This window comes from Oncorhynchus mykiss, chromosome 17, assembly GCF_013265735.2.
Source record: "Oncorhynchus mykiss isolate Arlee chromosome 17, USDA_OmykA_1.1, whole genome shotgun sequence".
NCBI classification, from domain to species: Eukaryota; Metazoa; Chordata; class Actinopteri; order Salmoniformes; family Salmonidae; genus Oncorhynchus; species Oncorhynchus mykiss.
In genome coordinates, this window is record NC_048581.1 from 87,463,486 (window position 1) to 87,535,015 (window position 71,530).

At 43.8% G+C, this 71,530-nt stretch overlaps 3 protein-coding genes across 4 annotated transcripts in view; 2 read left to right on the top strand and 1 right to left on the bottom strand.

Annotated features, from left to right (window-relative positions):
• The window catches only part of LOC110494787 (glutaminase kidney isoform, mitochondrial), a 38,448-nt gene extending 21,647 nt beyond the window's left edge, over positions 1 to 16,801 (top strand). Inside the window, exons 5-18 of one of the 2 annotated variants that reach the window (XM_036950909.1) lie at positions 942 to 1,021; positions 1,305 to 1,468; positions 1,704 to 1,762; positions 7,136 to 7,168; positions 7,366 to 7,424; positions 7,559 to 7,625; positions 8,243 to 8,293; positions 8,881 to 9,057; positions 11,324 to 11,455; positions 11,638 to 11,730; positions 13,477 to 13,538; positions 13,742 to 13,818; positions 13,984 to 14,047; positions 14,390 to 16,801. In XM_036950909.1, the coding sequence (XP_036806804.1) occupies positions 942 to 1,021; positions 1,305 to 1,468; positions 1,704 to 1,762; positions 7,136 to 7,168; positions 7,366 to 7,424; positions 7,559 to 7,625; positions 8,243 to 8,293; positions 8,881 to 9,057; positions 11,324 to 11,455; positions 11,638 to 11,730; positions 13,477 to 13,538; positions 13,742 to 13,818; positions 13,984 to 14,047; positions 14,390 to 14,552 (1,281 nt within the window). In that variant the 3' untranslated portion in view covers positions 14,553 to 16,801. The remainder of the gene's footprint in view (positions 1 to 941; positions 1,022 to 1,304; positions 1,469 to 1,703; positions 1,763 to 7,135; positions 7,169 to 7,365; positions 7,425 to 7,558; positions 7,626 to 8,242; positions 8,294 to 8,880; positions 9,058 to 11,323; positions 11,456 to 11,637; positions 11,731 to 13,476; positions 13,539 to 13,741; positions 13,819 to 13,983; positions 14,048 to 14,389) is intronic. The other variant, XM_036950910.1, reaches the window with a different exon arrangement.
• Positions 16,802 to 30,618: 13,817 nt separating this feature from the next.
• On the bottom strand, positions 30,619 to 44,103 carry LOC110495200 (elastase-1-like). Its single transcript, XM_036950913.1, has 8 exons — positions 43,951 to 44,103; positions 41,187 to 41,290; positions 39,994 to 40,094; positions 36,457 to 36,582; positions 33,771 to 33,907; positions 31,443 to 31,585; positions 30,968 to 31,117; positions 30,619 to 30,741 (listed from the first exon to the last, which is right to left on the bottom strand). Exons 1-8 carry the CDS (start codon positions 43,988 to 43,990, stop codon positions 30,730 to 30,732), a joined length of 813 nt encoding a protein of 270 aa, XP_036806808.1. The 5' UTR covers positions 43,991 to 44,103; the 3' UTR covers positions 30,619 to 30,729.
• A 1,320-nt stretch (positions 44,104 to 45,423) lies between these two features.
• LOC110494786 (chymotrypsin like elastase 1) lies at positions 45,424 to 51,693 on the top strand. The gene is made up of 8 exons (XM_036950914.1): positions 45,424 to 45,577; positions 46,503 to 46,606; positions 48,763 to 48,863; positions 49,082 to 49,207; positions 49,842 to 49,978; positions 50,449 to 50,591; positions 51,265 to 51,414; positions 51,593 to 51,693. Exons 1-8 carry the CDS (start codon positions 45,538 to 45,540, stop codon positions 51,602 to 51,604), a joined length of 813 nt encoding a protein of 270 aa, XP_036806809.1. The 5' UTR covers positions 45,424 to 45,537; the 3' UTR covers positions 51,605 to 51,693.
• Positions 51,694 to 71,530: the final 19,837 nt, after the last annotated feature.

Genomic DNA, 71,530 nt, shown 5'->3' on the forward strand with positions numbered 1-71,530 from the left:
CACTCAAGGACATTCACAGACCTGTCCCAAAGCCACTCATGTGTTGTCTAGGCTGTGTGCTTCGGGTCGTTGTCCTGATGGATGGTTAAACTCCTGGGATACTCCTTCCATTTCAATATTATCGCTTGCACAGTGCTCCTTGGGATGTTTAAAGCTTGGGAAATCTTTTTGTATCCAAATCCGGCTTTAAACTTCTTCACAACAGTATCTCGGACCTGCCTGGTGTGTTCCTTGTTCTTCATGATGCTCTCTGCGCTTTTAACGGACCTCTGAGACTATCACAGTGCAGGTGCATTTATACGGAGACTTGATTACACACAGGAGGATTGTATTTATCATCATTAGTCATTTAGGTCAACATTGGATCATTCAGAGAACCTCACTGAACTTCTGGAGAGAGTTTGCTGCACTGAAAGTAAAGGGGCTGAATAATTTTGCACGCCCAATTTTTCAGTTTTTGATTTGTTAAAAAAGTTTGAAATATCCAATAAATGTCGTTCCACTTCATGATTGTGTCCCACTTGTTGTTGATTCTTCACAAAAAAATAAAGTTTTATATCTTTATGTTTGAAGCCTGAAATGTGGCAAAAGGTCGCAAAGTTCAAGGGGGCCGAATACTTTCGCAAGGCACTGTAAATAAGGTATTTCTGTTATTTATTTTTTAAACATTTGCCATTATGGGGTATCGTGTTTAGATTGCTGAGGAAACAAAAATATTGAATCGAATAAGGATGTAGAATAAGGATGTAGAATAAGGATGTAACGTAACAAAATGTGGAAAAATTCAAGCGGTCTGATACTTTTCCGAAGGCACTGTTTTTATTCCAAAAAAAATAAAAAAATGGGGGTGGGGCTAACTGCATTTCTAGATATTACTGCACTGTGTTGGAGCTGGAAACATGCACCTGTTCTAATGGTCTGTCTGTACTTCCTGGTTACAGGTAGCAGTCTACATTCCCCACCTGGCCAAGTTCAGTCCTGATCTCTGGGGTGTGTCTCTGTGTACTGTAGATGGACAGAGGTATGTACAACAGTCCTGATCTCTGGGGGTGTGTCTCTATGTTCTGTAGATGGACAGAGGATGTCTGGCAGATTAAAAGTGATTTTAAAACATAACTGAATGTGAAATAGTTACTTATGCTGACAACTAGGCCTTCTCCCCCTTTCTTCTTTCTTCCCTGGGTTCTCTTCCTATCTCTTCCCCTGTTTTCCTCTCTCCTCCTGTCCTCTCTTTTTTCCTGTCTCCCCCCCCATCTTCTCCTTTCCCTTTCTCTCCCTGTCTCCTCCCTGTCTCCTGCCTCCAGACACTCAGTAGGAGAAAGCAAGCAGCCCTTCTGCCTCCAGTCGTGTGTGAAGCCTCTGGAGTATGCTGTGGCCATCCACGAGGCTGGGACAGAGAAGGTACACCGCTATGTGGGGATGGAGCCCAGCGGACTCAAGTTCAACAAGCTCTACCTGGATGAGGAAGGTGGGTATAAAGGGGAACCCTTGCTATATTGTAGGGGTGTTAGTTAGTTTGGCGGAATAATACGATTTGATTTCAGTAGAAGTTAAGGCCACGTGAGTTCAAAGTGACAAGATAGTTCTTCCACTTTCTACCAAGTGGATGTGATATCGTCTGTCTTAAGACTTGTCGCTCAAAATTCCACTTCTATGAATATACTGTGTTAAATCTGTTTTAACCCTGATATTTGTGTGCCTAGACAAACCCCACAACCCCATGGTGAATGCTGGAGCCATTGTCATCAGCTCTCTTATCAAGGTAACTAGGCAGACGGCCTACAGACCACACGTATACATGCCAAGAGTGTATCCTGCCTGACTGAATCTTCCCCTAAAACATCCCACCCTCAATGATGTGTCAACGATATACGTCACTGTCAGTGGTTTCTGAATCCACGTGGTTGAAACCAGTTCAATGTTTGACATGTAAAACAAATACAAACACAGAACTAAGATCCAGGTTGCCTGCCAACCTTGGACCCAACACTGACCTAATTTGGCTTTGTCCCTGACACATGCTTGTCTGCTCGTCGTCTTTTCTATTGGTCCCATTGTGTAACGTTCAATCTGAGTCAAACAGTATTTGAACCCGGGTATATCTGGCATGGCTGTACATAGTAGTCACATAGTACAATAGTGTAGTCTGTAGTGTCGTCAGTAGTGTCATCAGTAGTGTAGTCAGTAGTGTCATCAGTAGTGTAGCCAGTAGTGTAGTCAGTAGTGCCGCTAGTAGTGTAGTCAGTAGTGTAGTCAGTAGTGTCGCCAGTAGTGTCGCCAGTAGTGTAGTCAGTAGTGTCATCAGTAGTGTCGTCAGCAGGGTAGTCAGTAGCGTTGTCAGTAGTGTCGTCAGCAGGGTAGTCAGCAGGGTAGTCAATAGTGTCGTCAGTAGTGTCGTCAGCAGGGTAGTCAGTAGTGTCGTCAGTAGTGTCGTCTGTAGTGTCGTCAGCAGTGTCATCAGTAGTGTAGTCAGTAGTGTCGTCAGTAGTGTCGTTAGTAGTGTAGTCAGCAGGGTAGTCAGTAGTGTCGTCAGCAGTGTCGTCAGTAGTCAGTAGTGTTGTCAGTAGTGTTGCGTGTTCTTAACTCTTTGAACCTGGTTGAATCGTGCTGGGGTACTCTTCTCTCATCCTCACACCACGCTGGGGTACTTTCCTCTCATCCTCACACCATGCTGGGGGACTCTCCTCTCATCCTCACACCACGCTGGTGTACTCTCCTCTCATCCTCACACCATGCTGGGGTACTCTCCTCTCACCCTCACACCATGCTGGGGTACTCTCCTCTCATCCTCACACCATGCTGGGGTACTCTCCTCTCATCAACACACCATGCTGGGGTACTCTCCTCTCATCCACACACCACGCTGGGGGACTCTCCTCTCATCCTCACACCATGCTGGGGTACTCTCCTCTCACCCTCACACCATGCTGGGGTACTCTCCTCTCATCCTCACACCATGCTGGGGTACTCTCCTCTCATCCTCACACCATGCTGGGGTACTCTCCTCTCAACCACACACCATGCTGGGGTACTCTCCTCTCATCAACACACCATGCTGGGGTACTCTCCTCTCATCCACACACATTGCTGGGGGACTCTCCTCTCATCCTCACACCATGCTGGGGGACTCTCCTCCCATCCTCACACCATGCTGGGGTACTCTCCTCTCATCCTCACACATTGCTGGGGGACTCTCCTCTCATCCTCACACATTGCTGGGGGACTCTCCTCTCATCCTCACACCATGCTGGGGGACTCTCCTCTCATCCTCACACATTGCTGGGGGACTCTCCTCTCATCCTCACACCATGCTGGGGGACTCTCCTCTCATCCTCACACCATGCTGGGGGACTCTCCTCTCATCCACACACATTGCTGGGGGACTCTCCTCTCATCCTCACACCATGCTGGGGTACTCTCCTCTCATCCTCACACCATGCTGGGTACTCTCCTCTCATCCTCACACCATGCTGGGGGAGGGAGCCTGAGATGGGTGGGAGCATCAGTTTAGACAATTAATGTGGGTCGTTGGAGAGGTGTGTGTGTGTGTGTGTCGCTATCTCCGGCAGACAGAGAGAAAGGCAGATAGACAGCAGACAAGGTTAACTGATAGGATGTATTATATATAAAGACGGACGGGACTCCAAGTTGAAGTTAGATAAAGAAGACGGAGATAACCTGAAGACGGAGATAACCTGAAGACGGAGATAACCTGAAGACGGAGATAACCTGAAGACGGAGATAACCTGAAGACGGAGATAACCTGAAGACGGAGATAACCTGAAGACGGAGATAACCTGAAGACGGAGATAACCTGAAGAGACAGAGATAACCTGAAGAGACAGAGATAACCTGAAGGAATAACAGCAGGGTTTAAGTCTGGATTTCTGCTTACCTGTTCAGAGTTCATCTTCAATTTAATCGATATACTGAAATTAAAATGTTACTGTGTAATACATCTTTGTGAAGTAAACTATCTTATTCATGCCCCAATACAGGAAATGCATTGACATATGAGATTTGGGGTCACTTGGGCCATCACTGCAATCATATTGAATTTGTATACAGTAAAACAATGTTATTTCACAAGCAAATCCACCCTATCAGTGCTTGATCAGTGATATATAATGTACTTGTACTTGTTTCAGACCAGGTGCTGTTGATTTGGAACAGGTGTACTGTTGAAAGTGTCTGTAAACTGCTGAGACTTCATGAAAATCGTTAACACTATTTTTACAAGCTGCTATATATTGTACACACTGCGATGACTGCTTTCTTTTGTCACCTTGTACAATATTAGTAGGGACATCATTAATAACACTATAGTAAAAATGTACAGCCTCCTGTGTCCTAAAGTCCTGGTTATCGGGACATCATTAATAATACTATAGTAAAGTTTACAGCCTCCTGTGTCCTAAAGTCCTGGTTATTGGGACATCATTAATAATACTACAGTAAAGTTTACAGCCTCCTGTGTCCTAAAGTCATGGTTATTGGGACATCATTAATAATACTATAGTAAAGTTTACAGCCTCCTGTGTCCTAAAGTCCTGGTTATTGGGACATCATTAATAATACTACAGTAAAGTTTACAGCCTCCTGTGTCCTAAAGTCCTGGTTATTCGGACATCATTAATAATACTATAATAAAAATGTACAGCCTCCTGTGTCCTAAAGTCCTGGTTATTGGGACATCATTAATAATACTATAGTAAAATTTACAGCCTCCTGTGTCCTAAAGTCCTGGTTATTGGGGCATCATTAATAATACTATAATAAAAATGTACAGCCTCCTGTGTCCTAAAGTCCTGGTTATTGGGACATCATTAATAATATCAAATCAAATGTATTTATATAGCCCTTCTTACATCAGCTGATATATCAAAGTGCTGTACAGAAACCCAGCCTAAAACCCCAAGCAATGCAGGTGTAGAAGCACGGTGGCTAGGATAAACTCTCTAGAAAGGCCAAAACCTAGGAAGAAACCCTGAGAGGAACCAGTTCTCTTCTGGCTGTGCCGGGTGGAGATTATAACAGAACATGGCCAAGATGTTCAAATGTTCATAAATGACCAGCGTAGTCAAATAATAATAATCACAGTAGTTGTCGAGGGTGCAAGAAGTCAGCACCTCAGGAGTAAATGTCAGTTGGCTTTTCATATCTGATCATTGAGAGTATCTCTACCACTCCTGCTTTCTCTAGAGAGTTAAAAACAACAGGTCTGGGACAGGTAGCACGTCCAGTGAACAGGTCAGGATTCCATAGCTGCAGGAAGAAGAGTTGAAACTGGAGCAGCAGCACGGCCAGGTGGACTGGGGACAGCAAGGAGTCATCATGCCAGGTAGTCCTGGTGCATGGTCCTAGGGCTCAGGCCTCCGAGAGAGAGAAAGAAAGAAAGATAGAATTAGAGAGAGCATTTTTCAAATTCACACAGGACACCGGATAAGACAGGAGAAATACTCCAGATATAACAAACTGACCCTAGCCCCCCGACACAAACTACTGCAGCATAAGGAGGCTGAGATAGGAGGGGTCAGGAGACAGTGTGGCCCCATCCGATGACACCCCCGGACAGGGCCAAACAGGCAGGATATAACCCCACCCATTTTGCCAAAGCACAGCCCCCACACCACTAGAGGGATATCTTCAACCACCAACTTACCATCCTGAGACAAGGCCGAGTATAGCCCACAAAGATCTCCGCCACGGCACAACACAAGGGGGGCGCTAACCCAGACAGGAAGATCACGTCAGCACCCCTCCTAGGGACGGTTCGTTGCTCCAGAGCCTTTTTGTTCACCATCACACTCCTGGGCCAGACTACACTCAATCATATGACCCACTGAAGAGATGAGTCTTCAGTAAAGACTTAAAGGTTGAGACCGAGTCTGCGTCTCTCACATGGGTATGCAGACCATTCCATAAAAATGGAGCTCTATAGGAGAAAGCCCTGCCTCCAGCTGTTTGCTTAGAAATTCTAGGGACAATTAGGAGGCCTGCTTCTTGTGAGCGTAGCGTACGTGTAGGTATGTAGGACAGGACCAAATCAGAGAGATAGGTAGGAGCAAGCCCATGTAATGCTTTGTAGGTTAGCAGTAAAACCTTGAAATCAGCCCTGGTCTTAACAGGAAGCCAGTGTAGGGAGGCTAGCACTGGAGTAATATGATCACATTTTTTGGTTCTAGTCAGTATTCTAGCAGCCGTATTTAGCACTAACTGAAGTTTATTTAGTGTTTTATCCGGGTAGCCGAAAAGTAGAGCATTGCAGTAGTCTAACCTAGAAGTAACAAAAGCATGGATTCATTTTTCAGCATAATATTTGGACAGAAAGTTTCTGATTTTTCCAATGTTACGTAGATGGAAAAAAGATGTCCTTGAAACAGTCTTGATATGTTCGTCAAAAGAGAGATCAGGGTCCAGAGTAACGTCGAGGTCCTTCACAGTTTTATTTGAGACGACTGTACAACCATCAAGATTAATTGTCAGATTCAACAGAAGATCTCTTTGTTTCTTGGGACCTAGAACAAGCATCTCTGTTTTGTCCGAGTTTAAAAGTAGAACGTTTGCTGCCATCCACTTCCTTATGTTTGAAACACAGGCTTCTAGCGAGAGCAATTTTGGGGCTTCACCATGTTTCATTGAAATGTACAGCCGCGTGTCATCTGCATAGCAGTGAAAGTTAACATTATGTTTTCGAATGACATCCCCAAGAGGTAAAATATATAGTGAAAACAATAGTGGTCCTAAAACGGAACCTTGAGGAACATCTAAATTAACAGTTGATTTGTCAGAGGACAAACCATTCACAGAGACAAATTGATATCTTTCCGACAGATAAGATCTAAACCAGGCCAGAACGTGTCCGTGTAGACCAATTTGGGTTTCCAATCTCTCAAAAAGAAGGTGGTGATCGATGGTATCAAAAGCAGCACTAAGGTCTAGGAGCACGAGGACAGATGCAGAGCCTAATACTGTAGTAAAATGTTCAGCCTCCTGTAATTTTAAAGTCCTTAAGAAGACTGCTACCCTGTGGTTGACTTAGCTAAAGGCCTTTTAATGTGAATGTCTTCCACGTTGCTTTTACGCTACATGAATGTTGTTTATGTCTGTTCTTCCCCCTTCTCTGTGTCACTAGCCTGGCTCGAACAAGGCAGAGAAGTTTGACTATGTAAGTACTATACTGTACATATCATTCATGTCATTCCGTACATCTCACCTGACATTGACACATACACAATAGCGTTTAGTAGAACACACAATACAATCTTGACACAATACCACGCCACCCCACCCCACGCCACGCCAGCATTTCTCTTGTCTTTACCACGGGAGAATAACTAAATATCAGTCATCTTTTGTCCTCAGGTGATGGATTTCATCAAGAAGATGGCTGGTCAAGAGTACGTGGGGTTCAGCAATGCCACGTGAGTTTTTTTTGCTAATGTCTTAATTTGCTGCCAGAAAAAAATTAATAAATTCTAAAACAGTTTCTCTTCGTTGCATTATTGATGTGATGTTGTCATGGACTCTGTTTTTTTTGGTCTCTTGTGTCTCTCAGGTTCCAGTCTGAAAAAGAAACAGGCGACAGAAATTTTGCAATTGGATATTACCTCAAAGAGAAGAAGGTCAGTAAAGGTAGAGAGTGTGGAACTTGTTTTAATAGCTTTGAATGAAAATAAAAAACCAAAAGGGAACATGTACAGTGCATTTGGAAAGTATTCAGACCCCTTGACTTTTTCCACATTTCGTTACTGTAATGGAGTGAGAGGGTGGGTGTGTGAAGGCCGGTATCATCCTGTTCGTTGAATACATCAGCCTAATTACACACATCTGAATCTAATTAGCTTGGAGCTTGGTCAGTGGTTTATTAACCTGGCTTTGGCACATATACTCCGCGATACGGCGCGCCTAAGAACAGCTTTTTGCCGCCATATACCACACCCATCAGGCCTTATTGCCATTATAAACTGGTTTCCATCTGCAGTGTTTTCCACCGTGGGGCAGAAATTATGTTACCAACTGGTTTCCATCTGCAGTGTTTTCCACCTTGGGGCAGAAATTATGTTACCAACTGGTTTCCATCTGCAGTGTTTTCCACCTTGGGGCAGAAATTATATTATAAACTGGTTTCCATCTGCAGTGTTTTCCTCGTGGGGCAGAAATGATATTATAAACTGGTTTCCATCTGCAGTGTTTTCCTCGTGGGGCAGAAATGATATTATAAACTGGTTTCCATCTGCAGTGTTTTCCTCGTGGGGCAGAAATGATTGATGCACTGGACTTCTACTTCCAGGTAAACGATACATCCTCAAGATAGTACTTATAATGTGATGCTGTGATACTGTGATGCTGTGATACTGTGATGCTGTGATACTGTGATGCTGTGATAATGTGATACTGTGATACTGTGATGCTGTGTATATGTTGAATATTTCTACAAATTTATCATGATGATTTATTACTGGAAAATGTCATAGCCTCTATGTCACACCTCAATGTCACACCTCTATACAGTATGTATGAGGAGTCACAGACACTGAGTCATAGACACTGAGTCACAGATACCGAATCACAGACACTGAGTCACGGGCAGTGAGTCACAGACACTGAGTCACAGACACTGGGTCACAGTCACTGAGTCACAGATACCGAATCACAGACACTGAATCACGGGCAGTGAGTCACGGACACCGAGTCACAGACACTGTAGACACAGACACTGAGTCACAGATACCGAATCACAGACACTGAATCACGGGCAGTGAGTCACGGGCACTGAGTCACGGACACCGAGTCACAGACACTGTAGACACAGACACCGAGTCACAGACACTGTAGACACTCTCTCGATGTTTGAGTAAATAAATTATTTCCTTTCAGCTGTGTTCCATAGAGGTGACCTGTGAGTCTGGGAGTGTCATGGCCGCCACGTTGGCCCATGGGGGCATCTGCCCAATCACAGGCGAGCGGGTGCTGAGTGCCGAGGCCGTACGGAATACCCTGAGTCTCATGCACTCCTGCGGCATGTACGACTTCTCTGGGCAGATGGCCTTCCATGTAAGTCAAACTGTAGTCATATAGTAGTTATACAGTAGTCATATAGTAGTTACACAGTAGTTATATTGTAGTTATACAGTAGTTATATAGTAGTTATACAGTAGTCATATAGTAATTATATAGTAGTTATATAGTAGTTACACAGTAGTTATATAGTAGTTATACAGTAGTCATATAGTAGTTACACAGTAGTTATATTGTAGTTATACAGTAGTTATATAGTAGTTATATAGTAGTTATACAGTAGTCATATAGTAATTATATAGTAGTTATATAGTAGTTACACAGTAGTTATATAGTAGTTATACAGTAGTCATATAGTAGTTACACAGTAGTTATATTGTAGTTATACAGTAGTTATATAGTAGTTATATAGTAGTTATACAGTAGTCATATAGTAATTATATAGTAGTTATATAGTAGTTACACAGTAGTTATATAGTAGTTATACAGTAGTCATATAGTAGTTACACAGTAGTTATATTGTAGTTATACAGTAGTTATATAGTAGTTATATAGTAGTTATACAGTAGTCATATAGTAATTATATAGTAGTTATATAGTAGTTACACAGTAGTTATATAGTAGTTATACAGTAGTCATATAGTAGTTATACAGTAGTCATATAGTAGTTACACAGTAGTTATATTGTAGTTATACAGTAGTTATATAGTAGTTATATAGTAGTTATACAGTAGTCATATAGTAATTATATAGTAGTTATATAGTAGTTACACAGTAGTTATATAGTAGTTATACAGTAGTTATACAGTAGTTATATAGTAGTTATACAGTAGTCATATAGTAATTGTACAGTAGTTATATAGTAGTTATATAGAAGTTATACAGTAGTTATATGGTAGTTATACAGTAGTTATATAGTAGTTATACAGTAGTTATAGAGTAGTTATATAGTAGTTATATAGTAGTTATACAGTAGTTATATAGTAGTTATACAGGAGGCATATAGTAGTTATATAGTAGTTATACAGTAGGCATATAGTAGTTATATAGTAGTTATACAGTAGTTATATAGTAGTTATACAGTAGTTATACAGTAGGCATATAGTAGTTATATAGTAGTTATACAGTATTTATATAGTAGTTATACAGTAGTTATATAGTAGTTATACAGTATAGTCTTGGTAACGTATAGCCTTGATAACGTATAGTCTTGGTAACGTATAGTCTTGGTAGCGTATAGTTTTGGTAACATTTTGGGAACGTATAGTTTTGGTAACGTATAGTCTTGGTAACGTATAGTCTTAGTAACGTATAGTTTTGGTAACGTATAGTCTTAGTAACGTATAGTCTTGGTAACGTATAGTCTTAGTAACGTATAGTCTTGGTAACGTATAGTCTTGGTAACGTATAGTCTTGGTAACGTATAGTCTTAGTAACGTATAGTTTTGGTAACGTATAGTCTTGGTAATGTATAGTCTTGGTAGCGTATAGTCTTAGTAACGTATTGTTTTGGTAACGTATAGTCTTGGTAACGTATAGTCTTAGTAACGTATGGTTTTGGTAACGTATAGTCTTGGTAACGTATAGTCTAGGTAACATATAGTTTTGGTAACGTATAGTCTTAGTAACGTATAGTCTTGGTAACGTATAGTCTTAGTAACGTATAGTTTTGGTAACGTATAGTCTTAGTAACGTATAGTTTTGGTAATGTATAGTCTTGGTAACGTATATTCTAGGTAACATATAGTTTTGGTAACGTATAGTCTTAGTAACGTATAGTTTTGGTAACGTATAGTCTTAGTAACGTATAGTTTTGGTAACGTATAGTCTTAGTAACGTATAGTTTTGGTAACGTATAGTCTTAGTAACGTATAGTTTTGGTAACGTATAGTCTTAGTAACGTATAGTCTTGGTAACGTATAGTCTTAGTAACGTATAGTTTTGGTAACGTATAGTCTTGGTAACGTATAGTCTTGGTAACGTATAGTCTTAGTAACGTATAGTTTTGGTAACGTATAGTTTTGGTAACGTATAGTCTTGGTAACGTATAGTCTTGGTAACGTATTGTTTTGGTAACGTATAGTCTTAGTAACGTATAGTCTTAGTAACGTATAGTTTTGGTAACGTATAGTCTTGGTAACGTATAGTCTTGGTAACGTATAGTCTTGGTAACGTAAACCTTTTAAACATGTATTGGTCAAATTAAGGCCACTTAAAAAAAAAAAAAAACATTTTTTGTTGGAGGCTTAAACTGACATGTTTTATCATAACTATGTATGGTCCCTGTATGGTTTTTTCTCAGGTGGGCTTGCCTGCAAAGTCTGGGGTGTCTGGAGCGGTTCTGTTGGTTGTCCCTAACGTCATGGGAGTGATGTGTTGGTCACCTCCTTTAGACAAGGTTGGAAACAGTGTCCGAGGAATACACTTCTGCCAGGTAACGTTACTAGCTTTATTTCCAGGTGTTATAAATAATATCTCCCTATGTACAGGTTATGAATGTGTTATAAAGTCTGTATGTAGGTACCCTTCAATAGTGTTACCACGTACATAATGTTTCTGCCTCTCGATGTTGTACCGGAGACTGAACTGTCTTTTTGACATGCTCTGGTTTTTCAGGAGCTGGTGTCTTCGTTTAACTTCCACAACTATGACAACCTGAGACACTTTGTCAAGAAGCAGGACCCTCGAAGGCAGGACGGGGACGATAGGGTAAGGGATTTTGGGACTTAAGAGAGTTATAAGGTAAACATAACAACAATTTATCATATTTGCTAAAACATAAAGTGAGGTTTAAGTTTGCTTTTGTTATGATGTGTCCTATGAATTGTTATGTAGCTGTGTCCTATGAATGGTTATGTAGCTGTGTCCTATGAATGGTTATGTAGCTGTGTCCTATGAATGGTTATGTTTCTGTGTCCTATGAATGGTTATGTAGCTGTGTCCTTTGAATGGTTATGTAGCTGTGTCCTATGAATGGTTATGTAGCTGTGTCCTATGAACGGTTATGTAGCTGTGTCTTATGAATGGTTATGTAGCTGTCTCCTATGAACGGTTATCAATCAATCAATCAATCAATCAAATTTATTTTATATAGCCCTTCGTACATCAGCTGATATCTCAAAGTGCTGTACAGAAACCCAGCCTAAAACCCCAAACAGCAAGCAATGCAGGTGAAGAAGCACGGTGGCTAGGAAAAACTCCCTAGAAAGGCCAAAACCTAGGAAGAAACCTAGAGAGGAACCAGGCTATGTGGGGTGGCCAGTCCTCTTCTGGCTGTGCCGGGTGGAGATTATAACAAAACATGGTCAAGATGTTCAAATGTTCATAAATGATCAGCATGGTCGAATAATAATAAGGCAGAATAGTTGAAACTGGAGCAGCAGCACAGTCAGGTGGACTGGGGACAGCAAGGAGTCATCATGTCATGTATTCCTGGGGCATGGTCCTAGGGCTCAGGTCCTCCGAGAGAGAGAAAGAAAGAGAGAATTAGAGAGAGCATATGTGGGATGGCCAGTCCTCTTCTGGCTGTGCCGGGTGGAGATTATAACAGAACATGGCCAAGATGTTCAAATGTTCATAAATGATCAGCATGGTCGAATAATAATAAGGCAGAACAGTTGAAACTGGAGCAGCAGCACAGCCAGGTGGACTGGGGACAGCAAGGAGTCATCATGTCAGGTAGTCCTGGGGCATGGTCCTAGGGCTCAGGTCCTCCGAGAGAGAGAAAGAGAGAAGGAGAGAATTAGAGAACGCACACTTAGATTCACACAGGACACCGAATAGGACAGGAGAAGTACTCCAGATATAACAAACTGACCCTAGCCCCCCGACACATAAACTACTGCAGCATAAATACTGGAGGCTGAGACAGGAGGGGTCAGGAGACACTGTGGCCCACTCCGAGGACACCCCCGGACAGGGCCAAACAGGAAGGATATAACCCCACCCACTTTGCCAAAGCACAGCCCCCACACCACTAGAGGGATATCTTCAACCACCAACTTACCATCCTGAGACAAGGCTGAGTATAGCCCACAAAGACCTCCGCCACGGCACAACTTAAGGGGGGGGGGGGGGGGGGGCCAACCCAGACAGGATGACCACATCAGTGACTCAACCCACTCAGGTGACGCACCTCCTCCAGGGACGGCATGAGAGAGCCCCAGTATGTAGCTGTGTCCTATGAACGGTTATGTAGCTGTGTCCTATGAATGGTTATGTAGCTGTGTCCTATGAATGGTTATGTAGCTGTGTCCTATGAATGGTTATGTAGCTGTGTCCTATGAACGGTTATGTAGCTGTGTCCTATGAACGGTTATGTAGCTGTGTCCTATGAACGGTTATGTAGCTGTGTCCTATGAATGGTTATGTAGCTGTGTCCTATGAACAGTTATGTAGCTGTGTGCCGGTGTCCCATCCAGTCTTAAGTTGTATTTATCTCTGCTATATCTGTAGAACAAGTCTGTGGTGAACTTGATGTTTGCGGCCTACAGTGGAGACGTGTCAGCCCTCAGAAGGTAAAATAACCATCATCTAGGAGGCTATATGTAGAGACCAACCTGGTTATTAAATTAATGCAAAGTAATTGTATTGTTCGTTTTACTTCTCGTCACCTGCTGTAGATGGCACTCTCTCCTCGCGAGCAGTCCTTCACAGTAAACCTCTTGGAAATGAGGAATGTTATGTAGAATATCACTGGTCTCCTATCCTGTCCTCTCAGGTTTGCTCTGTCCTCGATGGACATGGAGCTGAAAGACTATGACTCTAGGACAGCTCTACACGTGGCTGCAGCAGAAGGTGAGCTACAATCCATTGGTGGCTCCTAGTTGATGTTATGTCTTATAATGCATCATAGTGATGTTACAGCTACCTAGTTGTTATGTCAGCTTCTAGCAAGTGTTATAATGCACTAGAAGTGTATCATAAGGCATTGCGTGTGTGTTACCCCTGTTTTGTCCTCAGGTCATGTAGAAGTGGTACGGTTCCTAACAGACACCTGCAAAGTGAACCCCTTTGTGAAAGATAGGTACTGTAGCATTCATTCCTCCACTCCTCTGTTCATTCATCCATCCCTCCGTTCATTCATCCACCCCTCTGTTCATTCATCCACCCCTCCGTTCATTCATCCACCCCTCTATTCTTCCACCCCTCCATTCATTCATCCACCTATATCGGTCTCTGTTGACTTAGCCTCCAACCTACAGTAACAACACCCCTTAGCTGCTCTGCTATCTAGACTCACTGTATATCCTCATGCCTTATTTCTCCATCTCATTCTGTCCTCTGTGGCTGTCGTTTTTACTGAAAAGGTTAGTGCGTGGAGTAACATATGACATTGTTCTGACTCATCTTTACTACCTCCCTCCAGGTGGAGCAGCATTCCCCTGGACGATGCCCTGCAGTTTGGCCACGGTGCCGTGGTGAAGGTCTTACAGGAGTACCAGGTGGCTTGCCAGGAACAGGACAGACTACCAGTGGCTGATATCATCCCCATCCCCCCTAAACTAGAGACTGTAGAAGGCATGGTGTGATCAGGGGGGGGGACGTTGGGATCAGGCTCTACCATTAGAAGAGCTGATCTACCATCAGTTTTGCCGCAATGAAACAGATAATTATAGACATTGAGGACCTGATCCTAGATCAGCACTCCTACTTGATAAATCATTAGGCCCCAAACGGAAGAAAACCTACTGAAACACGGAGGGACTTCAAGTCCAATAACAAACACTCATTTTAGTTTTCAGTTGCAAATGGTAGTGTCCGAAGTGGCACTCTATTTTATATAGGCCTTTAGTGCATTCGTTTTGGTTAGTAGTGTGTATAAGGAATGGGGATGCCATTAGGGACACAACCCTCAACACGCTTAGAAAAGGGTATCTAGAACCTAAAAGGGTTCATCGGATGTCCCTATTGGAGAACCCTTTGAAGAACCCTTTTTGGTTCCAGGTAGAACTCTTTTGGGGTTCCATGTAGAACCCTTTTCCACTGAGTGTTCTACATGGCACCCAAAAGGGTTCTTCTACTTGGAACCAAACATTTTTAAACCTGGAACCAAAAAGAACCCTTTTGGAACCTTTTTTTCCCCCTAAGAGTTTATTGTTACTCCATCCCCCAGGACTTGTCTCTCTGACGTCCCTGGGTGTGTCCCAATAATATCTACTTTCTCCTGAAGTGTACACTTGTTCACTACTTCCCACAAATCTAAAAGCATTGGATTGGTGGAGGCGTGGGCTAGTGGGTGTTTCCACCTTATTTCTTATACCAGTCAGTGTTCTTCAAATCAGTGAAATGCACGCTTTGGGAGGAAGGAGAGATCTTTGGGACAGACTCCCTATCTTGTATGCAATATTTACTCCTCTCCTAGGCTGGATTTATATACAGGAGGACACCTGAGAGTGAGGCTGGACATGTACAGGAGACCTGTGAGTGAGTGTTGGAGAAGTTCAACATCGTGAGCGGGACGTTCAGTGTTCTATGACGAAATATTTGTCGACATTCTATTTTTCCTGACTAAAACTATGCCTATAACGAGACGAGGTGCCCTCGAAAATATAACTATGACAAATGTTTTTCTTCGTTTGAGTTGATGGAAATGTAACGAGATTTGACGTGACGCCCCTTTCTAATCTGTTTTGTCCAATCAGAAGCATGCATACCTTGGCAGAATATTTAATTAAATTCTCTTATTGGCTGATAACACCGGTCATGCGCCCGGGCTACTTGAGTTTATAGCCCTACCAGTCTTTCCAACACACACAGCTCCCAGGCGGTCGCTTCAATCGTCTATTTGTTTAACTGCTGCTCAGATAACTTCTAAATTGTAACTAACCTCTATTCTGTTAAGAAACAATCATGTTCATATTGGATATTTTTGACGTTGATCACATCCGAAGCTATACGTTGCCATTTGCGCTGCTATTCATTAGTGTTGCCGCTCTCACGGTACGCAAATAAAAGTCGCAGTGGCTTTTTTTCCGATTGGAAATACTACTGCTATTTACTGAATATCAGGAATACAGCAATAATTCTGTCTTCGTTGGAAAGCTCTGATTCTCCCCCTTTTTCAATCGAGTCACTGTTATTAAACCCCCTCTGGCGGTTATGATGGGTAGAAAACCACAGCTGTTAATTGGTTAACCTGTATCCAATCACGGCTATTGTTACTTCCACAATAGCAATTTTGCCAGCTACGTTATAGGAGGGTATACACACTATACTAGTAAGCCTAGTTGGACAAGGCTGAATAAGCACACGATCAAAGTTAGGGAGAAGACTAAAAATGTGTTATTTAGTGGAAAATGCATTGATTAAAATATCACTAAAACTACACAACAATTATCCAGTTTTAGTCGACTGATAGTTTCTAAAAGGATGAAATGGCTCAAATTTGACAAAAAAAAAAAAATAGCTGACAAAATGAATACTGCTGGTTACCAGTCTGTGTGCCATCAAGGCATAACACGTTTGGCACGACCAGGAGTGGACATGATAGCACACACACATCTGGGACCAGACTACATATAAAGAGGCGAGTTGCCTTGGTAGTGTTTTTTAGCGAGGGGGACTTTTTGCCAATTAACACACAGCTGGTCTGTCAAGAAACAGCTTTGTCGTTCTCGTCTGTGCACTTGGTGTTTACGTGTATGCTGCATCAGAGAGCACCGTTGGCTTTGCGGTTTACCAGTGAAGATTAGCATTAGCTGATACATGAGGTTGTGCTACAAGGGCGCAACAGACAGACACTTCTAAGACCCAGTAATGATGACGGGGTTCAGATATCATGGTGTCTGTTGTTTCAGTAATGATAAGATGGGTTCAGATATCATGGTGTCTATTGTTTCAGTAATAATGACGGGGTTCAGATATCATGGTGTCTATTGTTTCAGTCATCATCGTGCTTCTACACCTGCATTGCTTGCTGTTTGGGGTTTTAAGGCTGGGTTTCTGTACAGCACTTTGAGATATCAGCTGATGTATGAAGGGCTATATAAATACATTTGATTTGATGTCTTTGGCCTCATTTGAGTACCTGGGGCTCAGTTCCAAAATCCAAAGTAACTTATAACTTATTAACATAACTTAGAGTGAAGCAATGTGTTTGGGCATGCATTCTAAGTGGTGTGCTAGAATGGACATTGGTACGTAGCTGGGTTTTATTATATTCAGTTACTTATTTCTACAAGTATGTGACTTACTTTATTTACCTTTATACCATTTGTAGTTTATTAGAGATCGACTGTTTGTCCATGGATGTTATACATGGACCAACGAATGTGGAATGTTGAAACCGAGATATGAGAGAAACGGTGACGTACAGCCACGTCTCTGACGTGAAATCGAGCACGTCTGCAAACATTGAATTGGACTTTGTCTAAATACTGTATTGCTCACTCAAACGTAAATAAGAAAGTGTATTTCCTAATACCTGATTATTTTATTGTGCGTATTCTCTAGCAACACTGTGTGTGTGTGTGTTAACTTGTTCTTCACCTGAATTCATCACCATTTTTTTTTTTATGTCATGGTTATTTAAAATGTATGCAATATGAAAGAGATGATCTATTATTAAACATTTTCATGTTTTCACCCCCATGGGTAATGTTTTGGAATTATATATATAAGGGGATTTCCTATGTAGGGAAAAATATACTTGTTGACAATAAAAATTTGTTTTCAATAGATCATTGCTCTCAGACTTTGTGTTTTGATACAGATGTCTATTTTCATTCCGTATACAGTAGGACATTTAGCAGATGGAGAAGTGGAGATGTTGAAGTCTGAGGCCACGTGACCAGGCCAGTGGCCAGCTCTGTTCACCGTTGTCTTTTGTCTCATTGCCACATTTCCAAGTCTTGTGTTATTGTGTTGGAACAAACATGAGAAAGCTGAACATCGGAGTCCCTGCTGTGTATGACGGTTCTCAACCTCAATCCATGATCTCTAGAAGGAAAAGCACTACAGTTCGCTGTATAAGCGTTTATAAGCGTCAGTCGGTGGATTGTGACGTATTGAGCATTGTGTTTTAAGCTTACGAATCATACTGCATATTTTTGAATTCTACGAGTAATCATTTACATGATATTGGCACTTATCTGCTAAGGAAAACAGTGTCCATGGGAGCTATGGTTCCTACCTGATCCACGGTACATATCATATACAGTGTGTCTCAGAAAGTATTCAGACCCCTTGACTTCTTCCAAATTTTGTTTTGTTACAGCCTTCTTCTGAAATGGATCAAATAGTTTTTTTCCCCTCGGGAATCTACACCCAATACCCCATAATGACATCACAATACCCCATAATGACATCACAATACCCCATAATGACATCACAATACCCCATAATGACATCACAGTACCCCATAATGACATCACAGTACCCCATAATGACATCACAATACCCCATAATGACATCACAATACCCCATAATGACATCACAGTACCCCATAATGACATCACAATACCCCATAATGACAAAGTTAAACCATTTTTTTTTGGCACATAAAAAAAATGTAATCAAATAGAAATATAAAATGTACATAAGTATTTAGACCTTTTACTCAGTACTTTGTTGAAGCACCTTTGGCAGCGATTACGGCCTTAAGTCTTCTTGTGTATGACGCTACCAGCTTGGCACACCTGTATTTGGGGAGTTTCTCCCATTCTTCTCTGCAGATCCTCTCAAACTCTGACAGGTTGAATGGGGAGCGTCGCTGCACAGCTGTTTTTCAGGTCTCTCCAGAGATGTTCGATCGGGTTCAAGTCCGGGCTCTGGCGGGGCCACTCAAGGACATTCACAGACTTGTCCCGAAGCCACTCCTGCGTTGTCTTGGCTGTGTGCTTTGGGTCGTTGTCCTGATGGAAGATAAACCTTTTCCCCAGTCTGAGGTCCTGAGCGCTCTGGAGCCGGTTTTCATCAATGACCTCTCTGTACTTTGCTCCGTTCATCTTTCCCTCGATCCTGACTAGTCTCCCAGTCCCTGTCGCTGAAAAACATCCCCACAGCATGATGCTGCCACCACCACGCTTCACCGTTGGGATGGTGCCAGGTTTCCTCCAGACGTGACGCTTGGCATTCAGGCCAAAGAGTTCAATCTTAGTTTCATCAGACCAGAGAATGTTGTTTCTCATGGTCTGAGAGTCTTTAGGTGGCTTTTGGCAAACTCCAAGTGGGATGTCATGTGCCTTTAACTGAGGAGTGGCTGTAGTCTGGCCACCCTACCATAAAGGTCTGATTGGTAGAGTGCTGCATAGATGGTTGTCCTTCTGGAAAGTTCTCCCATCTCCACAGAGGAATTCTGGAGCTCTATCAGAGTGACAATCGGCTTCTTGGTCACCTCCCTGACCAAGGCCCTTCTCCCTCGATTGCTCATTTTGGCTGGGCGGACAGCTCTAGGAAGAGTCTTGGTGGTGCCAAACGTCTTCCATTTAAGAATGATGGAGGCCGCTGTGTTCTTGGGGACCTTCAATGCTGATGTACTGCTGACTGAGTTCTACTGCTGACTGAGTCTACTGCTGACTGAGATGTACTGCTGACTGAGATCTACTGCTGACAGAGGTCTACTGCTGACTGAGATGTACTGCTGACGGAGGTCTACTGCTGACTGAGATGTACTGCTGACTGAGATGTACTGCTGACTGAGATGTACTGCTGACTGAGGTCTACTGCTGACTGAGATGTACTGCTGACTGAGATGTACAGCTGACTGAGGTCTACTGCTGACTGAGTCTACTGCTGACTGAGTCTACTGCTGACTGAGATGTACTGCTGACTGAGGTCTACTGCTGACTGAGATGTACTGCTGACTGAGGTCTACTGCTGACAGTTCTACTGCTGACTGAGGTCTACTGCTGACTGAGTCTACTGCTGACTGAGTCTACTGCTGAGGTCTACTGCTGACTGAGGTCTACTGCTGACTAAGGTCTACTGCTGACTGAGTCTACTGCTGACTGAGATGTACTGCTCATTGAGATGTACTGCTGACTGAGGTGTACTGCTGACTGAGATGTACTGCTGACTGAGATGTACTGCTGACTGAGTCTACTGCTGACTGAGATGTACTGCTGACTGAGATGTACTGCTGACTGAGTCTACTGCTGACTGAGATGTACTGCTGACTGAGTTGTACTGCTGACTGAGGTCTACTGCTGACTGAGTCTACTGCTGACTGAGTCTACTGCTGACTGAGATGTACTGCTGACTGAGGTCTACTGCTGACTGAGATGTACTGCTGACTGAGGTCTACTGCTGACTGAGATGTACTGCTGACTGAGATGTACTGCTGACTGAGTCTACTGCTGACTGAGATGTACTGCTGACTGAGTTGTACTGCTGACTGAGGTCTACTGCTGACTGAGTCTACTGCTGACTGAGTCTACTGCTGACTGAGATGTACTGCTGACTGAGGTCTACTGCTGACTGAGATGTACTGCTTACTGAGATGTACTGCTGACTGAGGTCTACTGCTGACTGAGATGTACTGCTTACTGAGATGTACTGCTGACTGAGGTCTACTGCTCTGTCCCTTCATACTGAGAGATATTGTGATCACCAACCACCACACACCATGTCCTCTGACTGCAAAAATACACAAATTTATACTGAACACCAAATTACATTTTATTTTCCTTTCACACCAGGTCTGTGGTCCTACCTCAGTCATGACCCATCCTCTCTTGATCAGAGTACCTCCGCAGGTTTGGTAGTAGGAGCTGTCAGACTTACTGTAGAGAGATCTGAGGAGAGACTGAGTGGTAGTAGGTGCTGTCAGACTTACTGTAGAGAGATCTGAGGAGAGACGATGTGTTGTGTATCCTCAATTCATCCATGGCCAAAACAAGAGAGACCCAGGGATAGACTACCCTCTGGACAAAAACTGGTTGAATCAACGTTGTTTCAATGTAATTTGTCAACGTATTGTGACGTGGAATCTACGTGGAAAATAAATAGTTGATTTTGAGGGTTGTGATGTTCTTTTCAGCCACGGAATTATGTCACCATGGTAACCAAATGTAAACATAGACAAACCTTGTATGAAATATTTAGAATTGATACCTTTAAAACAATGTCAGATATTCAGCGCTGTATACACTATCAGCAGAGGGGGGGGGGGGGGGGGGGGGGGGGGGGGGGTTACAGGTACATTATCCATTTCAAATTATATGTTGATAAACCGGTACCCATAGGTTGCCACTCAGAAGAAGAAAACTGTAAGAATTACAGAGTTTAATAATATATCATATATTCAGTATAAACAGGAAAACAAAACAAGATGAAGTGTGCCTCCACCCCAACCTCCCATCCCATTCCCCCAACCCCACCCAGCCAACATGTCTCCACCCCCAACCTCCCATCCCATTCACCCAACCCAACCCCACCCAGCCAACATGTCTCCACCCCCAACCTCCCATCCCATTCCCCCAACCTTACCCAGCCAACATGTCTCCACCCCAACCTCCCATCCCATTACCCCAACCCCACCCAGCCAACATGTCTCCACCCCCAACCTCCCATCCCATTCCCCCAACCCCACCTAGCCAACATGTCTCAACCCCCAACCTCCCATTCCCCCAACCCCACCCCACCAACATGTCTCCACCCCAACCTCCCATCCCATTCCCCCAACCCCACCCAGCCAACATGTCTCCACCCCCAACCCCACCCAGCCAACATGTCTCCACCCCCAACCCCACCCAGCCAACATGTCTCCACCCCAACCCCACCCAGCCAACATGTCTCCACCCCCACCCAGCCAACATGTCTCCACCCCCAACCTCCCATGCCATTCCCCCAACCCCACCCAGCTAACATGTCTCCTCCCCAACCCCACCCAGCCAACATGTCTCCACCCCCAACCCCACCCAGCCAACATGTCTCCACCCCCACCCAGCCAACATGTCTCCACCCCACCCTCCCATCCCATTCCCCCAACCCCACCCAGCCAACATGTCTCCACCCCCAACCCCACCCAGCCAACATGTCTCCACCCCCAACCTCCCTACTCCTGGAAACCATGTTTTCCACCCCTTCCCATCCTTCTAACAACTAGGGTTGCTCGTCAGTTGAGCAGTTCATTTAAAACACAGATTCAACCACAAAGACGAGGAAGGTATTCCAGTGCTTCGCAAAGGGCACCTATTGCTAGATTGGTAAAAAAAAAAAGAAAAAAAGGCAGACATAGAATATCCCTTTGAATATGTTGAAGTTATTAATTACACTTTGGAAGGTGTATCAATACACCCAGTCACTACAAAGATACACGCGTCCAGTTGCCAGAAAGGAACATGATTTCATCATGAGGCCAATTGTGACTTTAAAACAGTTACAGAGTTTACTGGCTGTGATAGAAAACTGAGGATGGATCAACAACATTTTAGTTACTCCACAATACTAACCTAATTGACAGAGTGAAAAGAAGGAAGCCTGTGCAGAATAAAAATATTTCAAAACCAGTTTCCTGTTTGCAACAAGGCACTAAAGTAATACTGCAAAAATGTGGGAAAGCGATTAACTTTTCGCCCTCAATACAAAGCGTTATGTTTGTGGCAAATACAACACAACACATTACCGAGTACCACTTTCCACATTGGGGCGGCAGGGTAGCCTAGTGGTAAGAGCGTTGGACTAGAACCGGAAGGTTGCAAGTTCAATACCCCGAGCTGTCGTTCTGCCCCTGAACAGGCAGTTAACCCACTATTCCTAGGCCGGCATTGAAAATAGGAATTTGTCCTTAACTGACTTGACTAGTTAAATAAAGATAAAAAATAAAACATTTTCAAGCATAGTGGTGGCTGCATCACGTTATGGGTATGCCTGTAATCATTGAGGACTGTGGAATTTTTCAGGATGAAAACAAATGTAATGGCTCTAAGCACAGGCAAAATCCTAGAGGAAACTGCTTTCCACCAGACACTAGAGGATGAATTCACCTTTCAGCAGGACAAAAACCTAAAATACAAGGCTAAATGTACAGTGGAGTTGCCAAGAAGACATTGAATGTTTCTGAGTGGCCGAGTTACAGTTTGGAAAAAGAAGAATGGAAAAACCTCCCCAAATACAGGTGTGCCAAGCTTCTAGCGTCATACCCAAGAAGACTCAAGGCTGTAATCGCTGCCAAAGGTGCTTCCACACTTTTAGCCCAGATGCATTGATTTAGCCCAGATGTATTTACAGTGCCTTGCGAAAGTATTCGGCCCCCTTGAACTTTGCGACCTTTTGCCACATTTCAGGCTTCAAACATAAAGATATAAAACTGTATTTTTTTGTGAAGAATCAACAACAAGTGGGACACAATCATGAAGTGGAACGACATTTATTGTATATTTCAAACTTTTTTAACAAATCAAAAACTGAAAAATTGGGCGTGCAAAATTATTCAGCCCCCAGTTCAGTGAGGATCTCTGAATGATCCAATGTTGACCTAAATGACTAATGATGATAAATACAATCCACCTGTGTGTAATCAAGTCTCCGTATAAATGCACCTGCACTGTGATAGTCTCAGAGGTCCGTTAAAAGCGCAGAGAGCATCATGAAGAACAAGGAACACACCAGGCAGGTCCGAGATACTGTTGTGAATAAATTTAAAGCCGGATTTGGATACAAAAATATTTCCCAAGCTTTAAACATCCCAAGGAGCACTGTGCAAGCGATAATATTGAAATGGAAGGAGTATCAGACCACTGCAAATCTACCAAGACCTGGCCGTCCCTCTAAACTTTCAGCTCATACAAGGAGAAGACTGATCAGAGATGCAGCCAAGAGGCCGATGATCACTCTTGATGAACTGCAGAGATCTACAGCTGAGGTGGGAGACTCTGTCCATAGGACAAAAAAGTATATTGCACAAATCTGGCCTTTATGGAAGAGTGGCAAGAAGAAAGCCATTTCTTAAAGATATCCATAAAAAGTGTCGTTTAAAGTTTGCCACAAGCCACCTGGGAGACACACCAAACATGTGGAAGAAGGTGCTCGGGTCAGATGAAACCAAAATTGAACTTTTTGGCAACAATGCAAAACGTTATGTTTGGCGTAAAAGCAACACAGCTGAACACACCATCCCCACTGTCAAACATGGTGGTGGCAGCATCATGGTTTGGGCCTGCTTTTCTTCAGCAGGGACAGGGAAGATGGTTAAAATTGATGGGAAGATGGATGGAGCCAAATACAGGACCATTCTGGAAGAAAACCTGATGGAGTCTGCAAAAGACCTGAGACTGGGACGGAGATTTGTCTTCCAACAAGACAATGATCCAAAACATAAAGCAAAATCTACAATGGAATGGTTCAAAAATAAACATATCCAGGTGTTAGAATGGCCAAGTCAAAGTCCAGACCTGAATCCAATCGAGAATCTGTGGAAAGAACTGAAAACTGCTGTTCACAAATGCTCTCCATCCAACCTCACTGAGCTCTAGCTGTTTTGCAAGGAGGAATGGGAAAAAATTTCAGTCTCTCGATGTGCAAAACTGATAGAGACATACCCCAAGCGACTTACAGCTGTAATCGCAGCAAAAGGTGGCGCTACAAAGTATTAACTTAAGGGGGCTGAATAATTTTGCACGCCCAATTTTTCAGTTTTTGATTTGTTAAAAAAGTTTGAAATATCCAATAAATGTCGTTCCACTTCATGATTGTGTCCCACTTGTTGTTGATTCTTCACAAAAAAATACAGTTTTATATCTTTATGTTTGAAGCCTGAAATGTGGCAAAAGGTCGCAAAGTTCAAGGGGGCCGAATACTTTCGCAAGGCACTGTATTTAGCCCAGATGTATTGATTTAGCCCAGATGTATTTATTTAGCCCAGATGTATTGATATTGATTTAGCCCAGATGTATTGATTTAGCCCAGATGCAAATACAGTTGCATCGTTTTTAATAAAACCTTCAAATGGCTTCCTTTAAAATCCGAGGATCATCGAATTAATTTTTGTTAATCATTATGAATCAATTCGATTCCGTTTCAAATTGTTCACAGAAGGTAGGACTTTTTAGTACGGAACATTAAAAGCCCCATCTTGTGGCTCTTTCAGGAGATTCTGACATTTGTATCTGGCAATAATAAGCATGATGATCAGTGCTAATCCTGTTTTTATGATGATATTTTCACACTATGTGATCAAAATAACATTCTGAAATTGTGAAAACTATGATAATGCCCTTTTTGTGTAAGAGCTGTTTGGAAAAAAATCATGAAATGTCATCCTGTTCAGGTGGGATATAACTTCTGGCCCACATCATCATGACTTACAAATGGGATCTGATTTTAATAGACCCATCTATGTTGGATAGTGCACCAGTCCCTCCAGCAGCAAGGCACCCCCACAACATGATGCTGCCACCCCTGTGCTTCACGGTTGGGATGGTGTTCTTTGGGCTGCAAGCTTCCCCCTTTTTCCTCCAAACATAACGATGGTCATTATGGCCAAACAATTCTACTTTTGTTTCATCAGACCAGAGGACACTTCTCCAAAAAGTATGATCTTTGTCCCCGTGTGCAGTTGCAAACCGTAGTCTGGCTAGTCTGGCGGTTATGGAGCAGTGGCTTCTTCCTTGCTGAGTGACCTTTCAGGTTATGTCGATATTGGTCTCGTTTTACTGTGGATATAGATACTTTTGTTCCTGTTTCCTCCAGCATCTTCACAAGGTCCTTTGCTGTTGTTCTGGGATTGATTTGCACTTTTTCACCCTAAAGTACGTTCATCTCTAGGAGACAGAACTCATCTCCTTCCTGAGTGGTATGACAGGTGCGTGGTCCCATGGTGTTTATACTTGCGTACCATTGTTTGTACAGATGAACATGGTACCTTCAGACATTTTGAAATTGCTCCCAAGGATGAACCAGACTTGTGGAGGTCTACAATTTTTTTTCTGATGTCTTGGCTGATTTCTTTTGATTTTCCCATGATGTCAAGCAAAGAGCCGCTGATTTTGAAGGTAGGCCTTGAAATACATCCACAGGTACACCTCCAATTGACTCAAATGATGGCAGTTAGCCTATCAGAAGCTTCTAAAGCCATATCCATCATTTTCTGGAATTTACCAAGCTGTTTAAAGGCACAGTCGACTTAGTGTATGTAAACTTCTGACCCACTGGAATTGTGATACAGTGAATTCATCCATCTGTAAACAATTGTTGGAAAAATTACTTGTGTCGTGCACACAGTAGATGTCATAACCGACTTGCCAAAACTATAGTTTGTTAACAAGACGTTTGTGGAGTGGTGGAAACGAGTTTTAATGACTCCAACCTCAGTGTTTGTAAACCTCTGACTTCAACTGTATAAGCAAGACAAGACCCTTTCTGTCCAAATGCGTTAATTACAAGCAGTTATACAATGGAGATTGTAATTCCCATGTGATTCATTACTATGGATACAGATGGTGTCTAAACAGCCCTTAGCTGTCTGTTTATTCACAATATACCATGTCCTCTGTCATTCATTATTATTGGTTAAGCTCTGTTTCTTCACACTATACCATGTCCTCTGTCATTCATTATTATTGGTTAAGCTCTGTTTATTCACAATATACCATGTCCTCTGTCATTCATTATTATTGGTTAAGCTCTGTTTATTCACAATATACCATGTCCTCCGTCATTCATTATTATTGGTTAAGCTCTGTTTTTACCCGATGTCAATCATGTGTATTGAGTGAAGTCCTCCTTCAGTCGTCTAGATAGCTGAGTTGGGCGGGGCTGTTACGTACCATCAATGGTGTGGGCTATGTTCCCATTTCAACTAAATATGCCTTGAGTATATGTGTTATGAGTGTGTAATTGTCAGCCATTTTGGTATTATTGCGGTTATAAGCTACTTCTTGGTAGGCAGGATACAATATTGAGGTGTGTTTTGTTGATGTAAGTTTATTCATGCTTTCTTAGGCTGAAACAGTCAGCCTACTCATGGAATTATGATCTATATGGGAGCGCATTCATGTTCAAGTGCTTAGCGATTGTGCATGAGTACAGTGCTTAGCGATTGTGCATGAGTGCAGTGCTTAGCGACTGTGCATGAGTACAGTGGTTAGCGATTGTGTATGAGTGCAGTGCTTAGCAATTGTGCATGAGTGCAATAATACGGTTTTCTGAACTTGTCTCATACAGTAGGTACAACGGGTTCACGGGTTCAACCGGTTCACTCAGTAACTAATTTTCAGACAGCATCCCAGGTTAGACCAGTTTGATGTACTGCCAAATTCTCTAAAACGACAATGGAGGTGGCTTATGCTAGAGAGATTCACCATAGCTCTGGTAAACATTCCTGCAGTCAATATGCCAAATTGCACACTCCCTCAAAACTTGAGACATCTGTGGCATTGTGTTGTGTGACAAAACTGCACACTTTAGAGGGGCCTTTTATTGGCCCCAGCACAAGGTGCACCTGTGTAATGATCATGCTGTTTAATCAGCTTCTTGATAGGCCACACCTGTCAGTTAGATGGATTATCTTGGCAAAGAAGAAATGCGCACTAACAGGGATGTCAACAAATTTGTGCTCAAACATTTTGAGAATAATCTTTTTTGTGCGTATGGAACATTTCTGGGATCTTTTATTTCAGCTGAAACATGGGACCGACACTTTACATGTTCCGTTTATATTGTTTGATCTGTATATTAATATTGTGTGAGGGAATTGACAGAACCAGACAGCCTTGGGCCAAACATGGGGATGTCTGTCTAATGGATTTAGAGGATCTAGAAGGCATTTCTGAATGGTCAGCACAAGTGTACACTGAGTGTACAAAATATTAAGAACACTTTCCTGATACGGAGTTTGCACCTCCCCTCTTCAGAACAGCCTCCATTCGTCGGGGCATGGACTCTACAAGGTGTCGACTGCGCTCCACAGAGATGCTGGCCCATGTTAACTTCAATGCTTCCAACAGTTGTCTCATGTTGGCTGGATGTCCGTTTGGGTGGTGGACCATTCTTGATACACACAGGAAACTGTTGAGTGTGAAAAATCTCAAAAGAGTTGCAGTTCTTGACACAAACCAGTGTGCCTGGTACCTACTACCATACCCTGTTCAAACTACAGGAACAAGATCATCCACATGTATTGATCCCATTTTTACTAATACTGTAGAACTTGGTTCTAAAGCTGTATCCGTACCCATTGGATGCAGTGATCACAATATATAGTGGCTATATACAGGAAAGACAAAGTTCCAACAGCTGGGCCTAAAATAATGTATAAGAGAGCATACAAAACATTTAGCTGTGACTCATATGTGGATGATGTTAAAAATATTTGGTGGTCTGATGTGACTAATGAGGAGCATCCAGATGCTGCACTTGATACATTTATAAAACTGATTCTTCCAATTATTGATAAACATGTACCTGTTAAGAAACTGACTGTTAGAACTGTTAAGGCTACATGGATTGATGAGAAATTGAAGAACTGTCTGGTTGAAAGAGATGGGGCAAAAGGAGTGGCTAATAAGTCTGGCTGCACATCTGACTGGCTGGCTTACTGCAAATTGAGAAATTCTGTGACTAAACTGAACGAAAGAAGAAGAAACTTTATTATGAAGCCAAGATCAATGATATAAAGAATTATATAAACAAGTTTGGAGTACTTTAAGTGAAATTATGGGCAGAAAGACAAATTCAAAATCTTTCATTGAATCAGATGGCTTATTCATCACAATGTGGGAGTGATGAACGAGGTGTGGGAGCGGTGAAAAATGATTAACGATCAATAATGACAAACCTCCTGGCATTGACAACTTAGATGGAAAGCTACTGAGGTTGGTAGGTGACTCTATAGCCACTCCTATCTGTCATAATTTTAATCTGAGCCTAGTGGAAAGTCTTTGTCCTCAGGCCTGGAGGGAAGCCAAATTCCGCTACCCAAGGGTGGTGGAGGGAGAGTTGTAAAGAGGACTTTACGGGTTCTTACAGCAGACCCATAAGCTTGCTGCCAGCTCTTAGCAAACTGTTGGAAAAATTGTGTTTGACCAAGTACAATGTTATTTCTCTGTAAACAAATTAACAGCAGACTTTCAGCATGCTTATATAGAAGGGCACTCAACATGTACAGCACTGACACAAATGACAGATGATTGGTTGAAAGAAATTGATAATAAGAAGATTTTGGGAGCTGTACCGTTACATTTCAGTATAGCCTTTGATGTTATTGACCATAACCTGTTGTTGAAAAAACTTAAGTGCTATGGCTTTTCAACCTCTGCCATATTGTGGCTTCAGAGCTATCTATCTAACAGAACTCAAAGGGTTTTCTTTCATGGAAGCGTCTCTAATGTCAAACATGTAAAGTGTGGTGTACCGCAGGGCAGCTCTCCAGGCCCTCTACTCTTTTCTATTTTTACCAATGACCTTCCACTGGCATTAAACAAAGCATGTATTTCCATGTATGCTGATGATTCAACCATATACGCATCAGAAACCACAGCTAATGAAGTCACTGAAACCCTTAACAAAGAGTTGCAGTCTGTTTTGGAATGGGTGGCCAGTAATAAACGGGTCCTGAACATCTCTAAAACTAAGAGCATTGTATTTGGTACAAATCATTCCTTAAGTGCTAGACCTCAGCTGAATCTGGTAATGAATGGTGTAGCTGATGAACAAGTTGAGGAGACTAAATTACTTGGTGTTACCTTAGATTGTGAACTGTCATGGTCAAAACATATAGATTCAATGGTTATAAAGATGGGGAGAGGCCGTAGTAAAGAGATGCTCTGATTTTTGACACCCCACTCCAGCACTCCACTTCTGCAGGCTCTAGTTTTGTCTAATCTTGATTATTGTCCAGTCATGTGGTCCAGTGCTGCAAGGAAAGACCTAGTTAAGCTGCAGCTGGCCCAGAACAGAGTGACACATTTTGCTCTTAATTATAATCAGAGGACTGATGTAAATGCTATGTATGCCAGTCTCTCTTGGCCAAGAGTTGAGGAGAGACTGACTACATCACTTCTTCTTTTTATAAGAAACATTAATGTGTTAAATCCCAAATTGTCTGCATAGTCAACTTACACACATCTCTGACACACACACTTACCACATCAGACATGTCACCAGGGGTCTTTTCACAGTCCCCAAATCTAGATCGAAATCAAGAAAACGTACAGTATTATATAGAGCCCTTAACCATTTCACAATCAACTTTTACCATCATATAGAGCCCTTATTGCATCAAACTCCCTTCCATCTCATATTGCTTAAATAAACAGCAAACCTGGTTTCAAAAAACAGATAAAGCAACCCCTCGTGGCACAACGCCTCTCCTCTACTGGACCTAGATAGTTTGTGTGTATGCGTTGATATGTAGGCTATGTGTGCCTTTAAAAAATGTATGTAGTTCTGTCCTTGAGCTGTTCTTGTCTAATGACGATCTGTATTATGTTGTTGTTGTTTCATGTGGAACCCCAGGAAGAGTAGCTGCTGCTTTTGCAACAGCTAATGAGGACCCTAATAAAATAAACAATACCAAATACATCTCATTCTCAAACAAAGTTGGCGTAGTCACAAAATACCCCGTTAAAATTACACTCATAACGCACACAATTCTGTGAAATAAATAACGACAGGGTGGATTTGACATGAACAGTAAAAAGTAAACATGAGAGAAGGTTTACTCCAAAGTCAATTAAGTTTATTGAACTTTTAGAGCAGAATGTTGGTGTAGTTGAGCAGGGTCAGGGATGAATCTGGGTTCAATCTGCTCGAAGACCATGTTCCCTTTCAACCCATGATCTGTACAGGAAAGGAGACCAATTAAAATAGACACAGACATTCCCCCCCCCAAATAATAATCAATATTGTGACAGAGACTGCGACACAAATTTAACAACAAAGAAATATACAAAACAATGTGTCATCCATCTTGGGTATGTCATCTAATATAACATTAATGCCATAGACAAGCTTGGAGAGAAATAAAGTCATGTTCTTCTCCTGTCCCTAGCTCTACAGGACGTACCCCGTTCATCCAGCTGATGTAGGCAGACACACGGGTGAAGACGGTGGGCTTGCGGGTGGCGTTGCATCCAGAAGAGGAAACGAAGCTGGTCACACCGTGGACATAGTACTGACCGTTGACCTGGCAGTTCAGGGGGCCGCCAGAGTCTCCCTACAATGATGGAGAGAAAGAGAGAGAGAGAGAGAGAGCTTCCTCAGGACTGAGTTACCAATTTGTTATTCTTACTCATATTATTGTATAACATAAAGAGTCACTGGTTATTTTTATTTTCTAAACATGTAGCTAAACTATGATATAATTCCAATGATAAACAAATATAAAGTGAATCAAACATATCCAGTAAAACCAAGACAAATCATGTTACACCTCTTTGTGTAAGTTTTTACAGTTTTAGAAGGACATACGCAGAGTCATGGGTTCAAATCCCAAACCGATCGGTCTTCCCCCCCCTCCCCCTCCATTACACTGGTCTTACCTGGCAACCAGAGTTGGCTCCACCACCGGCACAGACCATGGTGGTCTTGACGGAAGATCCCCACCAGCTAGAGCTGGAGCAGGTCTGGTGGTCAACGCTGGGCAGCCAAGCCTGTTTCAGGCTGTTGGACAGAGAACCGCCGGCTACAGGGAAGGACAGGGGGACACGTTAGAGGAGATAACAGGATGGGAATCATATGGCTAGATCAACTTCAAGAGAAAAAAAAACTATAAACTAAGACACAAATATAAATGTACAAATATTAACACAAAACCACCGGCTACAGGGAAGGACAGGGGACACGTTAGAGGAGATAACAGAACCACCGGCTACAGGGAAGACAAGGGGACACGTTAGAGGAGATAACAGAACCACCAGCCACAGGGAAGACAAGGGGACACGTTAGAGGAGATAACAGAACCACCAGCCACAGGGAAGACAAGGGGACACGTTAGAGGAGATAACAGAACCACCAGCCACAGGGTAGACAAGGGGACACGTTAGAGGAGATAACAGAACCACCAGCCACAGGGAAGACAAGGGGACACGTTAGAGGAGATAACAGAACCACCAGCCACAGGGAAGACAAGGGGACACGTTAGAGGAGATAACAGAACCACCGGCTACAGGGAAGACAAGGGGACACGTTAGAGGAGATAACAGAACCACCAGCCACAGGGAAGACAAGGGGACACGTTAGAGGAGATAACAGAACCACCAGCCACAGGGAAGACAAGGGGACACGTTAGAGGAGATAACAGAACCACCAGCTACAGGGAAGACAAGGGGACACGTTAGAGGAGATAACAGAACCACCGGCTACAGGGAAGACAATGGGACACGTTAGAGGAGATAACAGAACCACCAGCCACAGGGAAGACAAGGGGACACGTTAGAGGAGATAACAGAACCACCAGCCACAGGGAAGACAAGGGGACACGTTAGAGGAGATAACAGAACCACCAGCCACAGGGAAGACAAGGGGACACGTTAGAGGAGATAACAGAACCACCAGCCACAGGGAAGACAAGGGGACACGTTAGAGGAGATAACAGAACCACCAGCCACAGGGAAGACAAGGGGACACGTTAGAGGAGATAACAGAACCACCGGCCACAGGGAAGACAAGGGGACACGTTAGAGGAGATAACAGAACCACCGGCTACAGGGAAGACAAGGGACACGTTAGAGGAGATAACAGAACCACCGGCTACAGGGAAGACAACGGGACACGTTAGAGGAGATAACAGAACAGCCGGCTACAGGGAAGACAAGGGGACACGTTAGAGGAGATAACAGAACCACCAGCTACAGGGAAGACAAGGGGACACGTTAGAGGAGATAACAGAACCGCCGGCTACAGGGAAGACAAGGGGACACGTTAGAGGAGATAACAGAACTACCGGCTACAGGGAAGACAAGGGGACACGTTAGAGGAGATAACAGAACCGCCGGCTACAGGGAAGACAAGGGGACACGTTAGAGGAGATAACAGAACTACCGGCTACAGGGAAGACAAAGGGATGCTTTATTAGAATATGTGAAAAATAGTGACATTTATCCATTTTTGTTATATATCTCTTCAGCTGATAGTGAGGAACAGGGGATGCATTTAAGAGGAACAGGATATGAGAATTCAATATGGTTTCATTAGAACATTTCCAAATAATGACATATAACCAACCATCTGTCGTCTCAGTTGACATATTAGATATAGCAGGTTGACTTTTAGTGTCACGAGTCTTGTCCTGGAGGCAAAACTGAGCGATTTCCCATTAGATAGGCCAGCTGCAAAGTAATAGTTGGCTATTGTAAAGATCCATAAAAACAAAAATGTTATTTTTGGTCGTAATTTAAAGTTAGGGTTAGTTTCTAGTTTTAATGTCACATTCACAAGTACAGTGAATTAAATGCCTTTCTTGCCATCTCAAAACCCAATAATCCAATAATCAATAAAATACTAAAAAGTACAAGGTAGAACAAAAACACACAAGATATAACGAGGGTTAGGTACTAGGGTTATCAGTGGGGTTAGGATTAGTTTTAAAATCAGATTTTATTACTCTGTTCCAGCTAGTGACCACTCTAGAGAGCAAGATTCGTGACGAAAAAAACTAACCTGCTTAGTTAGTCACTTACATGCTTAAGACCAAGTATAACCCCCCCCCCCCCCCCCCCCACCCCCCCAAAAAAAACAAATTTGTTAGCTCTGTTAGTGTCATTATCAGGGTTGTGGTTAGTTATGGGTAGTCTCTGGGACCTGTATGTAAAGACGATGAAATGTTGAATGTGTTTGATGTTACATTGAGATAATAGGTTACTACTGACTCTGGGTGCGTCCCCATCCGGTGATGTAGCACGGGTTGTTGTTGGGCAGGATCTGGCCAGATGGAGGAAGAGCAGCCAGCTGGACAGCAGAGTTCAGGGAAGCCTCGTTGGACAGACGCAGCAGAGCGATGTCATTTCTAAGGAATAGAAGAGCGCTGTATCATACCTGAGGAGCAGAAGGTTATACATCTTCCTCACAGATTTCTGCACTTCCTCCTAAACGTTCTATTCTGTACTTATGCACTTTAACCCTAACATGGGTTAACCACTAGGAAGATAGTCTAGTGGTTAGAGCGACAGGTAGCCTAGTGGTTAGAGGAGGTAGGTAGTCTAGTGGTTAGAGAGGCAGGTAGTCTAGTGGTTAGAGTGTAGAGGAGGCAGGTAGCCTAGTGGTTAGAGTGGCAGGTAGTCTAGTGGTTAGAGGAGGCAGGTAGTCTAGTGGTTAGAGTGGCAGGTAGTCTAGTGGTTAGAGAGGCAGGTAGTTTAGTGGTTAGAGGTGGCATGTAGTCTAGTGGTTAGAGTGGCAGGTAGCCTAGTGGTTAGAGGAGGCAGGTAGTCTAGTGGTTAGAGAGGCAGGTAGCCTAGTGGTTAGAGCCGGTAGGTAGTCTAGTGGTTAGAGTGGCAGGTAGCCTAGTGGTTAGAGCGACAGGTAGCCTAGTGGTTAGAGAGGCAGGTAGCCTAGTGGTTAGAGGAGGCAGGTAGTCTAGTGGTTAGAGTGGCAGGTAGTCTAGTGGTTAGAGAGGCAGGTAGTCTAGTGGTTAGAGGTGGCATGTAGTCTAGTGGTTAGAGTGGCAGGTAGCCTAGTGGTTAGAGGAGGCAGGTAGTCTAGTGGTTAGAGAGGCAGGTAGCCTAGTGGTTAGAGCCGGTAGGTAGTCTAGTGGTTAGAGTGGCAGGTAGCCTAGTGGTTAGAGTGGCAGGTAGTCTAGTGGTTAGAGTGGCAGGTAGTCTAGTGGTTAGAGGAGGCAGGTAGTCTAGTGGTTAGAGAGGCAGGTAGCCTAGTGGTTAGAGCCGGTAGGTAGTCTAGTGGTTAGAGTGGCAGGTAGCCTAGTGGTTAGAGCGACAGGTAGCCTAGTGGTTAGAGAGGCAGGTAGCCTAGTGGTTAGAGGAGGCAGGTAGTCTAGTGGTTAGAGTGGCAGGTAGTCTAGTGGTTAGAGAGGCAGGTAGTCTAGTGGTTAGAGGTGGCATGTAGTCTAGTGGTTAGAGTGGCAGGTAGCCTAGTGGTTAGAGGAGGCAGGTAGTCTAGTGGTTAGAGAGGCAGGTAGCCTAGTGGTTAGAGCCGGTAGGTAGTCTAGTGGTTAGAGTGGCAGGTAGCCTAGTGGTTAGAGTGGCAGGTAGTCTAGTGGTTAGAGTGGCAGGTAGTCTAGTGGTTAGAGAGGCAGGTAGTCTAATAGTTAGAGGAGGCAGGTAGTCTAGTGGTTAGAGTGGCAGGTAGCCTAGTGGTTAGAGGAGGCAGGTAGTCTAGTGGTTAGAGAGGCAGGTAGCCTAGTGGTTAGAGAGGCAGGTAGCCTAGTGGTTAGAGCCGGTAGGTAGTCTAGTGGTTAGAGTGGCAGGTAGCCTAGTGGTTAGAGTGGCAGGTAGCCTAGTGGTTAGAGGAGGTAGGTAGTCTAGTGGTTAGAGAGGCAGGTAGTCTAGTGGTTAGAGTGTAGAGGAGGCAGGTAGCCTAGTGGTTAGAGTGGCAGGTAGTCTAGTAGTTAGAGCCGGCAGGTAGTCTAGTGGTTAGAGCCAGCAGGTAGCCTAGTGGATAGAGGAGGCAGGTAGTCTAGTGGTTAGAGAGGCAGGTAGCCTAGTGGATAGAGGAGGCGGGTAGTCTAGTGGTTAGAGAGGCAGGTAGTCTAATAGTTAGAGGAGGCAGGTAGTCTAGTGGTTAGAGGAGGCAGGTAGTCTAGTGGTTAGAGGAGGCAGGTAGTCTAGTGGTTAGAGGAGGCAGGTAGCCTAGTGGTTAGAGGAGGCAGGTAGTCTAGTGGTTAGAGGAGGCAGGTAGTCTAGTGGTTAGAGGAGGCAGGTAGCCTAGTGGTTAGAGGAGGCAGGTAGTCTAGTGGTCAGAGCGGCAGGTAACCTAGTGGTTAGAGGAGGCAGGTAGTCTAGTGGTCAGAGCGGCAGGTAACCTAGTGGTTAGAGTGTTGAGCCAATAACCGAAAGGTTGCTGGATCGAATCCTCCGGCTGACAAGGTAAAAATCTGTCGTTCTGCCCCTGAACAAGGCAGTGAACTCACTGTTCCCTGGGTAGGCCGTCATTGAAAATAAGAATTTGTTCTTAACTGACTTTCCTATTTATATAAAGGTTTTTTTTTAAATAACAACAATTAAAAATACATTATTGTGGAATATCTACTAAATGCTAAGTATAGCTCTTGGGTCACTGTATTATAAACATACACAGCATCAAAAACATGTTTTAAAGAGCTTATATAGCTGCATCATGGTCTCCTTAGAATATATATATATATGTAAAGTGTGCCATTTTACCATTGTAGTTTAATGTAGTCATCTTGGCTGACATATTAGTTCTACTGCATGTCACTTGTGGTGACATAACATATATGTCACAGTAATGACATTATGTTTATAGTACACGTTTTTGAGGTACTGAACCATATTATACTAAAATTGCTATCAGTGAATGTCTCAGAATAAAATTATATATATATTAAAACAATACATTTTCAACTTTGAAAACAGGACGTACCCTGCAGCGATGTTGTTTGAGTTCCACCCATTGTGGATGTAGACTTTGCTGACGGTCATGATCTGCTCCTTACCCTCGTTGCTGTTCAGGTTGTGGTCTCCCAGAACCACACGCCAAGTCCTCTGGCTGAAGACACACAATAATACCTTGGTCACTTAGGAAGTCAGTTAGGAAGTCAGTTAGGAAGTCACTTAGGAAGTCAGTTAGGAAGTCAGTTAGGAAGTCAGTTAGGAAGTCAGTTAGGAAGTTAGTTAGGAAGTCAGTTAGGAAGTCAGTTAGGAAGTCACTTAGGAAGTCAGTTAGGAAGTCAGTTAGGAAGTCAGTTAGGAAGTCAGTTAGGAAGTCAGTTAGGAAGTCAGTTAGGAAGTCACTTAGGAAGTCAGTTAGGAAGTCAGTTAGGAAGTCAGTTAGGAAGTCAGTTAGGAAGTTAGTTAGGAAGTCAGTTAGGAAGTCAGTTAGGAAGTCACTTAGGAAGTCAGTTAGGAAGTCAGTTAGGAAGTCAGTTAGGAAGTCAGTTAGGAAGTCAGTTAGGAAGTCAGTTAGGAAGTCACTTAGGAAGTCAGTTAGGAAGTCAGTTAGGAAGTCAGTTAGGAAGTCAGTTAGGAAGTCAGTTAGGAAGTCAGTTAGGAAGTCAGTTAGGAAGTCACTTAGGAAGTCAGTTAGGAAGTCAGTTAGGAAGTCAGTTAGGAAGTCAGTTAGGAAGTCAGTTAGGAAGTCAGTTAGGAAGTCACTTAGGAAGTCAGTTAGGAAGTCAGTTAGGAAGTCACTTAGGAAGTCAGTTAGGAAGTCAGTTAGGAAGTCAGTTAGGAAGTCAGTTAGGAAGTCAGTTAGGAAGTCAGTTAGGAAGTCAGTTAGGAAGTCACTTAGGAAGTCAGTTAGGAAGTCAGTTAGGAAGTCAGTTAGGAAGTCAGTTAGGAAGTCAGTTAGGAAGTCAGTTAGGAAGTCAGTTAGGAAGTCAGTTAGGAAGTCAGTTAGGAAGTCAGTTAGGAAGTCAGTTAGGAAGTCAGTTAGGAAGTCAGTTAGGAAGTCAGTTAGGAAGTCAGTTAGGAAGTCAGTTAGGAAGTCAGTTAGGAAGTTATGCAACATATACATATATATTATAGAGATCTTAAAGTTGGAATCTGTTGTGGTGAAACTTGCACTTCGTTGCACATCGTTACATCGTTGCACATCGTTACACATCGTTGCGAATCGTTACATCGTTACACATCGTTACATCGTTGCACATCGTTACACATCGTTGCACATCGTTACACATCGTTACATTGTTACACATCGTTACATCGTTGCACATCGTTACATCGTTGCACATCGTTACATCGTTACACATCGTTACATCGTTGCACGTCGTTGCACATCGTTACATCGTTGCACATCGTTACATCGTTACACATCGTTACATCGTTGCACGTCGTTACACATTGTTACACATCGTTGCACATCATTACATCGTTACATCGTTGCACATCGTTACATCGTTACACAACGTTACATCGTTACACATCGTTGCACATCGTTACATCGTTACATCGTTACATCGTTGGACATCGTTACATCATTGCACATCGTTACATCGTTACATCGTTACACATCGTTAGACATCGTTACACATTGTTAAATCGTTACACATTGTTAAATCGTTACACATCGTTACATCGTTGCACATCGATACACATTGTTACATTGTTACTTCATTGCACATCGTTACATCGTTGCACATCATTACATCGTTACATCGTTACACATCGTTGCACATCGTTACATCGTTACACATCGTTGCACATCGTTACATCGTTACACATCGTTGCACATCGTTACATCGTTACATCGCTGCACATCGTTACATCGTTATACATCGTTACACATCGTTACATCATTGCACATCGTTACATCGTTGCACATCGTTACACATCGTTACACATCGTTACATCGTTGCACATCGTTACACATCGTTGCGAATCGTTACATCGTTACACATCGTTACATCGTTGCACATCGTTACACATCGTTGCACATCGTTACACATCGTTACATTGTTACACATCGTTACATCGTTGCACATCGTTACATCGTTGCACATCGTTACATCGTTACACATCGTTACATCGTTGCACGTCGTTGCACATCGTTACATCGTTGCACATCGTTACATCGTTACACATCGTTACATCGTTGCACGTCGTTACACATTGTTACACATCGTTGCACATCATTACATCGTTACATCGTTGCACATCGTTACATCGTTACACAACGTTACATCGTTACACATCGTTGCACATCGTTACATCGTTACATCGTTACATCGTTGGACATCGTTACATCATTGCACATCGTTACATCGTTACATCGTTACACATCGTTAGACATCGTTACACATTGTTAAATCGTTACACATTGTTAAATCGTTACACATCGTTACATCGTTGCACATCGTTACACATTGTTACATTGTTACTTCATTGCACATCGTTACATCGTTGCACATCATTACATCGTTACATCGTTACACATCGTTGCACATCGTTACATCGTTACACATCGTTGTACATCGTTACATTGTTACATCGCTGCACATCGTTACATCGTTATACATCGTTACACATCGTTACATCATTGCACATCGTTACATCGTTGCACATCGTTACACATCGTTACACATCGTTACATCGTTGCACATCGTTACATCGTTGCACATCGTTACATCATTGCACATCGTTACATCATTGCACATCGTTGCACATCGTTACATCGTTGCACATCGTTGCACATCGTTACATCGTTACATCGCTGCACATCGTTACATCGTTACATCGTTGCACATCGTTGCACATCGTTACATCGTTGCACATCGTTACACATCGTTACATCGTTGCACATCATTTCACATCGTTACATCGTTACATCGTTGCACATCGTTACATCGTTGCACATTGCTACATCGGTGCACATCGTTACATCGTTGCACATCGTTACATCGTTGCACATCGTTGCACATAATTTCACATCGTTACATCATTACATCGTTGCACATCGTTACATCATTGCACATCGTTACATCGTTGCACATCGTTACATCATTGCACATCGTTACATCGTTGCACATCGTTACATCATTGCACATCATTACATCATTGCACATCGTTACATCGTTGCACATCATTTCACATCGTTGCACATCGTTACATCGTTACATCATTGCACATCGTTGCACATCGTTGCACATCGTTACATCGTTGCTCATCGTTGCACATCGTTACATCGTTACATTGTTGCACATCGTTACATCGTTGCACATCATTACATCGTTGCACATCATTGCACGCTGAATAGAAATGCAGAGTATGAATTTTGTTTATCACAACGCTGGAAGCTCATCTCCTCCATTTGATAAAAAATATGTTTATCAAATGAGCCCAGGGCGACCAGGGGCACTGTGTTACCTATAGCAGATCTCAGCTTTAACCTAACGGCAAGCGACCTTGTCAAGAGGTTTCAGAGTTTCACTATAAAATCTAATGTCTTCCTTTGTCCAACCTGTCCACACAGTGAGCAGCAGTCATGACCCATCCTCTCCTGATCAGACTACCTCCACAGGTGTGGTAGTAGGAGCTGCCAGACAGGTACTGGAGAGAGATCTGAGGACAAGAGAGAAAGAGAGAGGTGAGAGGAGGATGTAAAAGATGAGAAGCAGAAGGGAGGAGAAAAATAAAAATAAAAATATTTACCAAAAAATATTTGACAAAAGTAGAAAAGTGTGTTTCATAGTATTAAACTATCAGGTGCAGCTACATCCTTGCCGGGTCCCAGGTCCCATGGCCAACTCCTCTAGTACAGAGGAACTGGGTGAAGCACAGAAAGAAAGATCTGGGCGCAGGCTAATGTTGACACCCAGAATCAAATCAGCTAGGCTGTCACGGGAGACTTCACCGGTGGAAACAGCCTGTTTTACTGCACAGAATGGTGATCACAGCAATCAGGCTGGTTCCATCAGGCTACGAGGGACTATTTTTTTATTTATCCTTAATTTAACTAGGCAAGTCAGTTAAGAACAAATTATTATTTACAATGAATGCCTGCCGGGGAACAGTGGGTTAACTGCCTTGTTCAGGGGCAGAACGACAGCCTAGGAACAGTGGGTTAACTGCCTTGTTCAGGGGTAGAACAACAGCCTAGGAACAGTGGGTTAACTGCCTTGTTCAGGGGTAGAACAACAGCCTAGGAACAGTGGGTTAACTGCCTTGTTCAGGGGTAGAACAACAGCCTAGGAACAGTGGGTTAACTGCCTTGTTCAGGGGTAGAACAACAGCCTAGGAACAGCGGGTTAACTGCCTTGTTCAGGGGTAGAACAACAGCCTAGGAACAGTGGGTTAACTGCCTTGTTCAGGGGTAGAACGACAGCCTAGGAACAGTGGGTTAACTGCCTTGTTCAGGGGCAGAACGACAGCCTAGGAACAGTGGGTTAACTGCCTTGTTCAGGGGTAGAACAACAGCCTAGGAACAGTGGGTTAACTGCCTTGTTCAGGGGTAGAACGACAGCCTAGGAACAGTGGGTTAACTGCCTTGTTCAGGGGCAGAACAACAGCCTAGGAACAGTGGGTTAACTGCCTTGTTCAGGGGCAGAACAACAGATTTTTACCTCATCGGGGATTCGATCCAGCAACCTTTTGGTTACTGGTCCAACACGCTAACCACTAGGCTACCTAACACCCCAAAGGAAAATGTTTTACCTGCCAGGGCCAGGAGTTGGGCTGGGCGACCTCGCCACCCACAACTCTTTGCTCAGCTCCATCTTCCAGGTATCTGGGCTGGGGAACCAGATTCTCAGACAGCACTGGGGACAGAGGAAATACAGTTGTATATGTATATAGAAAAAAAACAAACAGAAAACCAAGCCATGAGATCGAAGGAATTGTCCGTAGAGCTCTGAGACAGGATTGTGTCGGGTGCCAAAAAATTGTGAAGGGTACCAAATAAATTCTGCAGCATTGAAGGTCCCCAAGAACACAGTGGCCTCCAACATTCTAGTGGCCAGACGGAAACCACTCCTCAGTAAAAGGGACATGACAGACCATTTGGAGTTTGACAAAAGGCACCTAAGACTCTCAGACCATGGGACAAGTACACACCCCCCCCCCCCCCCCCCTCCCCACACTTCACATCCTAAAGTGCCACGTACACAGAAATGCTGGTTTTAGACAGCACTAAAAAGGCAGGGCAGGCCAGGGCTCATGATTGGAGTATTCATAGCATTGTGTAATGCAGTGTAGCGTATCTTGTTTTACACCATCCCAGCAGGGCGAAAGACTCGGGGCTGAGACAAAATAATTCGGTGTCTGAAGCCCGTAAAGCCCGGCTCTGGTGACGTCAATGGTAATAAACTAGTCCTGAACATATCTTAAACTAAAGGCAATATATTCGTTACAAATAATTCCCTAAGTTCTAGACCTCAGTTGAATCTGGTAGTGAATGACATTTACTGTAGAGTAAGTTGAGGAGACTAAACTTCTCGGTGTCATCTTAGACTGTAAATTGTCACGGTCAAGTTAAATAAATTGTTGTAAGGATTGGGAGAGGTCTGTCTGTGATAAAGAGATGCTCAACTTTTTTTTAACAACAAAGGTTCCTAGTTCAACGCTCTAACCACTAGGCTACCCTGCCGTGCTGTCAAATGCTGCAAAGAAGGACCTAGAAAAGCTGATGTCACCAGTATGCATGTTTGTCTCAAAGTAGAGGTTGACCGAGGGACCTTACAGATAATTGTATGTGTGGGGTACAGAGATGAGGTAGTCATTCAAAAATCATATTAAACACTATTATTGCACACAGAGTGTGAGTCCATGCAACTCGTTATGTGACTTGTTAAGCACATTTTTACTCCTGAAATTATTTAGGCTTGTCATAACAAAGAGTTTGAATACTTATTGACTCAAGACATTTCAGCATATCATTTTTTAATTAATTCGTCAAATTTTTGTAAAAACATAATTCCATTTTGACATTACGGTATAGGCCAGTGACCCAAACAAAAATCTACATTTAATCTGTATTAAATTCAGGCTGTAACAACGACAAAATGTGGAAAAAGTCAAGGGGTGTGAATACCTTCTGAAGGCACGTTAGCATGAGATTAGCTATATAAATGCACATTGTTGTCTTTGCACCATGGCAAAATGTGTAGAATTGTAGAAAGTTGGCTGTCCGTCCCCCCCTCCCGCTCAGACCTTCCGGTCCACTGGTCTCTCCCCTATTTGACCTGGTTAACCTAGTTAAGGTATATGTAACCTAGTTAAGGCATATGTATACTGTATGGTCTCTCCCCTATTTGACCTGGTTAACCTAGTTAAGGCATATGTAACCTAGTTAAGGCATATGTATACTGTATGGTCTCTCCCCTATTTGACCTGGTTAACCTAGTTAAGCCTTATGTAACCTAGTTAAGGCATATGTAACCTAGTTAAGCCATATGTAACCTAGTTAAGGCATATGTAACCTAGTTAAGCCATATGTAACCTAGTTAAACCGTATGTAACCTAGTTAAGCCATATGTAACCTAGTTAAGCCATATGTAACCTAGTTAAGCCGTATGTAACCTAGTTAAGCCATATGTAACCTAGTTAAGCCATATGTAACCTAGTTAAGCCGTATGTAACCTAGTTAAGGCATATGTAACCTAGTTAAGCCATATGTAACCTAGTTAAGCCATATGTAACCTAGTTAAGCCGTATGTAACCTAGTTAAGGCATATGTAACCTAGTTAAGCCATATGTAACATAGTTAAGGCGTATGTAACCTAGTTAAGGCATATGTAACCTAGTTAAGCCATATGTAACCTAGTTAAGCCATATGTAACCTAGTTAAGCCATATGTAACCTAGTTAAGCCATATGTAACCTAGTTAAGCCATATGTAACCTAGTTAAGCCATATGTAACCTAGTTAAGCCATATGTAACCTAGTTAAGCCATTTGTATACTTTAAGTAGTTATTTACATATGCGTGTAAGTCTGTAATGTCTATGTTAATGTTTTTAAATGTACTGTATGTAACCTGTAAGTATTTCATTTGTTCGAAGAAGAGATTTCACCATTGGCGTCGGCTAATGGGGATCCGAATAAAATCTAAATCTAGTCTATTAGTCTCAATCAGAGGGTGAATAAATACTCTGTGTAGAGATGGTTCATTTCTTCAAGGAGAGAGAGTGTAGAGATGGTTCATTTCTTCAAGGAGAGAGAGTATAGAGATGGTTAATTTCTTCAAGGAGAGAGAGTATAGAGATGGTTCATTTCATCAAGTAGAGAGAGTATAGAGATGGTTCATTTCTTCAAGGAGAGAGAGTATAGAGATGGTTCATTTCTTCAAGGAGAGAGAGTATAGAGATGGTTAATTTCTTCAAGGAGAGAGAGTGTAGAGATGGTTCATTTCTTCAAGGAGAGAGAGTATAGAGATGGTTCATTTCTTCAAGGAGAGAGAGTGTAGAGATGTTAATTTCTTACCCAGAGCTGCGAGAGCGCTCAACAGGACGAACCTCAGCATGTTTTCAGTCTGTCAGTGTCAGTCTGTCCTGATGGAATATTCCGGTCCCTGTTTTATACCCTCAGGAGACACGAGAACACCCAACCTGATGTATCTATGGTTACAAAATTCAAGTAACTTTCCCAAAATGCCACAGTTTTTCCAAAAATCCTGGTTGGAGGATTCCTGGAATCTGGAGTGAATAAGCTAGGACGGAATCTTCCACCCAGGATTTCTGAAAAACCTACATGTCTGGTCTGGACTGGCTGTGGTGTAGGTGTTTGTTCAATGTCAGGGTGGCGGCAGGTAACCACCTGTGTTCTGTCCCACCATTATCTCACTATCCAAGGTCTTTGGCCTAGCCACGCCTCACCTCACCTCACCTCACATACAGTACCTGATGTTAGGGTTAGCAGATCCAGCTGTATTACTGTACAGTACTTGAGTTAAGGTTAGCAGATCCAGCTGTATTACTGTTCTGTACCTGAGGTTAGGGTTAGCAGATCCAGCTGTGTTACTGTTCTGTACCTGAGGTTAGGGTTAGCAGATCCAGCTGTGTTACTGTACAGTACCTGAGGTTAGGGTTATCAGATCCAGCTGTGTTACTGTACAGTACCTGGGTTAGGGCTAGCAGATCCAGCTGTGTTACTGTACAGTACCTGGTTTAGGGCTAGCAGATCCAGCTATGTTACTGTACAGTACCTGGGTTAGGGCTAGCAGATCCAGCTATGTTACTGTACAGTACCTGACGTAGGGTTAGCAGATCCAGCTGTATTCCTGTACAGTACCTGGGTTAGGGTTATCAGATCCAGCTGTGTTACTGTACAGTACCTGGGTTAGGGCTAGCAGATCCAGCTGTGTTACTGTACAGTACCTGGGTTAGGGCTAGCAGATCCAGCTATGTTACTGTACAGTACCTGACGTAGGGTTAGCAGATCCAGCTGTATTCCTGTACAGTACCTGGGTTAGGGTTATCAGATCCAGCTGTGTTACTGTACAGTACCTGATGTAGGGTTAGCAGATCCAGCTGTGTTACTGTACAGTACCTGAGGTTAGGGCTAATAGATCCAGCTGTGTTACTGTTAGGTGGGTTGTTCCAGGAACATTGCCTTATCTCGTGTAATTATTGGAAAATATTACTGTTTTTAAAGGTGTTGGAGATAAAATACAAGTTTTTATGAAATGTTTGAAATACTCTGTACACTTCAAAAAACAAAAAGGCTCCAGTGTGGTTTATTGTCAAGATTGCAAACCCTCGGGTTTGTTTTTCATGTGGGTATTTCTGTTTGCTTTTTGCTTATCTCGCGCTGATAATAACAGCTGCAGCTGTTCCATTCTACACCTTGTCTTGCCAATCTGAAAGTACAGCACACCTACGTCCCAAATTACATTTGATCCCCACTTTAGTGCACAGAATAGGGTGTGATTTGGGACACATCCCCCTACACCCTGGTCGAGCCAAACCAGCAGACAGGAGGAGGTCAGGAGGGGTGTTCCTGCCTCCTGAGGGTATAAAACAGGGTCAGAAATATCCCATCAGGAAAGACTGACACTAACAGACTGAAAACATGCTGAGGTTCGTCTTGTTGAGCGCTCTCGCAGCCCTGGGTAAGAACTGTACCTCTTCCAGACATTCTCTCTGTCTGTCTTTTTCTACCAGACACTCTCTCTGTCTGTCTTTTTCTACCAGACACTCTCTCTGTCTGTCTTTTTCTACCAGACACTCTCTCTGTCTGTCTTTTTCTACCAGACACTCTCTCTGTCTGTCTTTTTCTACCAGACACTCTCTCTGTCTGTCTTTTTCTACCAGACACTCTCTCTGTCTGTCTTTTTCTACCAGACACTCTCTCTGTCTGTCTTTTTCTACCAGACACTCTCTCTGTCTGTCTTTTTCTTCCAGACACTCTCTCTGTCTGTCTTTTTCTACTAGACACTCTCTCTGTCTGTCTTTTTCTACCAGACACTCTCTCTGTCTGTCTTTTTCTACCAGACACTCTCTCGGTCTGTCTTTTTCTTCCAGACACTCTCTCTGTCTGTCTTTTTCTACCAGACACTCTCTCTGTCTGTCTTTTTCTACCAGACACTCTCTCGGTCTGTCTTTTTCTACCAGACACTCTCTCTGTCTGTCTTTTTCTACCAGACACTCTCTCTGTCTGTCTTTTTCTACCAGACACTCTCTCTGTCTGTCTTTTTCTTCCAGACACTCTCTCTGTCTGTCTTTTTCTACCAGACACTCTCTCTGTCTGTCTTTTTCTACCAGACACTCTCTCTGTCTGTCTTTTTCTACCAGACACTCTCTCGGTCTGTCTTTTTCTTCCAGACACTCTCTCGGTCTGTCTTTTTCTACCAGACACTCTCCCCCGTTCACACTCACTCTCTTTTCTTATTCAGACTCTCTTCCTCTTCCTCCCTCTCCATTTTCTCAATTTCCTTGTGTCTCGTTCTCTCTCTCTCTCTCTCTCTCTCTTTGAGTACGTACAGCATCCAGAAGAAATCTACTTTTTTAACAATTACCCCTTGTAACCTCCTGCAGTGCTGGCTATGGATCTGGAGCCACAGCCCAGATACCTGGAAGAGGTTCCTGAGCAGAGAGTTGTGGGTGGTGAGGTCGCCCAGCCCAACTCCTGGCCCTGGCAGGTAAAACATTAGCCTGATCCCAGGACTGTGCTATATGTGCTTCAGCCAACTCTTCGATACTCCACTTGTAATAGGAGTTGGCTGTGATACATACAGATCTGGGACCAGGCAACAACACCAAAAATATGACTTTTACTTGAATTAAACTGTGAGCACCAGACCTAGGTGGAAAAATATTTGTATTTAGTAGTATATTTGAAAATACTAACTTTTAAATACTCAAGGTAGTTGAATATACACTGAGTATACAAAACATTAAGAACACCTTCCTAATATTAAGTTGGCACACCTTTCATGCTCTCAGAACAGCCTCAATTTGCCGGGACATTGGAATCTACCAGGTGTCCAAAGTGTTCCACAGGGAAGCTGGTCCATGTTGATTCCAATGCTTCCCACAGCAGGGTTTCCTAATGTTTTGTACACTCAGTTGTACTTTATTTAGAGTTTCAACTAAAATGGTTAGATTGCGTTTGATGTTCAAATAGAGGTCTCAGAAAAAAAAAAATAATATTTGAAGGTATTTTGAGTACCTCTCAGAAAACTCGATTATATTTTTAAGTTATTTTAATATATGCAAGTTATTTGAAAACAACCCGCCAAAAGATATGTATGTGATAATTGCCAAATATTTGATGTGGAAACAAACACTACAATAGTTAGTTGAATTAGTCAAAATAGATGACAATTAGCAGATGGTTTATGGCTCTTAGACATTCATCTTAGTATAGCCTATAGCCTTGAATCAAATACATGAGGGACATTGAATCACCTCAACATTAACAAACAATTAATAATCATTAATTGTTGATCATTATTGTTGATCATTGTTGATCATTGGATATTGCTCTCCATAATAATGAAGTTACCACAACAGTCCCTATTCCTCTTGTCTACTGTGGTTACTAAAACTCTCAGCTCATTGAGATGCAATTAAAATGTATCATGTTACTAAAATTATGCTTCAAAAGTAATTACAGTTGTATTATACAGGCACAACAACAGTTTCTATGTTAAATGTTACTGAGAATGCTAACAGCAACAAAATATGGCTATGAAACATTGAAAGGAAACTAAATATCCCAAAACTAGCTTCATCAATCAGCTACAGCCAAGGTAGGTGGAAAATTGTGTTAGTTTGTATCCATACTATGCTTTTAAAGATGGTATAGTCACAGTGTGTTTGAAACAAGAAAATATACCCTCAGGGGGACAAATAGTTTTCGTAGTTGTTTTTTGCTAAGCATCCAACTTCCTGTTTGCAAATGGCTTTGAATTTCTCTGCAGTATTTTCAGGTATTAAAAAAAAATTAATTGCAGCTTTCGACCTTTTTCAATGGCACGTTGAAAGTCATACAGTAGTTGAGCATCACAACGTATTTATACTTCTCTGTACAAAATATCATTGGTTAATTGGTTTGACTTAATTATGTACACCTCAAATAAAATAAAATACAATTTTATTTGTCACATACACCTGGTCAGCAGATGTTAGACTGTGACATCGGGTGGTGTAGGTGTCCTCACCTGGGGCAATGGACATTTACAGAACGTTCAGCTAGAAATGCATTGTGTAGATCCAATACGACGGTCAGATAGATTGGAATAGTATAGGAGATTGTGAATGCTCTATTCATTTTATTTCTTTATTATTAGTAGTAATATTTTGTATTTTACCCCCCCTTTTTCTCCCTAATTTCGATCGTGTCTCATCGCTGCAACTCCCCAACGGGCTCAGGAGGCGAAGGTGGAGGTGCTTCCTCCGAAACATGACCCATCAAACCGCACTTCCCCGACCACTTAACCCGGGAAACCAGCCGCACCAATGTGTCGGAGGAAACACCGTTCAACTGACGACTGAGGTCATCCTGCAGGCGCCCGGCCCTCCACAAGGAGTCGCTAGAGCGAGATGAGCCAAATAAAGACCCCCCCGGGCAAACCCTCCCCTAACCCGGACGACGCTGGGCCAATTGTTCGCCGCCTCATTGGTCTCCCAGGTCACGGCCGGCTGCAACACAGTCCGGGATCGAACCCGGGTCTGTAGTGACGCCTCAAGCACTACGATGCAATGCCTTAGACCGCTGCGCCACTTGGGAGGCCTTGTCTTCTCATTTTTAACATCCTCCTCTCACCTCTCTCTCTTTCTCTCTTGTCCTCAGATCTCTCTCCAGTACAAGTCTGGCAGCTCCTACTACCACACCTGTGGAGGTAGTCTGATCAGGAGAGGATGGGTGATGACTGCTGCTCACTGTGTGGACAGGTTGGACAAAGGAAGACATTATAGAATAACTACATTTTTTCCAAGAGTTAACTTTACACAAATAAATAACAGCCCAAATACACAGATACAAATACAGTATACAAGATAAATAGCAAGTTTTTTGGGGGAATTTTGATTCAAATGCCATTTATAGAATATGGACGTGACTTCCTAGGTGACCAAGGTATTATTGCGTGTGTGTGTGTGTGTGTGTGCAGCCAGAGGACATGGCGTGTGGTTCTGGGAGACCACAACCTGAACACCAACGAGGGTAAGGAGCAGATCATGACCGTCAACAAAGTCTACATCCACAACTTGTGGAACTCAAACAGCGTTGCTGCAGGGTACGGAACTCATTTGTAATCGATTGTTATTTGTGTTTAAATTGCGTCAACAGTTGGTTTTGAATTGAACTACACTAGTTAAATGTCTCTATTTTTTTGTTGACAGATTCTAATGATACCATTTTATTACATCTTAAAAATAAGTGTTCTGTAGTATGTTTATAATAACAATTACCTGGAGAATGATCCTAGTGTTACGTAGATGTGTTAGGGGTTGAAGCACCGAAGAACAGGAAGAAGGTTAGGAGGCAGTATGTAAGAAAGATTTACGACTTGAGGTGAAAATGAAGCCTCCTGAACATGTGCTTCTGTTTCTCAGAAATGACATTGTGTACCTAATCTCAGCTCGTTACCTGTATAAAACACACCTGGGAGCCAGAAATCTTTCTGATTGAGAGGGCGTTAAATACTTATTTCCCTCATTAAAATGCAAATCAATTTATAACACTTTTGACATGAGTTTTTCTGGATTCTTCTGTTTTTATTCTGTCTCTCACTGTTCAAATAAACCCACCATTAAAATCATAGACGGATCATGTCTTTGTCAGTGGGCCAACGTACAAAATCAGCAGGGGATCAAGTACCTTTTTCCCTCACTGGATAACCCGAAGATGTATAACCTTCTATTCCTTAGATATGACATCGCTCTGCTGCGTCTGGACACCGAGGCTACCCTGAACTCTGCTGTCCAGCTGGCTGCTCTTCCTCCATCTGGCCAGATCCTGCCCAACAACAACCCGTGCTACATCACCGGATGGGGACGCACCTCCAGTGAGTTGCATAAGTAGCTAACAGTAACTGAACTTGTAAATGCTTTTGGGTTAATATTTGTACATTTATATTTGTGTCTTAGTTTATAGTTTTTTTTTCTCTAGAAGTTGATCTAGCCATATGATTCCCATCCTGTTTCCTCCTCTAACGTGTCCCCTTGTCTTCCCTGTAGCCGGCGGTTCTGTTATCTCCTCTAACGTGTCCCCCTGTCCTTCCCTGTAGCCGGCGGTTCTGTTTTCTCCTCTAACGTGTCCCCCTGTCCTTCCCTGTAGCCGGCGGTTCTGTTATCTCCTCTAACGTGTCCCCCTGTCCTTCCCTGTAGCCGGTGGTTCTGTTATCTCCTCTAACGTGTCCCCTTGTCTTCCCTGTAGCCGGCGGTTCTGTTATCTCCTCTAACGTGTCCCCTTGTCTTCCCTGTAGCCGGTGGTTCTGTTTTCTCCTCTAATGTGTCCCCCTGTCCTTCCCTGTAGCCGGCGGTCCTCTGTCCAACAGCCTGAAGCAGGCTTGGCTGCCCAGCGTTGACCACCAGACCTGCTCCAGCTCTAGCTGGTGGGGATCTACCATCAAGACCACCATGGTCTGTGCCGGTGGCGCAGCCAACTCTGGTTGCAATGTAAGACCAGTCTAATGGAATAATTGGGTTGAATATTGCAGTCAATTGGGGTGGGGTGGGGGGGGGGGGGTTGTTCCAGGGTTTGAGCCTGCAACCCTGTCTCTCTCGTTCCAACATCTTACCAGTTCTCTTAGTGGTGTACTGCTGAGGACTACAACATGTTATTGAATGAATAGATTATATTTCTTTATAATTTAGATGATGTCATTGCTTACTTATTTAGAACTGGAAAAAAATAAATCATTGATGTGTTGTAAGTATCTTGCCCTGGTCTCAGTCCTGAGGAAGCTCTCTCTGTCTCTCTCTCTCTCTCTCTGTCTCTCTCTCTCTCTCTCTCTCGCTCTCTCTCTCTCTCTGTCTCTCTCTCTGTCTCTCTCTCTGTCTCTCTCTCTCTCTCTCTCTTTCTCTACCCCTTCCATATCTCTCTGTCTCTCTCTGTCTCTGTCTCTGTCTCTGTCTCTGTCTCTGTCTCTCTCTCTCTCTGTCTCTCTCTCTCTCTCTCTCTCTCTCTCTCTCTCTCTCTCTCTCTCTCTCTCTCTCTCTCTCTCTCTCTCTCTCTCTCTCTCTCTCTCTCTCTCTCTCTCTCTCTCTCTCTCTCTCTCTCTCTCTCTCTCTCTCTCTCTCTCTCTCTCTCTCTCTCTCTCTCTCTCTCCCTCTCTCTCCATCATTGTAGGGAGACTCTGGCGGCCCCCTGAACTGCCAGGTCAACGGTCAGTACTATGTCCACGGTATTGCCAGCTTCGTTTCCAGCGCCGGATGCAACGCCACCCGCAAGCCCACCGTCTTCACCCGTGTGTCTGCCTACATCAGCTGGATGAACGGGGTACGTCCTGTAGAGCTAGGGACAGGAGAAGAACATTACTTTATTTCTCTCCAAGCTTGTCTATGTTATGCATATTTTAATTTGTCAAATTGGTGTCCGTCTCAGTAACAATATTGACTGTATTTTGGGCAAACGTCGGAATGCCGGTCTAATTAATTGTCTGTCCTTTCCTCTACAGATCATGGGTTGAAAGGGAACGTGGTCATCGAGCACAACCCAGCTCAATTTAATTTACATTCTGCTCTTTAAAGTTAAATAAACGTACACATTTTCAGTAAACCTGTTGTCTTGTCTACGTTTTAACAAGTCAAATCTATCTCTATGTTATTCTCCACTTTAAGATATCATATGTAAATGGATCAGAGTCGTGATAGGGTTAAACATGAGCACAGTTTTGAGTAAATTTCCCTTGGCAGTACCAATGATTTATGTATACACTAGATGACGTATAGGGGGCTCTGTTTTGAAGCCACCGTGCCTTCATCTTGAAACTCCCCCCACCAGTGTAAAAATAGTTAGGAGATATAGAAATGCTTTTATTAATATCTACATTTGTTTTTGCCTAATTTATTCTATTATAGACACATTAATGCATACTTTTAAATTATATTATGTCCCCACTACAACAACAAAATACTTCAATAAATGTAATTTTGTCCTTGAAACATTTCATTGAAATACTGAAGATTTCAAATCAAATAAAATTTTATTGGTCACATACACATGATTAGCAGATGTTGATACGAGTGTAGCGAAATGCTTGTGCTTCTATTTCTGACCGTGCAGTAATATCTAACAAGTAATCGAACAATTCCACAACAACTACCTTATACACACAAGTGTAAAGGAATGAATAAGAATATGTACATAAAAATATATGAATGAGTGATGGCCAAAAGGCATAGGCAAGATGCAGTAGATGGTATAGAGTACAGTACATACATATGAGATGAGTAATGTAGGGTATGTAAACATTATATAAAGTGGCATTGTTTAAAGTGGCTAGTGATACATTTATTACATAAATTTTTCCATTATTAAAGTGGCTAGAGATTTGAGTCAGTATTTTGGCAGCAGCCACTCAATGCTAGTGGTGGCTGTTTAACAGTCTGCTGGCCTTGAGATAGAAGATGTTTTTCAGTCTCTCGGTCCCTGCTTTGATGCACCTGTACTGACCTCACCTTCTGGATGATAGCGGGGTGAACAGGCAGTGGCTCGGGTGGTTGATGTCCTTACACAGGTATTCCTCTTGTCCAGATGGGTTAGGGCAGTGTGCAGTGTGGTTGCGATTTCGTCGTCTGTGGACCTATTTGGGAGGTAAGCAAATTGGTGTGGGTCTAGGGTGTCAGGTAGGGTGGAGGTGATATGGTCCTTGACTAGTCTCTGAAAGCACTTCATGATGACGGAAGTGAGTGCTACGGGGCGGTAGTCGTTTAGCTCAGTTACCTTAGCTTTCTTGGGAACAGGAACAATGGTGGTCCTCTTGAAGCATGTGGGAACAGCAGACTGGGATAGGGAGAGATTGAATATGTCCGTAAACACACCAGCCAGCTGGTCTGCGCATGCTCTGAGGACGTGAATTACATTCATTCCTATGGAGGACTGCTCTTATTGGGGGGTACCAACATGACTGACCGGTGGCTTTAAAGCCTCTCACTGACTAATACCTAGCATCAGCAATCCAGGGTTTATACACTATACATCATTCGGCAGTACATGCCCTACATATACAAAAGTATGTGGACACCCGTTCAAATGAATGAATTCGGCTATTTCAGCCACACCTGTTTATGACAGGTGTATAAAATTGAGCACACAGCCATGCAATCTCCATTGGCAGTAGAATAGAATAGCCTTACCGAAGTGCTCAGTTACTTTCAACGTGGCACTGTCATAGGATGACACCTTTCCAACAAGTCAGTTAGTCAAATTTCTGCACTGCTAGAGCTGCCCCGGTCAACTGTATGTGCTGTTTTTGTGAAGTGGAAACATAGAGGAGCAACAATGGCTCAGCCACGAAGTGGTAGGCCACACAAGCAGTTGCTCCCAACGTCACTTGGGTACACTGCAGCATCCACCGAGAGGCTCTTGCTGCCAAAGGAATGCCTGACAGCTTGAAATACATTTTGTGCATTACTGTACAGTGAAAAGGGTTAACTTTGTTAAAGCAAGGCCCCTGAACTCTTGTGTATTTTCTGCACTTTGCAATGATATGGGCAGCAACCACGTAACGCTTTTACAACATACAGAAGTGAACTAGTTATCAAGGGGCAAAGTATTGACACGTTTTTTGAATTGAGAGACGAGTTTAAAGTTTTCTTTACTGACCATAATTTTCACTTGTCTGACCGTTTGCATGATGACGAGTTTCTCACACGACTGGCCTATCTGGGTGATGTTTTTTCTCGCATGAATGATCTGATGAATGATCTTGTTAAGGTGAGTGAATGAGGACCCAAAAGCGAACTAACTTAAACAGAGCTTCTTTAATCACCAAACATAGGTAGGCTCAGATAGACCGGCAGATTCCGACAGGACAGGACAAGGTTACAGCAAACATGACGATAGTCTGGCTCAGGCATGAAATACAACAAACAAGAATCCGACAAGGACAGGAACAAAAACAGAGAGAGATATAGGGGACTAATCAGAGGGAAAAGGGGAACAGGTGGGAGAAGGGGTGACGAGGTAGTCAAGAGGAGACAAGGAACAGCTGGGGGAAAGCGGGGGAGAAAGGTAACCTAATACGACCAGCAGAGGGAGACAGGGTGAAAGGAAAGGACAGAAAGACACAACATGACAATACATGACAGTACCCCCCCACTCACCGAGCGCCTCCTGGCGCACTCGAGGAGGAAACCTGGCGGCAACGGAGGAAATCCTCGATCAGCGCACGGTCCAGCAAGTCCCGAGAGGGAACCCAACTCCTCTCCTCAGGACCGTACCCCTCCCAATCAACGAGGTACTGGTGACCACGGCCCCGAGGACGCATGTCCAAAATCCTGCGGACCCTGTAGATGGGTGCGCCCTCGACAAGGATGGGGGGGGGGGGGGGGAAGACGAGCGGGGGCGCGAAGAACGGGCTTAATACAGGAGACATGGAAGACCGGGTGGACGCGACGAAGGTATCGCGGAAGAAGAAGTCGAACTGCGACAGGATTAATGACCCGAGAAATACGGAACGGACCAATGAACCGCGGGGTCAACTTGCGAGAAGCCGTCTTAAGGGGAAGGTTCTGAGTGGAGAGCCAAACTCTCTGACCGCGACAATATCTAGGACTCTTAGTTCTACGCTTATTAGCAGCCCTCACAGTCTGCGTCCTATAACGGCAAAGTGCAGACCTGACCCTCTTCCAGGTGCGCTCGCAACGTTGGACAAAAGCCTGAGCGGAGGGGACGCTGGACTCGGCGAACTGAGATGAGAACAGCGGAGGCTGGTACCCGAGGCTACTCTGAAAAGGAGATAGCCCGGTCGCAGACGAAGGAAGCGAGTTGTGGGCGTATTCTGCCCAGGGGAGCTGTTCTGACCAAGACGCAGGGTTGCGAAAAGAAAGACTGCGTAAGATGCGACCAATAGTCTGATTGGCCCGTTCTGCTTGACCGTTAGACTGGGGGTGAAAGCCGGAAGAGAGACTGACGGAAGCCCCAATCAAACGGCAAAACTCCCTCCAAAATTGAGACGTGAATTGCGGACCTCTGTCCGAAACGACGTCTGACGGAAGGCCATGAATTCTGAAAACATTCTCGATGATGATTTGTGCCGTCTCTTTAGCAGAAGGAAGCTTAGCAAGGGGAATGAAATGAGCCGCCTTAGAGAACCTATCGACAACCGTAAGAATAACAGTCTTCCCCACTGACGAAGGCAGTCCGGTGACAAAATCTAAGGCGATGTGAGACCACGGTCGAGAGGGAATGGGAAGCGGCCTGAGACGGCCGGCAGGAGGGGAGTTACCGGACTTAGTCTGCGCGCAGACCGAACAAGCAGCCACGAAACGACGCGTGTCATGCTCCCGGGTGGGCCACCAAAAACGCTGGCGAATGGAAGCAAGCGTACCCCGAACGCCAGGGTGGCCGGCTAACTTGGCAGAGTGAGCCCACTGAAGAACGGCCAGACGAGTAGGAACGGGAACGAAAAGAAGGTTCCTAGGACAAGCGCGCGGCGACGGAGTGTGAGTGAGTGCTTGCTTTACCTGCCTCTCAATTCCCCAGACAGTCAACCCGACAACACGCCCCTCAGGGAGAATCCCCTCGGGGTCAGTGGAGGCTACTGAAGAACTGAAGAGACGAGATAAAGCATCAGGCTTGGTGTTCTTAGAGCCCGGACGATAAGAAATCACGAACTCGAAACGAGCGAAAAACAGCGCCCAACGCGCCTGACGCGCATTAAGTCGTTTGGCAGAACGGATGTACTCAAGGTTCCTATGGTCAGTCCAAACGACAAAAGGAACGGTCGCCCCCTCCAACCACTGTCGCCATTCGCCTAGGGCTAACCGGATGGCGAGCAGTTCGCGGTTTCCCACATCATAGTTACGTTCCGACGGCGACAGGCGATGAGAAAAATACGCGCATGGGTGGACCTTGTCGTCAGAGAGGGAGCGCTGAGAAAGAATGGCTCCCACGCCCACCTCTGACGCGTCAACCTCGACAACGAACTGTCTAGAGACGTCAGGTGTAACAAGGATAGGAGCGGATGTAAAACGATTCTTGAGGAGATCAAAAGCTCCCTGGGCGGAAACGGACCACTTAAAGCACGTCTTGACAGAAGTAAGGGCTGTGAGAGGAGCTGCCACCTGACCGAAATTACGGATGAAACGACGATAGAAGTTCGCGAAGCCGAGAAAGCGCTGCAGCTCGACGCGTGACTTAGGGGCGGGCCAATCAATGACAGCTTGGACCTTAGCGGGATCTATCTTAATGCCTTCAGCGGAAATAACAGAACCGAGAAATGTGACGGAGGAGGCATGAAAAGTGCACTTCTCAGCCTTCACAAAAAGACAATTCTCTAAAAGGCGCTGGAGGACACGTCGAACGTGCTGAAGATGAATCTGGAGTGACGGTGAAAAAATCAGGATATCGTCAAGGTAAACGAAAACAAAGATGTTCAGCATGTCTCTCAGGACATCATTGACTAATGCCTGAAAGACAGCTGGAGCGTTAGCGAGGCCGAAAGGAAGAACCCGGTATTCAAAGTGCCCTAACGGAGTGTTAAACGCCGTCTTCCACTCGTCCCCCTCCCTGATGCGCACGAGATGGTAAGCGTTACGAAGGTCCAACTTAGTGAAAAACCTGGCTCCCTGCAGGATCTCGAAGGCTGAAGACATAAGAGGAAGCGGATAACGATTCTTAACTGTTATGTCATTCAGCCCTCGATAATCTATGCAGGGGCGCAGAGACCCGTCCTTCTTCTTGACAGAAAAAAACCCCGCTCCGGCGGGAGAGGAGGAGGGGACTATGGTACCGGCGTCAAGAGCTACAGACAAATAATCCTCGAGAGCCTTACGTTCGGGAGCCGACAGAGAGTATAGTCTACCCCGGGGGGGAGTGGTTCCCGGAAGGAGATCAATACTACAATCATACGACCGGTGTGGAGGAAGAGAGGTGGCCCTGGACCGACTGAACACCGTGCGCAGATCGTGATATTCCTCCGGCACCCCTGTCAAATCACCAGGCTCCTCCTGTGAAGAAGAGACAGAGGAAACAGGAGGGATAGCAGACATTAAACATTTCACATGACAAGAGACGTTCCAGGAGAGGATAGAATTACTAGACCAATTAATGGAAGGATTATGACAAACTAGCCAGGGATGGCCCAAAACAACAGGTGTAAAAGGTGAACGAAAAATCAAAAAAGAAATGGTTTCGCTATGATTACCAGAAACAGTGAGGGTTAAAGGTAGCGTCTCACGCTGAATCCTGGGGAGAGGACTACCATCCAGGGCGAACAAGGCCGTGGACTCCCTTAACTGTCTGAGAGGAATGTCATGTTCCCGAGCCCAGGTCTCGTCCATAAAACAGCCCTCCGCCCCAGAGTCTATTAAGGCACTGCAGGAAGCTGACGAACCGGTCCAGCGTAGATGGACCGACAAGGTAGTGCAGGATCTTGAAGGAGAGACAGGAGTAGTAGCGCTCACCAGTAGCCCTCCGCTTACTGATGAGCTCTGGCTTTTACTGGACATGAAGTGACAAAATGACCAGCAGAACCGCAATAGAGACAGAGGCGGTTGGTGATTCTCCGTTCCCTCTCCTTAGTCGAGATGCGGATACCTCCCAGCTGCATAGGCTCAGCTCCCGAGCCGGCAGAGGAAGATGGTAGTGATGCGGAGAGGGGGGCAACGGAGAACGCGAGCTCCTTTCCACGAGCTCGGTGACGAAGATCAACCCGTCGCTCAATGCGAATAGCGAGTTCAATCAGGGAATCCACGCTGGAAGGGACCTCCCGGGAGAGAATCTCATCCTTTACCTCTGCGCGGAGACCCTCCAGAAAACGAGCGAGCAAAGCCGGCTCGTTCCAGCCACTGGAGGCAGCAAGAGTGCGAAACTCAATAGAGTAGTCTGTTATGGATCGATTACCTTGACATAGGGAAGACAGGGCCCTGGAAGCCTCCTCCCCAAAAACAGATCGATCAAAAACCCGTATCATCTCCTCCTTAAAGTCCTGATACTGGTTAGTACACTCAGCCCTTGCCTCCCAGATTGCCGTGCCCCACTCACGAGCCCGTCCAATAAGGAGAGATATGACGTAGGCGACACGAGCAGTGCTCCTGGAGTAAGTGTTGGGCTGGAGAGAAAACACAATATCACACTGGGTGAGGAACGAGCGGCATTCAGTGGGCTCCCCAGAGTAAAACGGCGGGTTATTGATTCTGGGCTCCGGAGATTCGAAAGCCCTGGAAGTGGCCGGTGGATCGAGGCGGAGATGGTGAACCTGTTCTGTGAGGTTGGAGACTTGGGTGGCCAGGGTCTCAACGGCATGTCGAGCAGCAGACAATTCCTGCTCGTGTCTGCCTAGCATCGCTCCCTGGATCTCGACGGCTGAGTGGAGAGGATCCGAAGTCGCTGGGTCCATTCTTGGTCAGATTCTTCTGTTAAGGTGAGTGAATGAGGACCCAAAAGCGAACTAACTTAAACAGAGCTTCTTTAATCACCAAACATAGGTAGGCTCAGATAGACCGGCAGATTCCGACAGGACAGGACAAGGTTACAGCAAACATGACGATAGTCTGGCTCAGGCATGAAATACAACAAACAAGAATCCGACAAGGACAGGAACAAAAACAGAGAGAGATATAGGGGACTAATCAGAGGGAAAAGGGGAACAGGTGGGAGAAGGGGTGACGAGGTAGTCAAGAGGAGACAAGGAACAGCTGGGGGAAAGCGGGGGAGAAAGGTAACCTAATACGACCAGCAGAGGGAGACAGGGTGAAAGGAAAGGACAGAAAGACACAACATGACAATACATGACAGATCTAGGATTACAGGGACTCTCCACAGCTATAGTGAATGTGCGGGACAAAATTGAGGCTATGATTAAGAAATTGGAGCTCTTCTCTGTCTGCATTAACATGGACAACACACTTTCCGATATCCACTTACCGATATCTGAACACGAGATTTCGATTTTTCGATTTCATCGAAATCGCAACAAGTGTTTCTGTGAAAATGTAATTTAATCAGAAGCCACTGTCAGATTTCAGGATAGGGCTGCGCTCAGAGTATCCTGTCTTGGCAAATCATTCTGTTAAGACACTGGTGCCCTTTGCAACCACGTACCTATGTGAGAGTGGATTCTCGGCCCTCATTTGCATGAAAACGAAATACAGGCACAGACTGTGTGTGGAAAATGATTTAAAAGTGAGAATCCCTCCAATACAACCCAACATTGCAGAGTTATGTGCATCCTTTCAAGCACACCCTTCTCATTAACCTGTGGTGAATTAATCACCATTTTTGATTAACAAATAAAGTTTTATATGCAAGATGGCTAAATAAAGAGCAAAATGACTGATTATTATTATATTATTATTTGTGACCTGGTCCTATAAGAGCTCTTTGTCACTTCCCACGAGCCGGGTTGTGACAAAAACTCACCCTCATTGTTATGTTTAATAAATGTATCGTATAGTGTGTGTGGCAGGCTTACGATGACAAAAAACAACATTTGAGAGTGCGCTGACCCTGGTGCTAGAGGGGGTACAGCTGACCCTGGGGCTAGAGGGGGTACAGTTGACCCTGGGGCTAGAGGGGGTACAGCTGACCCTGGGGCTAGAGGGGGTACAGCTGACCCTGGTGCTAGAGGGGGTACAGCTGGAGGTTGAATGTTTGAAGGGGTACGGGACTATAAAACGTTTGGGAACCACTGGAAAATGATCCATATTGTAACTACTCACTAGGTGGGGCTAAAATACAACAAACTAATAATACTCTGACTATGTCTTGCAACCACGTCTCATAGTGGGACATAACGATTTACACTGAACAAAAATACAAATGCAACATTCAACAATTTTCAAGATTTTACTGCGTTACAGTTCGTATAAGGGAATCAGTAAATTGAAATAAATTCATTAGGCCCTAATCCATGATTTTCACATGACTTGCATCTGCTGGTCACAGACATATTAAAAAAGAATTGGCCTCACAATTATTTATTTATATTTTATTTAACCTTTATTTAACTAGGCAAGTCAGTTAAGAACAAATTCTTATTCACAATGACGGGGACTGGGATTAAAATTAATGAATTAATAAATACAACATAAATATACATATAGGACAATACACACAACAAGAGAGACAACACAACACTACATAAAGAGAGACCTAAGACAACAACATAACAAGGCAGCAACACATGACAACACAGCATGGTAGCAACACAACATGACAACAACATGGCAGCAGCACAACATGGTACAAACATTATTGGGGACAGACAACAGCACAGAGGTCAAGAAGGTAGAGACAACAATACATCACACAAAGCAGCCACAACTGTCAGTAAGAGTGTCCATGATTGAGTCTTTGAATGAAGAGGTTGAGATAAAACTGTTCAATTTGAGTGTTTGTTGCAGCTCGTTGAAGTCGCTAGCTGCAGCGAACTGAAAAGACGAGCGACCCAGGGATGTGTGTGCTTTGGGGACCTTTAACAGAATGTGACTAGCAGAACGGGTGTTGTATGTGAAGGATGAGGGCTGCAGTAGATATCTCAGATAGGGGTAAGTGAGGCCTAAGAGGGTTTTATAAATAAGCATCAACCAGTGGGTCTTGCGACGGGTATACAGAGATGACCAGTTTACAGAGGAGTATAGAGTGCAGTGATGTGTCCTATAAGGAGCATTGGTGGCAAATCTGATGGCCGAATGGTAAAGAACATCTAGCCGCTCGAGAGCACCCTTATCTGCCGATCTATAAATTATGTCTCCATAATCTAGCGTGGGCAGGATGGTCATCTGAATCAGGGTTAGTTTGGCAGCTGGGGTGAAAGAGGAGCGATTACGATAGAGGAAACCAAGTCTAGATTTAACTTTAGCCTGCAGCTTTGATATGTGCTGAGAGAAGGACAGTGCACCGTCTAGCCATACTCCCAAGTACTTGTATTTGGTGACTACCTCAAGCTCTAAACAATAGTCCTCAGAATCTCATCACGGTATCTCTGTGCATTCAAATTGCCATCGATAAAATGCAATTGTGTTCGTTGTCCGTAGCGTATGCCTGCCCATACCATAACCCCCACTGCCACCATGGGGCACTCTGTTCACAAAGTTGCCATCAGCAAACAACTCGCCCACATGACACCATACATGTGGTTTGAGGTTGTGAGGCCGGTTGGACGTACTAAAAAAATTCTCAAAAACGACGTTGGAGGCGGCTTATAGTAGAGAAAAGAACATGCAATTATCAGGCAACAGCTCTGGTGGGCGTTCCTGCAGTCATCATGTCAATTGCACTGCTCCCTCAAAACTTGAGACATCTGTGGCATTGAGTTGTGTAACAGAGTGTCCTTTTATGGTTCCCAGCACAAGGTGCACCTGTATAATTATCATGTTGTTTAATCAGCTTCTTGATATGCCATACCTGTCAGGTGGATGGATTAACTTGGCTAAAGGAGAAATGCTCACTAGCAAGGATGTAAACAAATGTGTGCACAACATTTGAGAGAAGTAAGCTTTTGTGCATGTGGAACCTTTCTGGGATCTTTATTTCAGCTCATGAAACATGGGACCAACACTTTAGATGTTGTGTTAATAGTTTTTATTCAGTGTGCTTAAGAGCACATTCATGCAGATTTTTTCCTAGTTTCATGAGATAAGAAATAGATTAATATTACAATGTGCATATGAACCATAAGCCTACGGTCAACATTGAGGTTTGAGGTAAATAATTCACAACTTCCATAGTGTATCTTTATGTCGCCATTAAGTCCACAGGAGTAGTGACATAGACAAACTCTCACTGAAACTTTGATTTCAAGCTGATCGCACCCAGCGTTCCATGTTCTGAGTTCTATGTTCTGCGTTCCGTGCTCTGAGTTCTATGTTCTGCGTTCCATGTTCTGAGTTCTATGTTCTGTGTTCCGTGATCTGAGTTCTATGTTCTGTGTTCCGTGCTCTGAGTTCTATGTTCTGCGTTCCATGCTCTGAGTTCTATGTTCTGCGTTCCGTGTTCTGAGTTCTATGTTCTGCGTTTCATGTTCTGAGTTCTATGTTCTGTGTTCCGTGCTCTGAGTTCTATGTTCTGTATTTCGTGCTCTGAGTTCTATGTTCTGCGTTCCATGTTCTTAGTTCTATGTTCTGCGTTCCGTGCTCTGAGTTCTATGTTCTGCGTTCCGTGTTCTGCGTTCCGTACTCTGAGTTCTATGTTCTGCGTTCCATGTTCTGAGTTCTATGTTCTGCGTTCCGTGCTCTGAATTCTATGTTCTGCATCCTGAGTTCTATGTTCTGCCATGCGTGCTCTGAGTTCTATCTTCTGCGTTCCGTGCTCTGAGTTCTATGTTCTGCGTTCCGTGTTCTGAGTTCAATGTTCTGCGTTCCATGTTCTGAGTTCTATGTTCTGTGTTCCGTGCTCTGAGTTCTATGTTCTGTGTTCCGTGCTCTGTTCTATGTTCTGCGTTCCATGTTCTTAGTTCTATGTTCTGCGTTCCGTGTTCTATGTTCTGCGTTCCGTGTTCTGCATTCCGTGTTCTGAGTTCTATGTTCTGCGTTCCATGTTCTGAGTTCTATGTTCTGCGTTCCGTGCACTGAGTTCTATGTTCTGCGTTCTGCGTGTGTGCACAACATTTGAGAGAAGTAAGCTTTTTGTGCATATGGAACCTTTCTGGGATCTTTATTTCAGCTCATGAAACATGGGACCAACACTTTACATGTTGTGTTAATAGTTTTTATTCAGTGTGCTTAAGAGCACATTCATGCAGATTTTTTCCTAGTTTCATGAGATAAGAAATAGATTAATATTACAATGTGCATATGAACCATAAGCCTACGGTCAACATTGAGGTTTGAGGTAAATAATTCACAACTTCCATAGTGTATCTTTATGTCGCCATTAAGTCCACAGGAGTAGTGACATAGACAAACTCTCACTGAAACTTTGATTTCAAGCTGATCGCACCCAGCGTTCCATGTTCTGAGTTCTATGTTCTGCTTTCCGTGCTCTGAGTTCTATGTTCTGCGTTCCGTGCTCTGAATTCTATGTTCTGCATTGCGTGCTCTGAATTCTATGTTCTGTGTTCCGTGCTCTGAGTTCTATGTTCTGCGTTCCATGTTCTGAGTTCTATGTTCTGTGTTCCGTGATCTGAGTTCTATGTTCTGTGTTCCGTGCTCTGAGTTCTATGTTCTGCGTTCCATGCTCTGAGTTCTATGTTCTGCGTTCCGTGTTCTGAGTTCTATGTTCTGCGTTTCATGTTCTGAGTTCTATGTTCTGTGTTCCGTGCTCTGAGTTCTATGTTCTGTATTTCGTGCTCTGAGTTCTATGTTCTGCGTTCCATGTTCTTAGTTCTATGTTCTGCGTTCCGTGCTCTGAGTTCTATGTTCTGCGTTCCGTGTTCTGCGTTCCGTGCTCTGAGTTCTATGATCTGCGTTCCATGTTCTGAGTTCTATGTTCTGCGTTCCGTGCTCTGAATTCTATGTTCTGCATCCTGAGTTCTATGTTCTGCCATGCGTGCTCTGAGTTCTATGTTCTGTGTTCCGTGCTCTGAGTTCTATGTTCTGTGTTCCGTGCTCTGAGTTCTATGTTCTGCGTTCCATGTTCTTAGTTCTATGTTCTGCGTTCCGTGTTCTATGTTCTGCGTTCCGTGTTCTGCATTCCGTGTTCTGAGTTCTATGTTCTGCGTTCCATGTTCTGAGTTCTATGTTCTGCGTTCCGTGCACTGAGTTCTATGTTCTGCGTTCTGCGTTCTGCGTTCTATTTTCTGCGTTCCATGTTCTGAGTTCTATGTTCTGTGTTCCGTGCGCTGAGTTCTATGCTCTGAGTTCTATGTTCTGCGTTCCGTGTTCTGCGTTCCGTGCTCTGAGTTCCATGTTCTGCGTTCCATGTTCTGAGTTCTATGTTCTGCGTTCCATGCACTGAGTTATATGTTTTGCGTTCCATGTTCTGAGTTCTATGTTCTGTGTTCCGTGCTCTGAGTTCTATGCTCTGAGTTCTATGTTCTGCGTTCCATGTTCTGAGTTCTATGTTCTGCGTTCCGTGCACTGAGTTCTATGTTCTGCGTTCTGAGTTCTATGCTCTGCGTTCCATGTTCTGTGTTCTATTGTGAACTATTTGACATTGGCTCTCATTGAGGTGATTAGTTGATCATATTTCTTGAAAGAACATTCCAACTCTTTTCACCATCCATTCACCGGGTCTTCCCAGGCCAAGCCTCGGTCCTGATAGCTACAATAATAGACTGTTTGACCATAGGGATAACAAGCACGTCCTCAACACCAGCAGTCACTTTATACATCACGTTAATTAGGACTGAAAGTCATTAAAAATGGCTGCTTGCGTTTTGGATTATGACCTTATCTGTAGCTATTAAAAAGATACACATTCCAACTTGTATTTGAACTCACTCTGACACATCAGGAAAAGGGTTTTAAGGTTGTGTCGCAAAATGTCACCTTACAATGTGCACTACCAGAGCCCTATGGGCCCAAGTCAAGAGTTGTGCACTACCAGAGCCCTATGGGCCCAAGTCAAGAGTTGTGCACTACCAGAGCCCTATGGGCCCAAGTCAAGAGTTGTGCACTACCAGAGCCCTATGGGCCCAAGTCAAGAGTTGTGCACTACCAGAGCCCTATGGGCCCAAGTCAAGAGTTGTGCACTACCAGAGCCCTATGGGCCCAAGTCAAGAGTTGTGCACTACCAGAGCCCTATGGGCCCAAGTCAAGAGTTGTGCACTACCAGAGCCCTATGGGCCCAAGTCAAGAGTTGTGCACTACCAGAGCCCTAAATCAAATCAAATCAAATTTTATTTGTCACATACACATGGTTAGCAGATGTTAATGTGAGTGTAGCGAAATGCTTGTGCTTCTAGTTCCGACAATGCAGTAATAACAAGTAATCTAACTAACAATTCCAAAACTACTGTCTTGTACACAGTGTAAGGGGATAAAGAATATGTACATAAGGATATATGAGTGAGTGATGGTACAGAGCAGCATAGGCAAGATACAGTAGATGGTATCGAGTACAGTATGTACACATGAGATGAGTATGTAAACAAAGTGGCAAAGTGGCATAGTTTAAAGTGGCTAGTGATACATGTATTACATAAGGATACAGTCGATGATATAGAGTACGTATGCATATGAGATGAATAATGTAGGGTAAGTAACATTATATAAGGTAGCATTGTTTAAAGTGGCTAGTGATATATTTACATCATTTCCCATCAATTCCCATTATTAAAGTGGCTGGAGTTGAGTCAGTGTCAGTGTGTTGGCAGCAGCCACTCAGTGTTAGTGGTGGCTGTTTAACAGTCTGATGGCCTTGAGATAGAAGCTGTTTTTCAGTCTCTCGGTCCCAGCTTTGATGCACCTGTACTGACCTCGCCTTCTGGTTGATAGCGGGGTGAACAGGCAGTGGCTCGGGTGGTTGATGTCCTTGATGATCTTTATGGCCTTCCTGTGACATCGGGTGGTGTAGGTGTCCTGGAGGGCAGGTAGTTTGCCCCCGGTGATGCGTTGTGCAGACCTCACTACCCTATGGAGAGCCTTACGGTTGAGGGCGGTGCAGTTGCCATACCAGGCGGTGATACAGCCCGCCAGGATGCTCTCGATTGTGCATCTGTAGAAGTTTGTGAGTGCTTTTGGTGACAAGCCGAATTTCTTCAGCCTCCTGAGGTTGAAGAGGCGCTGCTGCGCCTTCTTCACGATGCTGTCTGTGTGAGTGGACCAATTCAGTTTGTCTGTGATGTGTATGCTGAGGAACTTAAAACTTGCTACCCTCTCCACTACTGTTCCATCGATGTGGATAGGGGGGTGTTCCCTCTGCTGTTTCCTGAAGTCCACAATCATCTCCTTAGTTTTGTTGACGTTGAGTGTGAGGTTATTTTCCTGACACCACACTCCGAGGGCCCTCACCTCCTCCCTGTAGGCCGTCTCGTCGTTGTTGGTAATCAAGCCTACCACTGTTGTGTCGTCCGCAAACTTGATGATTGAGTTGGAGGCGTGCGTGGCCACGCAGTCGTGGGTGAACAGGGAGTACAGGAGAGGGCTCAGAACGCACCCTTGTGGGGCCCCAGTGTTGAGCATCAGCGGGGAGGAGATGTTGTTTCCAACCCTCACCACCTGTGGGCGGCCCGTCAGGAAGTCCAGTACCCAGTTGCACAGGGCGGGGTCGAGACCCAGGGTCTCGAGCTTGATGACGAGCTTGGAGGGTACTATGGTGTTGAATGCCGAGCTGTAGTCGATGAACAGCATTCTCACATAGGTATTCCTCTTGTCCAGATGGGTTAGGGCAGTGTGCAGTGTGGTTGAGATTGCATCGTCTGTGGACCTATTTGGGCGGTAAGCAAATTGGAGTGGGTCTAGGGTGTCAGGTAGGGTGGAGGTGATATGGTCCTTGACTAGTCTCTCAAAGCACTTCATGATGACGGACGTGAGTGCTACGGGGCGGTAGTCGTTTAGCTCAGTTACCTTAGCTTTCTTGGGAACAGGAACAATGGTGGCCCTCTTGAAGCATGTGGGAACAGCAGACTGGTATAGGGATTGATTGAATATGTCCGTAAACACACCGGCCAGCTGGTCTGCGCATTCTCTGAGGGCGCGGCTGGGGATGCCGTCTGGGCCTGCAGCCTTGCGAGGGTTAACACGTTTAAATGTCTTACTCACCTCGGCTGCAGTGAAGGAGAGACCGCATGTTTTCGTTGCAGGCCGTGTCAGTGGCACTGTATTGTCCTCAAAGCGGGCAAAAAAGTTATTTAGTCTGCCTGGGAGCAAGACATCCTGGTCCGTGACTGGGCTGGATTTCTTCCTGTTGTCCGTGATTGACTGTAGACCCTGCCACATGCCTCTTGTGTCTGAGCCGTTGAATTGAGATTCTACTTTGTCTCTGTACTGGCGCTTAGCTTGTTTGATAGCCTTGCGGAGGCAATAGCTGCACTGTTTGTATTCGGTCATGTTACCAGACACCTTGCCCTGATTAAAAGCAGTGGTTCGCGCTTTCAGTTTCACACGAATGCTGCCATCAATCCACGGTTTCTGGTTAGGGAATGTTTTAATCGTTGCTATGGGAACGACATCTTCAACGCACGTTCTAATGAACTCGCACACCGAATCAGCGTATTCGTCAATGTTGTTATCTGACGCAATACGAAACATCTCCCAGTCCACGTGATGGAAGCAGTCTTGGAGTGTGGAGTCAGCTTGGTCGGACCAGCGTTGGACAGACCTCAGCGTGGGAGCCTCTTGTTTTAGTTTCTGTCTGTAGGCAGGGATCAACAAAATGGAGTCGTGGTCAGCTTTTCCGAAAGGGGGGCGGGGCAGGGCTTTATATGCGTCGCGGAAGTTAGAGTAACAATGATCCAAGGTCTTTCCACCCCTGGTTGCGCAATCGATATGGGCCCAAGTCAAGAGTTGTGCACTAAAAAAAGTTACATTTGGTTGATATACTGTCTGTCTGTCTGTCTGTCTGTCTGTCTGTCTGTCTGTGTGTGTTATACAGGTTGATAAACTGTCTGTCTGTTTTATACTGTTGATATACTGTCTGTCTGTCTGTCTGTCTGTCTGTCTGTGTGTGTGTGTGTGTGTGTTATACTGTTGATAAACTGTCTGTGTGCGTTATACTGTTGATAAACTGTCTGTCTGTGTGTGTTATACTGTTGATAAACTGTCTGTCTGTGTGTGTTATACTGTTGATAAACTGTCTGTGTGTGTTATACTGTTGATAAACTGTCTGTCTGTGTGTGTTATACTGTTGATAAACTGTCTGTCTGTGTGTTATACTGTTGATAAACTGTCTGTGTGTGTTATACTGTTGATAAACTGTCTGTCTGTCTGTCTGTCTGTCTGTCTGTCTGTCTGTCTGTCTGTCTGTCTGTCTGTCTGTGTGTGTTATACTGATTGATAAACTGTCTGTCTGTGTGTGTTATACTGTTGATAAACTGTCTGTCTGTGAGTTTGAGATCAAGGCCTCTTGTCTGTCTGTCTGTCTGTCTGTCTGTCTGTCTGTCTGTCTGTCTGTCTGTCTGTCTGTCTGTCTGTCGGTCTGTGTGTGTTATACTGATTGATAAACTGTCTGTCTGTGTGTGTAATACTGTTGATAAACTGTTTTGTCTGTGAGTTTGAGATCAAGGCCTCTTGACTTAAAGTAACGTTTGGTTCCCATGGGACTTTTATACTCAAACCTAAAACCTGACTAAACACAACAGATGAACCAGATGAATCTCATGCAGCTGTTACTGTCAGTAAGCATTCATCATCAAATGCACATCGCATGTTAGCAGTAGCCTACAACAGCACATGGTGAACACTAACAAGGGGCTAACGATGCTATCTTGTTTTCTTCAAGATGCCACCTAGTTTTAAAGGGCAACTCTTGACAAATACTGTATGAATTTCAAATGCATTAGCGTTAATGCTAACATACAGTGCCTTGCGAAAGTATTCGGCCCCCTTGAACTTTGCGACCTTTTGCCACATTTCAGGCTTCAAACATAAAGATATAAAACTGTATTTTTTTGTGAAGAATCAACAACAAGTGGGACACAATCATGAAGTGGAACGACATTTATTGGATATTTCAAACTTTTTTAACAAAACAAAAACTGAAAAATTGGGCGTGCAAAATTATTCAGCCCCCTTAAGTTAATACTTTGTAGCGCCACCATTTGCTGCGATTACAGCTGTAAGTCGCTTGGGGTATGTCTCTATCAGTTTTGCACATCGAGAGACTGACATTTTTTCCCATTCCTCCTTGCAAAACAGCTCGAGCTCAGTGAGGTTGGATGGAGAGCATTTGTGAACAGCAGTTTTCAGTTCTTTCCACAGATTCTCGATTGGATTCAGGTCTGGACTTTGACTTGGCCATTCTAACACCTGGATATGTTTATTTTTGAACCATTCCATTGTAGATTTTGCTTTATGTTTTGGATCATTGTCTTGTTGGAAGACAAATCTCCGTCCCAGTCTCAGGTCTTTTGCAGACTCCATCAGGTTTTCTTCCAGAATGGTCCTGTATTTGGCTCCATCCATCTTCCCATCAATTTTAACCATCTTCCCTGTCCCTGCTGAAGAAAAGCAGGCCCAAACCATGATGCTGCCACCACCATGTTTGACAGTGGGGATGGTGTGTTCAGCTGTGTTGCTTTTACGCCAAACATAACGTTTTGCATTGTTGCCAAAAAGTTCAATTTTGGTTTCATCTGACCAAAGCACCTTCTTCCACATGTTTGGTGTGTCTCCCAGGTGGCTTGTGGCAAACTTTAAATACACTTTTTATGGATATCTTTAAGAAATGGCTTTCTTCTTGCCACTCTTCCATAAAGGCCAGATTTGTGCAATATACGACTGATTGTTGTCCTATGGACAGAGTCTCCCACCTCAGCTGTAGATCTCTGCAGTTCATCCAGAGTGATCATGGGCCTCTTGGCTGCATCTCTGATCAGTCTTCTCCTTGTAGGAGCTGAAAGTTTAGAGGGACAGCCAGGTCTTGGTAGATTTGCAGTGGTCTGATACTCCTTCCATTTCAATATTATTGCTTGCACAGTGCTCCTTGGGATGTTTAAAATTTGGGAAATCTTTTTGTATCCAAATCCGGCTTTAAACTTCTTCACAACAGTATCTCGGACCTGCCTGGTGTGTTCCTTGTTCTTCATGATGCTCTCTGCGCTTTTAACGGACCTCTGAGACTATCACAGTGCAGGTGCATTTATACGGAGACTTGATTAAACACAGGTGGATTGTATTTATCATCATTAGTCATTTAGGTCAACATTGGATCATTCAGAGATCCTCACTGAACTTCTGGAGAGAGTTTGCTGCACTGAAAGTAAAGGGGCTGAATAATTTTGCACGCCCAATTTTTCAGTTTTTGATTTGTTAAAAAAGTTTGAAATATCCAATAAATGTCGTTCCACTTCATGATTGTGTCCCACTTGTTGTTGATTCTTCACAAAAAAATACAGTTTTATATCTTTATGTTTGAAGCCTGAAATGTGGCAAAAGGTCGCAAAGTTCAAGGGGGCCGAATACTTTCGCAAGGCACTGTATTCCCACGCTATGACACTGATACACAGAGAGCCTATGGGGATTTGGAAAGTGCTAAATGCCAACTAATTGTACACTATGACACTGATACACAGAGAGCCTATGGGGATTTGGAAAGTGCTAAATGTGAACTAATTGTACACTATGACACTGATACACAGAGAGTCTATGGGGATTTGGAAAGTGCTAAATGAGAACTAATTGTACACATTGACACTGATGTCTATGGATATTCTCCATGGTGTCGTAAGCGGTTGGTTTTCCTGCAAGCGCCCCGGTCTGAAGGTGTTGGTAGGGAGGTGCTCTGATGCTCTGATGCATCCCGGAGCGTAACAGCTGTGCAACTGATTTAATTGCAATTTTAACACAATGGAAACAGAGGATCACAATGGAAATGCATTTTCAAACGTTTTTTTTGTGTCTTCCTCAATGATTGTAAATGCATTATCCACATGTGCGGTTGTATTGTGTTTTAAATGGTCTAATAAAATCTGTCAATCAATCGATCTATCTCGCTATCTATCTATGGCTGGTGTTTACACTTGACACATACACTACCATTCAAAGGTTTGGGGTCACTTAGAAATGTCCTTGTTTTTGAAAGTAAAGCACGTTTTCTGTCCATTAAAATAACATCAAATTGATCAGAAATACAGTGTAGACATTGTTAATGTTGTAAATGACTATTGGAGCTGGAAACTGGCAGCTTCGTTAAATAGTGCCTGCAAAACACCAGTCTCAGCGTCAACAGTGAAGAGGCAACTCCTGGATGCTGGGCTTCTAGGAAAAATTGCAAAGGAAAAGCCATATCTCAGACTGGCCAGTAAAAATAAAATATTAAGATGGGCAAAAGAACACAGACACTGGACAGAGGAACTCTGCCTAGAAGGCCAGCATCCCGGAGTCGCCTCTTCACTGCTGACATTGACACTGGTGTTTTGTGGGCACTATTTAATGAAGCTGCCAGTTGAGGACTTGTGAGGCGTCTGTTTCTCAAACTGGACACTCTAATGTACTTGTCCTCTTGCTCAGTTGTGCACCGGAGCCTCCCACTCCTCTTTCTATTCTGGTTAGAGACAGTTTGCACTGTTCTGTGAAGGGAGTAGTACACAGCGTTGTACGATATCTTCAGTTTCTTGTCAATTCCTCGCATGGAATAGCCTTCATTTCTCCGAACAAGAATAGACTGACGAGTTTCAGAGAACGGTCTTTGTTTCTGGGCATTTTGAGCCTGTAATCAAACCCACAAATACTGATGCTCCAGATACACAACTAGTCTAATGAAGGCCAGTTTTATTGCTTCTTTAATCAGGACAACAGTTTTCAGCTGTGCTAACATAATTGCAAAAGGGTTTTCTAATGATCAATTAGCCTTTTAAAATTATAAACTTGGATTCGCTAACACAATGTGCCATTGTAACACGGGAGTG

What these genes read in the sequence shown, in the direction of transcription:
- LOC110495200 (XM_036950913.1), bottom strand. Translation starts at nt 43,990, where the DNA reads ATGCTGAGGTTCGTCCTGTTGAGCGCTCTCGCAGCTCTGG. An exon ending in CCAACTCCTGGCCCTGGCAG is followed by an intron (nt 40,095 to 41,186) that starts GTAAAACATTTT and finishes TCTTGTCCTCAG; the next exon opens with ATCTCTCTCCAGTACCTGTC. An exon ending in GAGCCAACTCTGGTTGCCAG is followed by an intron (nt 31,118 to 31,442) that starts GTAAGACCAGTG and finishes CCATCATTGTAG; the next exon opens with GGAGACTCTGGCGGCCCCCT.
- LOC110494786 (XM_036950914.1), top strand. Translation starts at nt 45,538, where the DNA reads ATGCTGAGGTTCGTCTTGTTGAGCGCTCTCGCAGCCCTGG. An exon ending in TCAAACAGCGTTGCTGCAGG is followed by an intron (nt 49,208 to 49,841) that starts GTACGGAACTCA and finishes TCTATTCCTTAG; the next exon opens with ATATGACATCGCTCTGCTGC. An exon ending in CGGATGGGGACGCACCTCCA is followed by an intron (nt 49,979 to 50,448) that starts GTGAGTTGCATA and finishes CCTTCCCTGTAG; the next exon opens with CCGGCGGTCCTCTGTCCAAC.